At 48.9% G+C, this 65,967-nt stretch overlaps 3 protein-coding genes across 9 annotated transcripts; all 3 read right to left on the reverse strand.

The window, feature by feature from the left end:
* Positions 1-256: 256 nt before the first annotated feature.
* On the reverse strand, positions 257-4,730 carry DOK3 (docking protein 3). Its single transcript, XM_080676995.1, has 5 exons — positions 4,627-4,730; positions 3,438-3,743; positions 1,487-1,586; positions 1,221-1,393; positions 257-1,126 (listed from the first exon to the last, which is right to left on the reverse strand). Exons 1-5 carry the CDS (start codon positions 4,690-4,692, stop codon positions 446-448), a joined length of 1,326 nt encoding a protein of 441 aa, XP_080533121.1. The 5' UTR covers positions 4,693-4,730; the 3' UTR covers positions 257-445.
* A 1,814-nt stretch (positions 4,731-6,544) lies between these two features.
* Positions 6,545-12,877, reverse strand: DDX41 (DEAD-box helicase 41). Of its 6 annotated transcripts, XM_080676991.1 has the most exons (18): positions 12,802-12,877; positions 11,916-12,066; positions 11,644-11,754; positions 11,232-11,391; positions 11,077-11,151; positions 10,892-10,952; positions 10,629-10,765; positions 10,144-10,216; positions 9,897-10,050; positions 9,683-9,819; positions 8,492-8,654; positions 8,246-8,377; positions 7,912-7,983; positions 7,695-7,791; positions 7,407-7,556; positions 7,258-7,329; positions 7,046-7,156; positions 6,545-6,881 (listed from the first exon to the last, which is right to left on the reverse strand). In XM_080676991.1, exons 2-18 carry the CDS (start codon positions 12,018-12,020, stop codon positions 6,745-6,747), a joined length of 1,947 nt encoding a protein of 648 aa, XP_080533117.1. In that variant the 5' UTR covers positions 12,021-12,066; positions 12,802-12,877; the 3' UTR covers positions 6,545-6,744. The 6 variants fall into 6 exon arrangements, with proteins under 6 accessions (XP_080533117.1, XP_080533116.1, XP_080533119.1 ...); XM_080676990.1 differs by lacking the exon at positions 12,802-12,877 and having other exon boundaries at positions 11,916-12,160; XM_080676993.1 differs by lacking the exon at positions 12,802-12,877 and having other exon boundaries at positions 11,844-11,930.
* Positions 12,878-14,656: 1,779 nt separating this feature from the next.
* On the reverse strand, positions 14,657-49,527 carry FAM193B (family with sequence similarity 193 member B). Of its 2 annotated transcripts, XM_080672469.1 has the most exons (10): positions 49,222-49,527; positions 34,616-34,858; positions 33,587-33,818; positions 32,031-32,406; positions 25,577-25,778; positions 24,448-24,687; positions 17,054-18,077; positions 16,845-16,920; positions 15,937-16,034; positions 14,657-15,045 (listed from the first exon to the last, which is right to left on the reverse strand). In XM_080672469.1, the coding sequence occupies exons 1-9, from the start codon at positions 49,420-49,422 to the stop codon at positions 15,938-15,940; spliced, it is 2,691 nt and encodes an 896-aa protein (XP_080528595.1). In that variant the 5' UTR covers positions 49,423-49,527; the 3' UTR covers positions 14,657-15,045; position 15,937. The 2 variants fall into 2 exon arrangements, with proteins under 2 accessions (XP_080528595.1, XP_080528596.1); XM_080672470.1 differs by lacking the exon at positions 24,448-24,687.
* Positions 49,528-65,967: the final 16,440 nt, after the last annotated feature.

Below are 65,967 nucleotides of genomic sequence, written 5' to 3' on the forward strand. Positions count from 1 at the left end.
TAGTCCTCTTTTGGGCTTCCGCCTGACCCCCAATTCCCAAATTAACACTTTTCTAATCTCTTTCATTTGTGTGCGACCTGCTCCAGAACCCGAACCCTGAACCTGAACCCTGAACCACGCGGGATGTGAAAGGGGTTCCCACACTGGTGTTTGCTGCAAAGCATGTGAGGGAGGGTCTGTGCGCCTGTGTGGACCCCAAGTGCCACTGCCAGGAGCTGAAGTGAGGAGGTGCGGGCTGTGGACCACAAGGCAGGACCAAGGGGGGAGCTAGAGGCTTTATTCTCAGCAGACCTGTACACTATACACTGAAGGGCTGGCAGGGCTCTTGAAGGGCCTCCTCAAGCCACCTGCCTTGGCACCAAAGGCCAGAGCAGATGCAGAGTTGTGTCCCCAAATATCCATTGTTTGCCCACCCTCTTGTCCCAAGCCAGGTCACACCCTGTGTTCAGGGCCTATCACAGGGAGCTGGGCCCTTCTTCCGCTCTCGGCTCAGCAGCGTCACCAACTTGGCCTTGAAGCCTGAATGGGCACCAGAGCGGCCAGAGACCCCAGCCTCGTCACCATTGTCATCAAGGTCCAGCTCCAGCAGCCGTCGGTACTGGGCCTCCAGGCTGCTGTCATGGGCTGGGCCAGGCCAGCCCAGGTCCTTGCTGTTGTGGTAGATGGGGCTGGCTGGGGGGCTGAAGCCACCAGGGCCCTCCTGCGCAGGGCCCCCCAGGTCGGGTGGTGCAGGGCCAGCTTCTAGGGCACACAGATTCTCATACAGGTGCTCAGCGCCTGCCGGGGGCCCGCTGGCCCGCTTGCACACGGCAGCATACAGCCCAGACTCCAGGGGCAGAGGGGGCAGGCTCTGTGGCCCAGGCTCGGCCAGGCGCACCCTACGAGAGTCTGAAGGCTCAGACCCTGGGGGCAACTCCCGCAGTTCTCCAGGAGGCTCAAGTGAGGGCAGGGAGGTGGCCCGAGGCAGGGGGCAGGGCCGAGGCCCCACCAGCTCAGGCAGCCGCTCCTTCTGGCGGGTGATGGCCGCAGCCACGACCGCACACAGGTCTCGTGCTCGGGGGCTGCTGAAGGCGAAGAGGCCCTCACCTGAGTCACAACGGCGTCCAGCTTCGAAGGAGAACACGTCCTGGTCATGGGTGACAGGGGTGGGTCAGCTGCCAAGGGGTTCCCCCATCTCCCACTGTCCCCTAGTCCCCTCCACTGCAGGCCCAGTGCCTCACCTTGTCAGAACCAAACTTGCGCAGGAAGTGGTAGGGCCAGGTGTAGAGGACCTGCGGGCTGGCTGGCTCGCTCAGCTGGATGGCATCTTGGCCCAGCAGCAGGATGTAGGGCCCCTTCAACTGGCAGCGGGTAGCTGCCTCTGTTCTCTGCACCACCACTGGAAATGTGCCCACTGCAAGCAAAGGGTGCAGACGCTACGGTCCCCCAGAGGCCCCAGCCCTGGGTGTGGTGGCGCTGAGACTGTCCCTGCCCCTCCCTGACTCACCTTCCTGCCAGGAAGAGTAGATGGAGTTCTCTTCCATGGGGACCAGGCCCCGCTTGGGAGCCTCCGCCTCCCCTGATCCTGAGGAACATTCCCCTATGGCCTGGGGAATGGGAGAAGGTCAAAGATTAGAGTCCCACCCTCCAGCCCCAAACCTCTTCCTGCATCCTTTTCTTGGGAGAGATGTCACCTGACACACTGCACAACCCTGGGCACCCCTCTGAACCGATTTCGCTCCTGTAATCTTACCCTTCCCCCTGGGGGTACTGAGAGCTGTATAGTAGGGACACACAACAGGATGGCCCCTCACCCTTGCATTAGGCTAGGGACCAGGCCAGCTCATATGTGTCCCCCACAGCTTAGAGTGGTAAAGGGGCTTTGGGGGTGTGAACAAGTGAACTGGCCATTCACTCCTCCCCCAGGCCTCTGGCTCCATCTCACCCCTCCCTACCCCTAGTTCCCGCATGTAATTCAACCCCTAGTTCCCGAATGTAATTCAGACTGATCTGGGCACCTCAACCATGACCACCTGGCCCATGGTAGCATGGCCAGGGCCAAATGCTGTGGGTTCCTCGCTGGTCACCTTGCTCCTATTCATTTCTTTTTCTTATTTTTTTAAAATATATTTTATTGATATTTTTACAGAGAGGAAGGGAGAGGGATAGAGAGCTAGAAACATCGATGAGAGAGAAACATCGATTAGCTGCCTCCTGCACACTCCCTATTGGGGATGTGCCTGAACCCAAGGTACAAGCCCTTGACCGGAATCAAACCTGGGACTCTTGAGTCTGCAGGCTGACGCTCTATCCACTGAGCCAAACCAGTTAGGGCTTTCTTATTGTTTTTAAATAAAAAGCTTAAATACACAATATAAAATTTACCATTTTAATCGTTTTAAAGTGTATAATTCAGTGTTTTTTAGTAAAGTCACAAGATTGTGCAATCATCATCTTTATCTAGTTCCAGAACTTTTCATCTCTCCACATTAAAACCCTGCTCCAGCCCCTGGCAAATACTAACCTGCTTTTGATTGCTATGGATTTGCCTAATCATACAATAGGTGGCCTTTTGTGCCTGGCTTCTTTCACTTAGTTTAATGTTTTCGAGGTTCATCCACTGTGAAGCACGTCTCACTACTGCATTCCTTTTTATGGCTGAGTAATGTTTCATTGTATGGACAGACACATTTGGTTTATCCATCATCAGCTGACACACATTTGGATTGTTTGGGCTTTTGGGAATAGTGCTGCTCTGAACATTCTTGCATATGTTTTGTTTGAACATGTTTCAATTCTCAAGAGAATTGCTGGGTCATATGGTAACTCTTGTTTCACGTATTAAGAAACCCACCAGACTCATTTCCTTTTGGCCCATTACAGACCCTGTGAAGCTTTAAAACTCAGTCCCTAGCTCAACCCCACCAAAGGCTTCTCCTCTCACTCTTAATAAAACCCCAAACTCCACATGTGGCCCAAGGTGGTTTCAGCTGGCTTCCACCAGACTCTCTCACCTCGCGGCCTCCTGGGCCCTCCCACTCCTTGCCCTCCAGCCAAACCAAACTTTTCTCTGCCTCAAGGCCTTTACCACACTGCGCTCCCTCTGTCCAGGACACTCCTAGGATCTCAGTGTCTGGGACGGTCTCCTCAGATGTTTGCCTGGTGGGTTGTCCTTGAGGACTCAGACCTACTATCCCCTCCTGAGAGGCCTTCTTAGACCATCCTGCCTAAGGCCCCCTGGTTTACTCCTGGTCCCACCCGCCTTTCATTTTCTCCATAGCATGTATGGCCATCTGAGATTTTTCTGTATTTTCTGGGCTGTTTCCCAGGCTCATAGGTACTTGGCAGGTGCTTGCTGAGTGACAGGATGTGAGTGAATATGGAATGAATAAGAGGGAAATGAGTTGGCCCCCCTGGGGCCAGACCTTGGATGCCCTGCCCACTTGCCCTGTGCTCACCGGGAAGGCCAGCTGGCAGATGGGGCCCATCCATTCCTGGCGGTGCTGTGCGGCCAGCAGGTGGCTTCTTTCGGTGGTGGTGAGCAGGAAGGCACCGGTGTCCCGGGGGCAGCTCTCACCATCAGCTGGCAGCACCGACACGCAGTCGGCCAGGCGGATGACTCGCCGCTCTCCCCGTCGGCTAGGACCTGCAGACCTGTCACCTGCTGGCCCCGTGCCACCGTCCCGGACTTCCCAGCTCTCCAGCCGTGCCACGCCTGATGGGCCACCTGCATAGAGCAGACCCCACACCTTCCGCCAGGACTTCTGCGGGAGATGAGGATGGGGGTGAAGACCGCTGCAGCTCACTCAGCAAACACTCCTGGTCACCCAGGCTGGCCTTCACCTCCCCCAACTCCTCAGGGCCTCAGAGAAGGAGGCCTTGCCACAGCCAGCCCAGCAGGGGGAAGTCTGTGCTTGGGGTCAGTCAGCCCTGGGTTAAATCCACCCCACACTTTCCTAACTGGTACCTCCTTAAGACTAGTGTCCTAGTCTCTCAAAAGGTCATGACAATGTGAGGCTGGGGCTTCTACTGGATTATGTCTGTAAAGTATCCAATGGCTAAAACAGACCACTTGACACTGCTGTTCTGTTGGTGCCCAGCCTCACCCCCCCCAAAGGTCACTTGGGCCACGGGACAAGGACTGTGGCAGGAGGGAGGCCTCACTCTCATGATGGCAAGGAAGGAAACATGCAAATAGTGTCAAGCAAAGGAAACAGACCGTTTATCTGCCTGGGCAGCAGCTGCAGCTGAGCTGTGGGGGTGCAGAGCCTGCTGCCTGAGAAGTGAACCCCTTACTATGTCCCATGACAGGCTGGGAGGAGCCGAGCCCTCTTCTGCAGGGTGGGGCTCCACCTCTGGGGGCTCCTCCAGCTCAGCCCCTGGCCCTCCGAAGGGTGGAAGGCTGTTGGATTAGCAAGCCTCCCGGCTCTGCCCTGCCCCAAGGTTTGGGTTCTTAGACCCTTCTGACTCTTGGCTTCTCCATCTATAAATGAGGCAGGGTCTCCCCAAGGCCCACTCAGGTTCAGCTCTTCTGCTCAGGCAGAGGATGGGCCTCTCTCCCATCCCCACATCTGGGTTAGATCCCCCAACCCTGATTCCCATCACCATTCTCCCAGGTCCAGGTGTGGAGGCAGCCAGGGTCCCCACCTTGCCAAACTTGACGTGCTGCTGGTACAGGATGCCATCCTTGATGGGGGTCTCCAGAGGCTCCATGGCCGCAGCGGGCCGGAGGGCCACCACTCCGAAGGCCTGAGGAGACTGGTGACAGGCCGAGGGGAACTCCTCACACTTCCCCTTCTGGCCACTTCCCCTCCCTCTGTCCAGAGAGGCAGCTGCATGACTGGGGGAGGGGAATCCCTTCTTCAGTAAAGGAGCTAGAATAGGGGGTGGGGGCATCACATATTTCCACCTTAGGGTTCCAGCTGGCCAAGGTGCTCAGGCATGCCTGGCAGAGGCCTCAGACCGCCTGAGGGCAAATGACCTATGCCTGTACCTGGGTCAGCTGGCTGTGAGTGAGCATCAGGTCTACAGGCTGACTCCCCAGTCATGGGCTCTGAAGCCTTCCCTGATCCCTCAGAGGGCAGCTGTACAACCTGGGACCTGCATTCCCACAGCCAGACTGGCAAACTTTATTTCCTACTTGCAACCCTGGTTGGTTGGTTTATCCTTATATCAAAATATTTCTAATATTCATTTGCTCTATCTTATAGCCCCTAATGCCAGCCTGAGCATCTCCCTTTGAATCACCACCCCACCTGGGCGCACTCATCTCTCCCCTTTCTAAACCTTTTCTGTGTTCCCACTGCCCTCAGGTCTAGCCTGGGCTCTTCAGCCCAGCACGCAAGGTGTTAAGTCCTGACCCCAGCCCAACCCCTCCAGGGCACCCCTCACCATGTTCCTCTGGGTGCCAGCTGCTTACTCTGGGTGGACTTCCCTCACCCCTCCATGCTGTCTGAGCGCACAAAGGCCCAGCAGTGTGCCCCAGTCCTCATGCGTGGCTCTGGCCACGTGAATGTAGGTGGCATGTCCCCAGTGGGCCCCTAGGGAGCTCATATGTTCTTTTTAAGTTTTGCTTCCTGCTGGGGGCCTATTTTTTTTTTTTTTCTTTGCCTTGCCTTGCTGGAGGCCAATAACTTGGCTCTGAATGTGGATCTGAATTCTGAAAACAGCCTCATGTCATTCATTCAAAGCCACCTCTGGAAAGGAACATGTAAACAGGCTGAGAAATATAATTTGGGGATCATATATGGAGTGTGTTGCTTCTCAGGCAGGAAATTTTTTCCAAGTCCTCCTGCACCCGGCTTTGTGCCAAACATGGACCACACAGCCCGGAGCCCCAGCCTTACAAACCCAGCCCTTTGCATTCTCACTGCCATTTCAACAATGAGGAAATCAAGGCTCAAACATTAAGTAACTTGTGAAGGCCACACACCAAGTGACAAACATGGCTTGAGCAACTGCTGTCCTGCTGGGATAAGCATGTGGCCTTGCACATGAAGTGTCTGGCACAAAGGAGCCACCACCAGCACTGGTCCTCTGCCTACCCCTTGCCAGATGTTGAAATCCTGATCCATTTGTCAACATACTCGTGACTGCTGCCCATGCTCATTACGTCTGATCTCTCTCCTAGTCACCTGTGAGCTGCCCAGCGGAGAGCTTGGCACAGAGCATATCAGAAACTGCTTGTAGCCTGAGTGGCAGTCCTGTGGTACTGGCTGCTCCTCAGCAAACAGAGCGGAGGGTTCCATACCAGGCCCGAGGCAGGAAGTTGCCTCTCAAGGGGCCCTAGGAGCTTTATACAACCGACAAGGAGGCGGCTGGGGCAGGGCTGGAGGCAGCCAACCAGAGAGACACAAAAACCCCGTCAAGGATTTTGCCTTGTCTGCCAGTGTGGTGCATCCAAGTCATAAATAAAGCTAGATGCCTCCTGCCACAACCTAGCCATCTAGATGTTGGGGAGATACCCAGGGTCTGCCTCAGAAGGGCTCTAGAGGTCAGAGGGTGAGGTGGCCAGGAAGTAATGGGCAGACAAGGTGAAGCACAGAGGCAGGGCTGGGGCTGAGACTAGAGCGGCTTGTGCTTTAATGGCAACTGGGATAAAGGGGAGCAATAATAGTAATTCCAGAGGCACAGAGGGCAGGCAGCCAGGCCCCGCCTAGCCCAAGCCAGCTGGGCCGAGGATGCTGGCTTCTTGTCCAGGGTCTGGTGTGTGGGAGGCAACTGGAATCCAGAGACTGAGGCCTCTTGGAGAGGGATGACAGACGGCTAGAAGTCCATGGAGCTGTGGGCCAGGTAGTCCTTGCGGCCGATGTTGCTGACCTGTTTGGTCTGCATGGCCTCAAGTTTGGGGCAGTCGGTGATTCGATGGCCCAGGCCCCCGCAGAAGGCACAGCCTCGTTCTCCTAGGGGCACAGGGAAATGGAGATCAGCATGGTGACAGGGCTAGGTTCTGTGCCTCAGATCTTGTTCCCCCCCAACCCCCTCCATCCACTCATGCGCAGTGTAGACTTGTTTCCTGGTGTTCCTGTCATGCCCGCCTCTGGACTACCTCCCGCTTTGCATTCACCTCCGATCTCCAGCATGGACTCGTCCCCACAGTGTAGCACTTGCAGCACAGGTGGCACCTTCTGCTTGGCCTCCAGTAGCAGGGCTTTGAGGTCCATCAGCACTGACTCATCTGTGGGGGCAGTGGGGAATCATTAGGTCCAACCCTGGGCCCCGTAGCCAGGACCTGTAGGACTCGGGAGACAGCTGTGGTGGCCCTGGAAGTAGACTCACCGCAGGCCTTGTTGATGAAGGTGGTGGCGATGCCTGTGTTTCCTGAGCGCCCAGTGCGGCCTATTCTGTGCACTGCAGAGAGGAAACAGTCTTTGGCCCACTGCCCATGTCTGGGGCCTAGCCCGCACCCCAATCCCACAAGCTCCCACCGTAGTTCTCAATCTCCTCAGGCATGTCATAATTGATGACGTGCTGGATGGCAGGGAAGTCCAGACCCTTGGAGGCTACGTCTGTGGCCACTAGAACATCCTTCTTGCCCTCCCGGAATGCCTCGATGGCCTTGGTCCGTTCCTCCTGGTCTGGGGAGGGTCAGGCGGGAGCTGTCAGGGTGACAGCAGTGGCCTGGGGAGTAGTGGCAAGCCAGCCAGGCAGGGAAAGGGTTAGGTGAAGGGCTGCTCTAGCAGCCAGCTTCACGCCTACACATATGTCATCCTGACCTTTGCCCCCATGGATGGCCACGGCCTCGACCCCCTTGAGCAGCAGGTACTCATGGATGGCATCCACATCTGCTTTCTTCTCTGCAAAGATGAGCACCTGTCCAGAAAGGCCACCTCTAGTCACAGGGTGTGCCTCCACCCAATGACCCCAATCTTCCCCAGCATCCTGCCCCTATTGCCCTCTCCCCTCATCTTGGGGGTCCTGGGCTGTACTCACGGGCGGGGGTGTCTTCTGCAGGCACTCGAGCAGATACACCATCTTGGCCTCCTCCTTCACATATTCCACCTCCTGCCACCACAGGAGCTAGGTCAGGTGATCCTAGCCACAGGCTCACCAGCCACAGTTTTGCTGCAGAGGCTGGGCCCCCCAATCCCGTCTAGAGGTGATTAGAAGCCTCTTGCACCAAGGGCTAGACACCCTAAGAATGTTCCCCACTAAGGGTTGAAGCTTTGAATGGAACTCCTAGTGCCCCCAAGGTGGACAACCCACTCTGCTCCAATCAGCTTCAAGGGAGTCGTTAGACCCAGCTCTCAGTGGTGAGACTGCCCACCTGTATGACATCTAGGCTGGCGGCCCCAGCGCGCCCCACATTGATGGTGACAGGCTTCACCAGGGCACTCTTGGCAAAGTTCTGTATCTTCTTAGGCATGGTGGCACTGAAGAGTAGGGTCTGTCGCTGGCCCTGAGAGAGAGCTGGGGCTGAGGATACATGGGGACTGGGGAAGTTAAGCAGCTGGGACAGTGGGTGGGCAGCCCCGAGGGTGCAAGAGTACCCTGGCCAGGCAGGGATGGGTACCTTGAAGTAGGAGAAGATGGTGCGAATGTCACCCTCGAAACCCATGTCAATCATGCGGTCAGCCTCGTCTAGGGCCAGGTAGCGACAGATGTCTAGGCTGACCATCTTCTTTTGCAGTAGATCCATGAGGCGCCCAGGGGTGGCCACCATCATGTGCACGCCACTGGGACCAAGAGAGATTCTGAAGTCGGGCCACCTGCTCAGCCCTACTTAAAGGCCGGCACTGTGACTCCCCACCTCTGGCCTCCTTCCCGTCTCTCCTCACCTGTCCCCTCCTCATCACTCCCACCACTTTGCCCGGGGTTCAGCATATGTCTCTACTGGAACAGGCTGCAGCCTTCTCGGCCAATGCTATCTGTATTCCGGAGCTCTTCCCACCCATGTTTTGACTTCTGCCATTCCCCTTCTCCCAGGTCATTCCTCTCGCCCCCAGGAGGGGGCTGTTCTTAATCTCCAAATAGCCTCAACCCGCACTCCCCCAGCTCCCTCCATAGGCTGGGAAGGGCTCACATTACTGGCACACAGAATTAAACTGTTCTGTATCTTCCCTGAAGCTGGGATGCCTATCAAGCAGGGACTGGGTGTGACCTGCCTGTGATCCCAGACAACTGGTTTTATCTACTGGGGACTGATTGCACTATGTGGAAGAACAAGGGTCCAGCCCTGGCCCAGTGCCTTAGCCTCCTTGCTGGACTACATACTGAATGACCCTAACCTTTCTGAACACCCCAGGTCCCCCATCTTTGTCTTGTGCCTGGAATGCCCCTCCTCTGACTTTCCAGATGCCTCTGTTCCATTTGCTATGTTCCCACAGTCCCTCACCACATCTCCATCCCACCCCAGCTAACCTCTGCATGAGACTGGGAGCTCTTTTAATTAGGCCTCTGCAAGGATCTGCAGAATAGCTAAAGCAACGGATCATTCAGTTTATCTAGACCAGTGGTAGTAAAACTGCGGCTCGCGAGCCGCGGTTTGCCCTCTGTTGACTAATGAGTTTGCCGACCACTGGGATAGGGGCTTAATCACAAGGAACAACAACAGCCTGCAATTATTGGAATTGAGAGTCTAGGTCAGTGGTCGGCAAACTCATTAGTCAACAGAGCGGCAAACAGCGGCTCACGAGCCGCAGTTTGCCGACCACTGATCTAGACGCTTTGGGGAGGCCCTGGGGTGAGGGGTGCTTATGCTCACTGTCGGATGGTCTCCATCTGCTCTTTGACAGACATGCCCCCGATGCAAAGCGCACAGCGCAGGAGTGGCGAGCTGTCCTCCTGCAGCAAGCGGCAATAATACTCCAGGATGCCGTGGGTCTGCCGGGCCAGCTCTCGCTGCAGATACAGGGGCAGGGGCTGGTACCAGAAGACAGTCTCATTGGTGCCCTGCCCTCCAGGCCAGCCTATTTTACCGAGGGACAGATAATGAGTCCATAGGGCCCTTCACGCTTGGAGAAAGGTAATCTCTTTTCTTGTTCCAGGCAGAACATGATGACAGGCAAAGTGAACACCAGCGTCTTGCCTGAACCCGTGAAGGCGATGCCTATCATGTCACGGCCGGATAGACTGTTGGCAGAGGACAGGCCTGCGGGTCAAGTTCAGCAGAATACAGAAACTGCCCATCACTGCCCTTCTCAGGGCCCCCAGGTCCACACTCACATGGTGGGGATACCCTGGATCTGAATAGGCGTTGGGTGGTGGATGCCTTTCTTCTTCAGGCCTCTCAGGATGGCTATGGAAAACAACCCTGACATCACTCTTATGTCTCACAGGTACTTTATCAGGCCCCAAAGCCTGTAAAACTGCCACCATTCCCCTCAAGTTACAAATGATGAAACATAGAAAGAGAGGGAGAGAAAAAACTGACAGAAAGACCTGTTCAAAGCTCCTAGGCTAAATGGAGACAGAATTCACACCCAGATCTGTCTAAGGCCAGCATCACTTGTCCAATTAAGCTTCACAGTGGCACAGAATAGTGAATATCTTCAGCTGGCACAACTGAAAAAGGAGCTTAAAGAAACCCCTCTTCAAATCCCTCCATCCCCACTGGCTATGCTGCAGCTGCTGAGCTCAGTGGGAACTAGGACACAACCTCACAGATATTTGACTACTAAAGTGTGGTGCCACTCCCACTCCCCAGGTACCTGCAGGAAATTTCATTTCCTTGAAGCTCTTGATGGGTGGTGGGATACCATCTCCTTCCACCAGGATGTGGTATTTTTTCCGTACACGCTCATGCCGCTCTTCAGACATACTCAGGACATAACGGGGAGGTGTCCAACTGTGAGTGGTGGTAGGGGTTAAGAGAGGCCCTGGGCATAGCTGCCTTTGGCATGTTCCTGCCAGTCTCAGCCACAAACTATTCCAGGTAAGGGTAACTGCTTTTCCAGAGACTATAAAGATATACCTGGTTTTGATTGGATCATCATATGTGATTCCCTTGGCCATCTCCTTCACTGACATCAAGGCTGAGGAAAGAGATGTGGCTCAGGGCTGGCTTCTCCTTCCCAGAGGCCAGGCCCTTTGAGATATAACATGCCTGTGTGGGAGGAGGTTCAGTCCACTTCCTCCCTGCCCAGGCTACAACCATACCTCGGCCCTCAGCCACACTCTCCAGGATCTTCTCCTCTTCCTTCAGCTGCTTTTCCTTGGCAGACTCCTTGCGGGCTGAGGAGAAAAGCAGACAAATATCAGAGAGACACCAAAGCAGTGCACCAAGCTGAGCCTCCCGCCACTGCTGAGCCCACCTTCAGCCTTCTCTTTGAGGTGCTGGTGTTGATCCAGGAGGCTGACATTGGACTGAGGGCCCAGAGGGATGTCATCCTCATCTCCCCGGTGGTCACTGCCACTGTCCTGCTGCTCCTCCTCCGCAGCTCCCTTGCGTCTTCGCTGTAGCAGCTTCTGGAGCTGAGGGTCCAGCAGCACCCCTGAGCCAAGCCCGACACAGAGCTGGGCATCGCGCCCAGGAGCTGCGGCAGGATCCCGGCTTTTGAGAGAAGATCGTGCCCCGAGGTGCAGAGCTGCTCTACCCCTCAGATTAGGTCGCCAGTCCCTCGGGTTGTGCCTGAGGCCACGCTCCCAGGTAGACCCCCTCACTCCACATACCACTGCGAAACACCCACCCCCTACCCTCATTTCTCCTTAGACCCCGGCCCTCACCAGCAGCTGTCGGCGCTGTCGCAATGGCACATAGGGCACATAGTCCTCGTCGTCCTCTTCCTCCGCCTCGGAACGGCTTCCGGAGGCAGTCGCCTCGTCGGTACGAGCCCGCTGCAGAGACCCAGGAATCAAGCCCGGAACCCCTTCCTCCCAGTCTTCACTGCGGCTCGCCACCCAGGGGACCCCAGCCTCTCTCCCACCTTTCGTTCCGGTTCCGAATCCTCCATCCTTTTCTGCACGCATGCGCCCCACAGCAGAAAACCCCGCCTTACCTCTGAGATCCAACCAGATGTGAAGAAGCGGATGTCGGTGCTTAGCAACGACCTCTGAGTGACGGATCGCGCCGAGGGACAAACTTTCTCCTGAGCCGCTGTCATGTGGGGCGGCGTCTACGTTCTCCTTGTGGCAATGCAGCTGGCAAGGCTGAGGGCGAAAGCATCAGGCAAAGCATTGTAGGATGCGGGAGGATTTGAAGCATGAGCTCACACATTGAGTCCGGTGGCAAGGGTGCTGCCCCAAGTGAAGACCGTCGCTCAGAGGATGACGTCATGGCGCACGCACGCCAGTGGTCACAGCGCCCTCTAGTGGTTGAGGAGCCCCGGGGCCGGGCCTCCATCCCCCCCGCCGGGTCGAGCGGGCAGGGTGGGGCTTGCGGAGTGACTCAAGCACTGCCGCGCTGACTGGTGTCCTCTTCTGAGCACCGTATGTTCAGAGTAGTGAGTGGTAAATAAAATACTGATGACGGTGGTTTTCTACTGAGGGTTTGTACATATGTGTGTAAGCTATTATTATTGTAAATGCTGTAATAGAGCTCAGAGAGAACCTGAGTCGACTTCGAGGAGACACTGACTGGATCAGAGTTTCCAGGGAAGTGTGGAATCTCAGAGCAGGGAGCGGAGAGGAAGAAAGAAGGTCCAGCAGGAGTGAACTGCCACGTGCAAGTGCAGATTCCCATGGAATAAAGAGATCAATTGGCCCACATGGAGTAGGGGTAGTCAGAGCAAGGGTTGGGGAGGTAATTTGAGCTCAGAGCATACAGGGCAGTGACTGTCATTAATTTCGGCATTGGGGACTGAGAGGAGTGATGGGTCAGTGCTGTCCTTGTGTGCAGGGGATTGTGCAGTGCTGAAGCAGATAAAAGATGAACAAGATACAAACCTGGCTTGTGAGAGTATGGATTAGTTGAGGAAACAGAAAATATAACCAGTCTTGAAGTTAAGAAGTATCAAGACATGGTGGAATCATCACAAAGGCAGAGCAAATTGATTCTCATAGTGAAAGTGTCTTCTCAACTGGGATGTGAAGAATAAGCAGGAATTTATGACAGAAGGGTAATCTGCGAAGAGGCAAGTATGTGAGCCAAAGTCAGGAGATCTAAGGATGTCAGGCCTAGCTGGAGACTGAGGTTGTAGGTATGGCTGGGTGAGTGCTGGAGGCAGAAGCCAGGCACAGGGGGTCCAAAATGCCACTCACAGAAGTCTTTTATCTGTAGGAAAAGTGCTGCTTCAATCAGACCTGCAATAAGGCAGATTTTATTATTTTTTTAAAATGTCTTTAAAATATATTTTTACTGATTTCAGAGAGGAAGGGAGTTAGAAAAATCAATGATGAGAAAATCATTGATTGGCTGCCTCCTGCACACCCCATACTGGGGGATCAAGCCTGCATGTGCCCTGACCAGGAATTGAACTCTTGGTGCATGGGACAATGCTCAATCCACGAAGCCACATCTGCCAGGTGAGGTAGAATTTTAGATAGCTGTGCCAATTCAACTTGAGGGCAGGAGGCTGGTGCAACAGTTAGAGAGTGAGAGGAACATAGGTAATAAATACACAGAGAAAAGTTTCACAGGAGTGTCCATACTTCCCTGGGAACTGGAATTGTGAGCCTGTGGGCAATGCTGTTTCACTTCTTTAGAAGAGGAAGCTGGACCTGACTGCTAGCCAATGGTGGGGCTCAACCAGGTGGAGGGGTGGGGTGGGAAGAGGGAGCAGTTTCTGATCCTGCTCCCAACACTACATAAAGGTACTTAGTCACCCTAGCTGGTTTGGCTCAATGGATAGAGCATCATCAGCCTGCGGACTGAAGGGAGCCGGGTTTGATTCTGGTAAAGGGCACATGCCTGGGTTGCGGGCTCGATCTCCAGTAGGGGGCATGCAGGAGGCAGCAGATCGATGATGCTCTCTCATCATTGATGTTTCCATCTCTCTCTCCCTCTCCTTTCCTCTCTGAAATCAATTTTAAAAAAAACTTTTTTAAGGTACTTAGTAATTGTGTGGCCACTGCCTCCATCACTCTCCAGATGAGCTAAAGTTAAGAGTTGATTTTACTCAAGAAAACAACATTGGGGGTAACAACAGGTGTATGAGGCATTTTTAGCAATCCTATTATATTAAAATTTGAATTTACAAACCAGATCTAATGGGGGAGATAGTTTGCTTTACTTTACAGAAGGGTTTATCCTCTTAACTGTCAAGTACTTAAACTACATGTCTTATTCCCATTGGAGAGTCAGATCCAATTTATAAAAACTCCATCTACACCCCCCCCCAACTTTCCCTAACAACCTCAAACACCCAGGCTACAGGTGCACCCTCCATAAAGGCCTTAAGCTTTCCCCAAGCCCTTCTCACATTAGCTATCCACAGACCAAGTCCCATTCCTCCCGTTCACCCATCCTACAGGGGAGAGACAGACAGTGTGGGGAAGGGGCTACTCCCACACAAGGCCCCACAACAGGAGGAAAGGGCACAGAGATCTGTGCTTTAACCCTAGTCAGCCAGACTGAGTTCACTAGTCACTTTCTTGTCTTAGCTTTGTTTCATCTATAAACTTCCCACTTAACAGTCCCACTTAGAACAGATGCAAGAATTAAGTGGAAACATTGCCAAGCCATTGATTGATAATACAGTATGTACCTAACATGCTTAGTGACTAAGGCAGACCCCATGCTTCTAATTACATCCCTCACCTCACCCCTGACCCAGTCTAGCAAAAGACCAACACACCGATTCTGTGTCCAAATGTTTTATCTTTCGGCAGGAAAGATCTTCACAGTATCAAAAGGAATTAAAAAACAACCACAAACAAACAAAAACAAAAAAACCAAACACAAAAAGAGCAGTGTTGGGCCAGCAGTACCATCAGCCCCTGACCCACAGGCCAGCCCAGCCTCCGGGCTCTGAATATGGAGGCTGCATAGCACCAGGAGGCGGCTCTGTGGAGGTCCTGAGGGGCCCCAGCCCGGCAGGGCATCCGCTCAGCTTTTGGTTGGTCCAGGATGGTGGGGAGCAAGGAGGATCTTGGGCAGGTGGATGGGGATATGGAGGAAGAAGGAACTGTAGACCTTCAGCTGGCAGTTGGGGGTCTCAGGACACCTGAAGAAGCTGGACCCAGCAGGGGCTGAGAAAACAGAAGAGCATGACAACATGGTGAGTAATGGCCTTCCCATGCCACCATGCCATGGATCCAAGATGGAGGGAGGAACAGTTGCCTCCTACTTTTGCTCCCACAGACTTCAATCACCTCTAGCAGAGGAAGAAAATTAAAACCCTGCCAGGAAACAGAGCCCCAGTTCTGTTCATCAACATGTGAAATGTCATCCTAGATCTCAAGGAATGTGGGACCATCCTAAGGAGCTCATGGCCCTCTGTGGCAGGCAGCACACCCTTCCCCCAGGCCAGTGGTCGGCAAACTCATTAGTCAACAGAGCCAAATATCAACAGTACAACGATTGAAATTTCTTTTGAGAGCGGAAAACCGACTTCTGCGCATGGGCCATGAAGTTTCAATCGCACTGTACGTGTGCGCCCGCACGTGGTATTTTGTGGAAGAGCCACACTCAAGGGGCCAAAGAGCCGCATGTGGCTCGCGAGCCGCAGTTTGCCAACCACTGCCCCAGGCCAATGTGGAGCAAGTGCTCTGGCATGTGCTCTCGTGGGTACAGGCAGGGGAGACGCTGCCTGAGCTCAGACTCCTGCTCTGGAGGATAAAGGTCAAAGGAAATGGGGGGAGGGAGCATCTTTTGTCTTGGGAAAGAGATCTCACAGGAGGGCCTGGCCCAGGGAGGAGCAATGTAAGGACAGAGTCCTAGGGATAAATGGTTGCAGAATAGACAGGGCTTGTGCCTCTGGAGAGCATAGCCCGCTGGGCTGTCACTGTGGAGGTGCAGGGGCCAGGATACCAAGCCTCCAGTCCAATTCCCTGTGCCTCAGAGCATGAAATGTTCTGGTAGTGACAGAAGCTGGCAGAGCATCGGGAGAGGGTGCACGCGACACTTGGGGGTTTGTATACCTCACTGAGCTGTGCTGGGAGTGGTTTTCTTGAGGCTGAAGTTGGTCCAATTCACAGCAACTTTCTGACGTGTTTGCTTTGCAGAATCCAAACAGAATCTGTCAGGTTTGGGGGATGACACAGAAGAAGCACAATCAAAGATCCCCTGCCTACTGAACCCCTCTCCTAGACCCGCGTGTTCTGGTCACTAAAGCAGCGAGGTCAGCTCTGCACAACCTCTCCAGCTCCTGGGCGTTGGGGTCTTGCAGGTATGGTAGTTGTGCTGGCTGGGGGGCTATCAGGATGGAGCACCCCCAAGCCCAGGGGACAAGATATGAAGAGAGTTGACACTGCCTTAGTATATGACGCCCTCCTCACCCTGTATTTTACTCTAGCTATGCTGGGCTGCCTTCCATTCCCCTAAGGACATATTTCTTTCACCCTCAAATCTCTGTATGTGCTGACTCCACTGTCACAAATACCCTTGTTTTCCTTGGCCCACTCATTCCTATTCCTCAAGTTTCAGCTTGGTTATCACCTCTTCTGGGAGGGCTGCTCTGGCTGCCCCCACCACTCACTCCTGTAGCAGCACTTATTGCCAGATGGTGGGTTTACGCTCTCCCCACCTAGACTGTTTGATTCACCTCTGCCCCAGAGCTCAGTCCAGGCAGAGTAGAGGAAGTACAAGTGAACAAAGTGAATTAAGCCGGAAAAAGGCCTGGTTCTTGGGGTCTGACACGCACACCTTCTTCATTCAGTCCCTTGCACCTTGCCAGATACCCCATCCTGCCAGGTGGCTTCTTTAGTGTGGAGACTGTGGGGAAAGCCAGGAGGGCTGGAGAAGCTCTCCATCCCAGGGCTCAGGGCTGAGGGAGGCCCTTTCTTAAAGGCCTGGGTGCGGGCGGGACAGCAGGCGGCCCCATACCTACCTCTTGAAGTATTCCACCTCCCGGTCAGTCTCATCCATCTCCACCCCATCCATGTCCTTGGGCAGGAACACATCGTCTAGGAAGACACAGCCAGGAGGGCTCAGTGCCCACAGCCAGGCCTCTGGGTCAGTGCTGCCCACACACGAGGACTGCCCTCCACCCCGTGGGCTGGCAGGGTGGGGGCCAGCCACTCTTCCTGGTGCACTCACCCAAGGAGGCGGCTGACTTTTCCTGCTTGTTGCGGCTCCGGCGGCTGCGGCCCTTGCCCTGCGGCAAGCTCTGTGGCCTTGCTGGGCCTGAGGGCTGCACAAACTCCTGTTGCAGAGGCCGTGCCTTGGCCTCACCTGGCCAGTTTCGCCAAGAGCTGCCCTTCTCCTTGTCAGCTTTTGGGCTGGTAGCCCAGTCTGGTTCTGGCCGGTTTCCTGGGCTCCCCTCTCCAGCCTCAACACAGCAGCCCACTTTGGGAGGTTCCAGGGTCTTGCCTGGCTGCTTGGGGCTGAAGGTCTGGCCCTTAGCACCGGGAGCCTCCAGGCTGGCTGAGGACCTGGGGCCTGAAGTCGCCTCACTCTTCTTAGCCTGACCACCCTGTCTCTTGCCTTTCCGCGGCTTCCCACCTGAGGCCACAGGGTCAGGCAGCTCCTGCTTGCTACTAAGGACTTCCTTTGGGTTTGGCTCCTCAGAGCTGGTGTTGCCTGGCTTGGGTGTTTTGACCCAGATCACCCGGGACAGGTTGGGCACGGTGTTGAGTCTCCTCACTAGCCCATTCTCCGGGATGATACCAGGAGGAGGGCCCCTCACCTCTGTCCATAGTGGTTGGGGGCTTCTCATTTCTGCCCATGGTGGGGCTGACTCGCTTGGAGCTTGTAACATGTGGTTCTGAGGGGAGCCCAAAGTCAAAGGGGACAGGTCAAGGTTGATGTCAGGCCGGTGCCCTGAGGAGCCATTGAGGTTCAAGGGGGGTAGACTCTGGGTCTCTGGCTCAGCAGCCCTCTCCTTAGAGAAGCCATTGCTGTCCATGCTGAGCTCACACACACTGAAGCTGGCACGGATAGAGTCCTTGACAGTGTTCTTGATCTCCTGCAGACGGCTGCTCAGGAAGCTGTTGACCCGATCCAGCTCCTGGTCAGGCCACTCCAAAAACCTCTCCCTGGCAGGCCTCAGCTCCTGGCTTCCAGAAACACCACGATTCACCTGCTTTAGAGATTCTGCTGCCAACTGGGCTTTCTCCTTTTCCTGCCAATACAAGAAGCAGTTTCAGCAGGGGCCTGGCAGCTACCAGGCACAACATGACACTTGACACACCAGCCTGGGGCCCAGCTCTGCCACTGATTGGCTAGAAGCAGGACCTCGAAATCCTGGCCTGCTTTCCCACCCTGCAGGAGTAAAGGTGAAGTGCAATCAGACAGGTATACATCCTGGGGGTGTAGGCAGTTAGACCCAGAGGGCAAGGTTTTTACAACTTGTTCACCCAGAACCCCAGTGTCAGTCCTAGGGCCTAAGAAGGCTGGACTCAAAGGGGTAGGAACATAGTTCACTGAATCTTGCCTTCCAGGCCGGAGCTTGAGCAATCCACTTATTTGCTGAGTCTCAGTGGACTCATGTGCAAAATGAGGACGGATGTGAGGAACATAAAGATAGCTGTTATAGAGGCATTCCTTCCAATTCTGCAGGTTGCAGGGGAAAAAAGCAATGCCATCATATGGATCTTTCAGGAAGGAACATGTGGGGCTGTGAGAATGACATAGTAGATCAGACTGCTTTGGGTGGTCAAGAATGTGTGCCCTCCCGATGCTGTATACAGGTGCCACTGAAGAGGGCCAAGCTTCCATAGGAAGGCCACTCACTGCTCAGTTGGCCTCAAATAATCAAGACCACACCTAAAGTGTGCCCCACAGCATATAATGGACAGTCACATGGGGCCCCTAGGGCAAGATGTAAAAGTAGCCCCTTTGCCCAGGTGAGGCCCAGGGGGCTCAGGGAGGCTAGACCCTGCCAATCAGTGCTGACAGAGCCAGATCTGGAGAATGAAAAGGAAAGTATGTGAGCTTTCACCCCACCTCTCTGCCCAAACTCAAAGCACCAGCAGAACCAATGAGGCTTTTACTAGAAGATAGGAGACAGATGTCAAAGGCTTATGGGAAGGTGGTGGACCGGGATTGTGCCAGGGGCTGAATGACTTCCACAATTTCACACATTTCCAGTTGATTTGGGACTGAAGGGGAAGAAGCAGAAAAAGTAAAGTGGGGACATGCTACCACCTCAGAGTCAACTTAAAGAGGATGACCCTGTGCCCCAACGGGCATACATTTATTTATTTATTCTCTCATCTTTTTTGAACACTGACCCCCACAACTAACTAAGACCACAACCGTGGGACCTTGGACAAATCACTTATTTTCTTTGAACCTTATTATTCCCATTTATAAATTTGGGAGGAAAATGACCTACTTATACTTAATAGGGTTGCTATGAGGACACCTGAGAGGGTGTGTGTCCCTCTCCCTGGGCACAAGTAAAGCTGCACACCTTGACAACGGTGGTGCTCAAATGAGGGAGTAGCTCAACCTGGAGGAGTGTTTCCAGTATGTATCATGGAGTTCAAGGCCATGGGCAGAGCGCTGAGGCCATGGGAGATGCACAAAGGATTGGAAAGCCCTTCTCTTCACTCCTGCCCTACATCAGAACACCTTTGCTTTTGTTAAAAACTGAGTTCTGGGGAAGGGGGGTGAGGAAGAAAGAGGAGGATATAGAGGGGATAAACGGTGATGGAAAGAGACTTGACTTGAGGTGGTGAACACACAATACAGTGTACAGGATTATGTGTTGTGAAATTGAGCACCTGAAACCTACATAATTTTGTTAATCAGTGTCACCCCAATAAATTCAATAAAAAGAAAAAAAAAAAGAAACTGAGTTCCTTTTCATTTTCAGAGGAGTTAGTTCTGCTGCTAAACAAAGATGTCTGAAAATTGGCGTAGAGGGAGTGATATGGAACCGCATACAATTTGGTAGTGAGAAGCGGGAAACACATTTTCTGCTGGACACCATGAGCTCACAGGTTGTCTCATTTAATCCTCACAACTGCCCTTGTTGCATCGTTATCTTCAATTTACAGATGAGGGCACTTGACTTTGGAAAGAATAAGGAACTGGCTCAAGGTTACATGGCTAGTAAGTGGCAGAGTTGAGACAGCACATCCAGCTGAGATCTGCAGTTCTTGTATTTTTCAGTCCCATTTGACAATCATTTCATGACCATCGACTCTGAGGCACTAGACTGGGCTCTGAGAATACAGTTGTGCAGAAGAGAGTCTCTGCTTGTTGACTTGATGTGCTTGGAGAGATGGACACACAGCAAACAGGCTGTTTAATTCTGAGTGACAGTGACTTTCTGAGTAACAGTGACAAGAGCTATGGGGAAAAAAGCACAGGGTGTTCTAGGAACCAGACTGGGCCATCAGGGGATGCTTCCCAGGGGCAGTAGTATCTCCCTAAGCATGAAGGTGAGAAGGGTTATCCTGGAGTGAGACAAGCACTTTCCAGACAGAAGGCAAGCAGAAAGGCTGGGAAACTGAAAAACACAAAATCTTTAGGGAGTGCAAACCACTCAGAGGTACAGCTGGAGCCCAGATTTCTTTTGGGGGTAGGTAGGGTGGAGCTGGGCAGGAAGGCCAAAAGGACAGAGGTGAAGCTGGCAAGCTAAGCAGGGGCTAGATCCTGAAGAGTCCTGGAGGCCATGCTTGAGTCTGGGTTCGATCCTGCGGCCACATTCAGCCATTTTTAAGTAGTGGTCACAGGTGGAGAGAAGTGGATGGTTTGAGCTACTTGGGAGGTAGCATGGCCAGGACTCTCAGTGATGGGTGGGGAGAATGAGATGAGTCACGAAAACAACCCTGACAACCACCTTTCTGCCACAGCGGCTACAATGACCAATTGTTCACTGTGCTGAACCTTTTCCGTGCATCACTCCATTTCATCCTCGCAATAATCTGAATTAGGTTCTACTGTTCTTCTCATTTTATTGATGAAGAAACTGAGGCTGGAAGGTTAAGTGATTTGCCCAAGGTCATACAGCAAGGGTGGCAGAGCCAGGTTTCAAACTGAGGTCCAATTCCAAGGCCCACTGCTCTCGATCACCACAAGGCATTCCTCCCAAGATGGCACCCAGGTTCTGATTCAGGCAGCTGGGTGGAGAGTGGTGCATCCAACTAAACAGACAATGGAGGAGGAGGAGCAGGCCTCTTGGAGAAAGATAGGCTGTTTTGGATGTACTGAGTTTGAGTACCTGTGGAATGCCGTGAGGAGGTGCCTGGTAGCACTAGTGGACATCAGTGTGAAGTGCAGGGGGGAAATAAGTGGCCAGACCATACAGGAAGGCAACACTATTTAGATGGCTTCTCTTTCCCAGGGATGTGTCCTCAAGCAGGAAGGTCAGACAGAAGAAGAGGAGCTCACAAAGAAGACAGAAAAGAGGGTAGAGAGGAAGGTGGCAAATGTGGTGAATTTGGCATTCCCGTTGTCCTTTCCTGTACCCCCTCAACTGAGAATGGAGGTGCCGAAGAAAAGAATGTTTGAAGAGGAGAACAAACACAAAATGTGAGACGCTGCCTAGTGGACAAAGAAGATGGAACAGGAAAGTATGACTATTTGGCAACAAAGAAGTCACTGGTAGCTCTCTGGTTGGGTGGGGGTGGAAAAGAGGCTGTAGTGAGATGGAAGAAGTAAAGACAGTGAACACAGAGACTATTTTTCAAGAGATTTGGCTATGATGAGAGGAAAGAGATGAATGGAGTGAGATAGGCTGTATGCTCAAGGAACAGTTTGCTTTCAAAAAGGAGTACTAGGGGGACTCTTCTCCCTCCCCACGTGGGAGTCTGTTCTGTGGGACCCTTTCCCCTTCTCCATGTGGGAGTCTGTGCTGTGAGATTCTTTCCCATTCCCCACGTGGGAATCTGTACTTGTTCTTCAATAAATTTCCACCTTTGCTATACCAAAAAAAAAAAAGAAGAATACTGGGCACAGCAGAATGCTGATGGGAAAGAGCCCAAAGGAGAGGCTGCAGGCACAGGACAGGAAGTCGATGGTAGCCTGAAGAGGCAAGAAAGGACTGCATGGGCCTTAGCTAGGAAAAAGGGTAACTCATCATCATTATAAGTTACCCTGGGGCAGTAAGATGTTGAGAGCATGCCTGTCCACTGGCCTTGGTGAAACAGGAAATAAGGTTATTTGCCAAAAAATAAGATGTGGGTGGGGAAAACCTGGAAGTTAGAGAAGAATGGAGGTCTGATAAAGGGGCTGTGATGAATGAAGTGATCAGAAGTAAGAAAACCAGAGGCCTGCTAGGCAATGTAGGGGCTCAGGCAAGTGGGAGACCATGCAGCCCTGGTGCCACAGATAGATTCGAGTCAGTGCTCTCCTTGAGTACAGAAGGAAAGAGATGGATTGGGTTCAAACCCACGGCTGCGGTTTTTCTGAGTGAATGTTAATGGAAGGGCAATGGGACAAGGAATTGAGAGTATTGGTAAGAGAGTGAGTAAATGATCTCACCTGGAAAGAGGAGAATGGGGTAGGTGACAGTCTTCAGTGGATAAAGAGGAGTGGCTGGGAGATGCAGATGACAAAGGCAGGGGTCAGTTCCAAAGGAGCAGGGGAGAGATTCATGGTCTGGAAATGATCTAAGGAGGCAGAAACTCACTTGGCTTTATTTGTCTGCCATGGCGGGACAGAATGAGCACTCTGTTGGATGACTACTAGGGAAAGCTGTGTTTTCGGTGAATAGCCAGGTTGTAAGGCTAGGAGATAGGTGGAAGGACATGGGGAGGAGGCTCACATATAAAAAGATAATGACCATGATGGCCTATCACATGGCATTGCAATTGGCTGCTTCCACTGTATCCTGGTCTCTACTGTGCAGTGAGTTTTTGAGTAAGTGACTAGTGTGTGATAAATGGCAGACTAGAGAGATATGCAAGGTGTAGCAGGAATGCAGTGGGAGAAGTTACCTGAGCAAGGCTGCAAGAGAGGAGACATCTGAACTGAGCTTGGAAGGAAGTTGTCAGAGGAGAGAAGAGAGCATTATTAGCGAAGGAAAAAGAATGTGTGGCACACGAATTTATGAAAAGCACACTAAGTCTAGGAACTGCAAACTGTGCCCACTGATACCTAACTGCCTTAAGAGGCCAGGAAATGTCAAAGAGGCCGGGCTGCCCACAGGACACTTCTGGCCGGGCAATGCTGGATAGGAGGGAGAAAGTACTGACCACATTCTGAAGGCAATGGTGGGACCCCGCTTCAGGGTGCAGGACAAAGGTCCTGGTTTGTCCTTTGGGTTGGAAAAAGATGGAGAACCACTGTTGCTTTCCAGAATACCAGGGCTGTTTGACCACCCAGAACCTGGAGCCAGCTGGTTGTCAAACCCAATCTCCTCGGCTGCTGGGTTCTCAAGTATGGCACTGTGCAGATGCAGCCGGGAGTAGGCAGGCAAAAAGGTAATGAGGCGGCAGGGGACCAGCCATCAAGCCCTAGGGCTCGCCTGGAATCAGGGCTGCCCGGGAAAAACTCACTGGCCTCAGGTCATTCCCATGGCTTCAATTATATGTCCACATTGGCAACTTCCAGCCCCACACCTCCATCTCCACTTAGATGTCTCGTGAGAACCTCTGAGGTAACATGCCCCAGCTGAATTCCTGTCTTCTGCCAATCCCATCCTTGCTCAATGAAAGGCACACCATTCTACCAGTCACCTAAGCAAACACTTGGGAAACATCCCTAACTCCTTTATCTCTCTGTCTTGTAATCAAATCACCAAAGCCTGTCACTTCTGATTCCTCTGAAAATACACCTCTCGTCCAGTCCCACCATCAATCATCTGTACTCTGGCTCTCGGCTTTCTGATCTGGAGTATCACTTCAACAGGCTATCTTCCATATTGCCACACAATAATCTTGGAACACAGAATCGACCAACAGTTCTTTGATTAAAGCCCTCCAGTGACTCCCCCTCAGCTGCAGGATCAAGCCTTGTAGGCCCTTCCTCACCTCCACTGTCTGTCCTTCCTCTCCTGTTTGAGCCCTGGCTGCACTACTGCTGTGAAAGTGTTATGCCCGCTGCCAAGAGGGCCCTCCTAATGAGTTTGTATTCACTCCCTGTGACTCAGTTCCAGAGTCAGCCTCTTGGTATGGCCATTTCCAGCAAGCCCAAGCAGGATGGGGGGCTTCCCTCATCCCAGTATGTGTCACACACTAATGTGCTCGCCAAGTTTTTTGTCAGTCTCTCCACTGGACCAGGCTTCTCCAGAGAAAGAACTTAACAAATGCTTCGTTTTTGCTGAATGATTAAGTGATTGACTGACTAAAGCAAGTCCTGGGCTTGAAAGAATCCAGCAAGCTGCTTCTGAGGCCAGGACTCGTTTATCCTCCAGTCACTGGCCCCCAGTCTCCCTGACCCTGATGCCTCCCAAACTCATTCAGACCTTCCCAGAGCAGTGAGCCATGCCAAGGTCCTTGGCAGCCAGCAGCATTCATGCCCCAGAAGTCCTGGGGGTTGGGGCAAGGGATTCCTCGGGAAGAAGAAGTGATAGAGCTGGGCTCCCCCCCCACACCCACCTTCTTTTTCAGCTTGTGCCGGGCCCGCTTGGCGGCCCTGGCGCTGTTGGGGACTTTGGGCTCCGTGCTGTTGATGAATTCCAGCAGCTCATCCACATCTCGGTGGTCCACGGCGGGCTCCCCAGGGATCCCGCCCAGGGCGCCCCCCTTCATGGGCAGCTCCTCTTTCCGCCTGGTCAGCCTTGAACGGAGCTTCTCTCGGATCTCGGTATAATTCCGACTCGTCGGGGCAGCGGGTGGCTGGGGGAGGGGGAGGTGCTGACATTACACCCTGGGCCTGGGAAGCCCATAGGACTCCCACCCGCTGGCACCAAACATGTGGTAAGAAGCGAGACAACTGTTCTACCAGAGCCACAGAAGCCAAATGGCTTCACCTCAGCCAGGTGGCGGGAGGAGGGAGTAGGAGATATGTGACAGCATTGGGAGCACACTGGCATGGGAGCCAGGAAAGCAGGTTTGAGCCCAGGCTTTGTCACTTGGAAGATGTATGACCTTGGGCAGGTCACTGAGTCTTATGAGCCTCAATTTTGTCATCTCTAAAATGAGGATAACACCTAGCTGAAAGGTGACTAGCAATGTAATTACTTTCATTTCTTCTATTCTCAACTGCTCTCTCCTAGTTGGCGGCTCCTTCCTCTTCACCTTAGAAGACTTCTGAACTGCTTCCTCCCCCTGTCCTGAGACAGCATGTATTCTGCTCTGTGCCTCCTTCCTGGCACCATCTGTGCACATGGCCTGTCCCATAGCTGGCTCTCACACTTGGGGGACTGAGAGCCTTTGCTTCCATTCTACCTTCATTGCACAAGTGTTCACTTCTCTGTGATTATGCCATACACAAACTCATCAGAATTATAGCTTTCCTCTCTGCCATTTCCTTTCCTTTTGCGTAAGGAAAAAAAAAGTCATCGTAAGAGAAACCACGAAAATAGCAAAGTTAGCAAAATGTTTAAAAATCCCTACCTCACCAATTTGCTGTAAGGATCAAGAGAGCAGACACAGGTGCGAGGATTCACAGGGTCTCAGCGAGGTTACTATCCCCTTGAGCAAGGGGTTTCTGGGGAGAGCAGGCACTCCCCTGGCTCACCTTGGCTGGCCCCTAGCCCTCTCATATATGAGCAGGTTCACTCACCGCATTGTGGCCGAAGAACTCACAGTAGCAGCAGTCACAGAACTTCCCATCTCTCTGGTGTGTGGAGGACGAGGTGCAGGAGCTACGCTCTGAGCTGCTGTCCTCTTCCTCGCCTAGCCCCTCATCTGCCTCGCAGGGCTGGGGCAGTTGACAGGCCAGGCCACTATGTGTAAACTTGTGCCCCTTGCACCCGGGGTCTCTGCTGATGGGGGAGAAAGACAGGCCCAAAGGTGAGAGAGGGCGTGGCAGGAGCAGGCTACAACAGGGACCTGGAGAAGCAGCCCCACCATCAATATCCCAACAGCCCTTAAGCTGCCTCATCCCACGAAGGTCAAGGCAGTCAGGCTGCATCGATGCCCCTCATAATTACAGGGCTAACACCCTCATTGTTCCTCAGGGCCCAGCTCAATGGCACTGTTCTGGAAAGGTCCCCAATGCCTCTCCTGACCACACCCACCATGTGACCCTCTCACACTCTGTCTCCATCCTACCATCTATCACACTTTACTATAGCGATCTATTTGTCTCACAGATCAACTGTGCACTCTCCAAAGGCAGGGACTATACCACTTCTATTTTTGGGTCCCAGTGTATAGCATAACAGTCTTGCACACAGTAAGTTCTCAGCAAGTAGGAATCTGAACAGATTAGTGGGCTGATGGCTCCCCTGGAGTATCCAAAGGAGGTTAACAGGGTAAGTCTCCTTTTACTCTCCAAGATCTTATGCCCGAGTCTGCACCAGTAGGCAAAGCTGCCTTAGCCATTGGGCCTCGAGGTTAGGAAAGCAAATGGGCCTTGTGGGCCATAGACTCCAAGAACTTGTTTGTGCCAGGTACTGTATTCAACATATTATTTCTAACTAACCCCCCTCCCCGCTCCGCCCAAGGCATGCAAAATAGGTGTTGCAGTGGAGGAGACAGGCTCAGAGTGCTTCCCTGCTTTGCTCATGGAGTGGCCAGGACTCAGCCTGTGTCTGTGCGCAAAGTTCATGCTCTCCCACTGCACTGCTGACTCTGGATTTCAGGGCATCTTATAATACAGACTGGCATCAGCAGTGGGAGCCAGGTGGAAGGGCAGGGCAAGGGGCCGGGAAGAGGCCTGGCTCCAGGGCAGGTTAGTCCCACGGGTGGAAAAGGAGGAGCATGAGCTATTATCAGAGGTGCTTAGAGAAACTTAATCCAAATTGATCACTCTTCAGCTACTACATTAGCAAAATTACAATGCTCAGTACCCCTGAGAATATGGAGAGATCAGCACTCTAATATTGGTGCCATGGCATTATGGAGAGCTTTTAGGAAAGCACTTTTTCAGTGTATTAAAAACCCTTCTTAAAAAACCCAAAACCAGCCCTACCCAGTTTGGTTCAGTGGATAGAGTGTCAGCCTGCGGACTGAAGGGTCCTGGGTTCGATTCCGGTCAAGGGCACATACTCAGGTTGAGGGCTCGATCCCCAGTAGGGGGCATGCAGGAGGCAGCTGATCAATGATTTTCTCATCATTGATCTATCTCCCTTTCCCTTCCTCTCTTGGAAAAAAAAAAAAAAAAGACATCCTGACATCCTTAAAAATGAGAACTTTTTTTCATTCTGCGAGTTCTAGTCCAAGGAGAAAAATCCAAGGCAGAAAAAGCTTTAGGCAAAGGCATCTTTAGAAATATTACTTATAATATTAAAATGTTGGGGAAGAAGGAGAAACCAAGATGGCCGCATAGGTAAACACCTAAACTGCTGCCTCACATAACAATATCAAAACTACAACTAAAAGACAAAACGGACACCATCCTGAACCACAGAAAAGCTGGCTGAGTGGAAACTCTACAACTAGAAGAAAAGAGGAAAGCACATTGAGACTCAGAGGAGCTGCAAAAGTCTGAGGTACAGAGACTCCCACGCAGAGAGGATGGGCGGCTGTGTGCACAGGCAGCTGAGTGCGCGGCTGGCTTTCTAAAGTGGGAGGGAGAAGGAAGCTCCCGACTGCACTGAACTCCAGTCCCAGGCGAGACGCTGGGAAACCAGACTCATTTGGGGGGAATCTGGACTGTCAGGAAAAGAGAAAGCACACTGAGACTTGGGAGCTGCGGAAAGCAGAGGTCCAGAGGCGCGCGCGTGCAGAGAGGACTGACTGCTGAATGCACGGGAGGCTGAGTGCGCGGCTGGCTTTCTAAAGTGGGAGGGAGACAGAAGCTCCCGACTGCGCTGAACTCCAGTTCCAGCAAGTTTCTGGGAACCCAGACTCATTCAGAGAGAAACTGGACTCTCTGGCAGCGGGCGAAACTTGAGGGCAGCTTTCTCTCAGAGGTGCTTGCAGCGATTACCGAGGGACACTGAGACCCAGGGGCCTCATAGGGCAGGGCTGACGGGAAACCAAGGCTGTCTGCTCCGCCCTTAAACTCCGCCCCATCCAAGCTGAGCACAGAGGCTTTTGCAATTTTGCAAGTCTTGTCTCATAAGAGTGTCTCCAGCACAGAAGTTTTCCCAGCGTAGACACAGCTGATCCTCACAGCCAATTGACCTGGAGGTCAATTCCTCCCAGTGATACCAACAACAATCAAGACTTAACTACAACAAGGCTGAGCACACAGTCCACAAAGGGGTGCACCAAAAGTGTCCACCTCAGGTAACTGGGGAGGCTGAGCCACTGTGCCCTAGAGGACACCTACCACACAAAGCTACTCTACCAACTCAGGGAAGCAACAAAAATGCGGAGGCAAAGAAACAGGTCACAAATAAAAGAAATGGAAGAAAACAAACGACTGTATATAGAGTTCAAAACCACGCTTATAAGGTTTTTCAAGAATTTTCTAGAAAAGGCCGATAAATTTAGCGAGACCCTCGAGGATATGAAAAAGGACCAACTAGAAATTAAACATACACTGACTGAAATAAAAAATATTATACAGAGACCTAACAGCAGACTAGAGGACCACAAGAATCAAGTCAAAGAGTTGAAATACAAAGAAGCAAAAAACACTCAGCTGGAAAAGCAAAAAGAAAAAAGAATCCAAAAAGTTGAAGATAGTGTAAGAGCCTCTGAGACAACCTCAAGCGTACCAACATCTGAATTATGGGGGTGCCAGAAGAAGAGAGAGAGCAAGATACTGAAAACCTATTTGAAGAAATAATGACAGAAAACTCCCCCGACCTGGTGAAAGAAATAGACTTACAAGTCCAGGAGGCGCACAGAACCCCAAACAAAAGGAATCCAAAGAGGACCACACCAAGACACATCATAATTAAAATGCCAAGAGCAAAAGACAAAGAGAGAATATTAAAAGCAGCAAGAGAAAAACAGTTAATTACCTACAAGGGAGCACCCATATGACTGTCAGCTGATTTCTCAACAGAAACTATGCAGGCCAGACGGGAGTGGCAAGAAATATTCAAAGTGATGAATAGCAAGAACCTACAACCAAGATTTCTCTACCCAGCAAAGCTATCATTCAGAATTGAAGGTCAGATAAAGAGCTTCACAGATAAGAAAAAGCTAAAGGAGTTCAGCACCGCCAAACCAGTATTATATGAAATGCTGAAAAGTATTAAGAGGAGGAAGAAGAAGAAAAAGGTAAAGAAAAATTATGAACAACAAATACATGTCTATCAACAAGTGAATCTAAAAATCAAGTGAATAAAAAATCTGATGAACAGAATTAACTGGTGAATATAATAGAATCAGGGGCATAGAAAGGGAGTGGACTGACAATTCTAGGGGGGGAAAGGAGTGTGGGAGATGCGGGAAGAGACTGGACAAAAAGCGTACACCTATGGATTAGGACAGTGGGGGGGGGGGGTAAGGGCAGAGGGTGGGGTGGGAACCGGGTGGAGGGGAGCTATGGGGGGAAAAGGAGGAACAATTGCAATAATCTGAACACTAAACATTTATTATAAAAAATAATCATAAAAATAAAATGTTGGGGAAGCCCTAGCCAGTTTGGCTCAATGGATAGAACATCGGCCTGCGGACTGAGGGGTCCTGGGTTCGATTCTGGTCAAAGGGCACATGCCCGGGTTGTGGCTTGATCCCCAGTGTGGGGTGTGCAGGAGGCAGCTGATTGATGACTCTCTCTCATCACTGATGTTTCTTTTTTTTTTTTTTTTAAATATATTTTATTGATTTTTTTTTTTATAGAGAGGAAGGGAGAGGGAGAGTTAGAAACAGCAATGAGAGAGAAACATCAATCAGCCGCCTCCTGCACACCCTCCACTAGGGATGTGCCCGCAATCAAGGTACATGCCCTTGACCGGGATTGAACCTGGGACCCTTGAGTCCTCAGACCAATGCTCTATTCACTGAGGCAAACTGGTTAGGGCTCATCACTGATGTTTCTGTCTCTCTCCATCTCTCTTCCTCTCTCTGAAATCAATAAAAAATATATATTAAAAAATGAAAATAAAAATGTTGGGGGAAAAATGTTGGAATGACCTAAATATTCAGTGACTAGAGAATGGTAAAGTGCACTGTGGAGAATATCTCCCACCCGTGAAGCTGAGGCTCAGAAGACCACCCAGGAGGCTAAAAAATGCTAAGTGAAACCACCGACCATACAGACATCATAAACTCATGTGGGAGAGACAAGGAGGGAAAACTGCTAAGAGTGGTGGGATTTTAGAGTGGGCAACTACCAATGTATATATAATAAACACAGATCTGATTTATAATAAAAAATAGACCTCTATCTTCTCGAAAGAACTGTATCTTTCAAATATCCTATATAATAAAGAGGTAATATGAAAATTGACCGTCACACCCTCACACAAGATGGCCGCCCCAATGTGGTTTCCAGATGGTCGCCCCCATGTGGTCACAAAATGGCCCCCACAAGATGGCTGGCATGGGAGGGCAGCTGTGGGCAATCAGGCCAGCAGGGAAGGGCAGTTGGGGGTGACTGGGCCGGCAGGGGAGGGCAGTTGGGGGCGACCAGACCGGCAGGGGAGGGCAGTTGGGGGGGGGGGAGCCAGGCCTGCAGAGGAGGGCTGTTGGGGGTGACCAGGCCTGCAGGGGAGGGCAGTTGGGGGCAACCAGGCCTGCAGGGGAGAGCAGTTGGGGGCGACCAGGCCTGCAGGAGAGGGCAGTTGGGGGCAACCGGGTCGGCAGGGGAGGGCAGTTGGGGGCGACTGGGCCGTCAGGTGAGGGCGATTGGGCCGGCAAGGGAGCAGTTAGGCATCGATCAGGCTGGCAGGGGAGTGGTTAGGGGGCGATCAGGCTGGCAGGCAGAAGCGGTTAGGGGCAATCAGGCAGGCAGGCAAGCGGTTGGGAGCCAGCAGTCCCGGATTGTGAGAGGGATGTCAGTCGGACATCCCCCAAGGGGTCCCATACTGGAGAGGGTGCAGGCTGGGCTGAAGGACGCCCCCCCCCATGCATTAATTTCGTGCACCGGGCCTCTAGTATATTAATATAACCTTTCTCAATAACTAGAGTTACTTTAGGATTCTACCTTAAGAACACGATTTCCAACTCAATCACAGATTTGGGTGCAAGGATGCTTATAACAGCCTTGTTTATAATGGTTTAAAAACTGAAAATGCCTAAATGTCCAGGGGTAAGAGAATAAAAAAAAAAAATCATGCTAGAGCTATACAACGAGGTATTAAGTGGCCACTGGAAAGTGTTTAGAAGAATTTTTAACTGGAGAAATCATCAATGGTATAATGTTAAAAAAAAAAAAATTACACAAAAATGTATAGTGTCCTGGCCAGGTAGCTCAGTTGGTTAGAGCATCATCCCGATACACCAAGGTTGCAGGTTCAATCCTCAGTCAGGGCACGTACTAGAATCAACCAACGAATGAATAAATAAGTGTAACAACAACTCGTTGATTCTCTCTCCCTCTCTTAAATCAATTTTTTAAAAAATATATCGAAGAGAGACCTAATTATGCCACATAGAGAAACATCAGGAAGACTATACTGCAGCATTATAAATTTATCTTTTGATTGAGGACATTTTTTCTTTATAGACATTTCTAAATTTTTCCAATTTTTTTTTCTGGTTAATCCTCACATGAGGATATTTTTCCCATTGCTTTTCAGAGAGAGTGGAAGGGAGGGAGAAAAGGGAGAGGGGGGAGGGGGAAGGGAAGGCAGAAAGGGGGAAAGGGAGAAACATCGATGTGGGAGAGACACACTGACTGGTTGCCTCCTACACACACCCCAATTGTGCCTTGGGGCAGGGAGTGAACCTGCAACCCAGGTACGTGCCCTTGATCGTGAATCGAACCCTCAGTCCTTTGGTGTGAGGGCCAATGCTCTAGTCAGAGCCACACCAGCCAGGGCAATTTTCCCAAGTTTTTTAAAAAAAACAAATACATATTTTTTTTATAATTGTAAAAACTAGGAAAAAACAACAACCATAAACAGAGTCTACCCTTTAAGTTCCACCCCAACGGTAGCCTTTGCAAAGTTTTCCAAAACTCTAAGCCCAAGTCAGCAAGGAGTTTGTCCTTCAGGCCACTCACTCACCTGTGAGTGTTAAGAAGCTGCTGTGAGCCTGGTGGTGGGAGCAGAGGCCCACTGCAGTGCCCACTACAGGGGTGGCTGCACCCCGAGAAAGAAGGAGGCATCTTCAGGAGTGGCATGCTGGTGGAAGGCAGGTGGGGGCTCTGACATGCCCCTGGGGTGTGTGGGGCGGCAGCAGCAGCAACAGGGCATTCTGAAACCTGCGCAGGGAATGGTGCTGTGGGGGAGGTGGGCAGCAGGTGTGGGTGGGATGGTGAGCCAAAGGATCCAGAGTGAGATGGGATCAGTGACACTGGCTGTGGATGGTGGCCAGTGGGGCTGTTGGGTGGAGCAGTGAGGTCTGAGTGCCGGCGGTGCTCCGAGATGGGGAAAACCTCACCTGTGGACAACACATGGAGGAGAAAGGTGTCATAGAGTGAGGGCCCAGACCTCTGGGAGGAAAACCCAAGGACCCGCTGCCCCAGCACCCTGCTTACTGCGAACAGAGGGACATTTGAGCACAGTACCTCAGCACAGTAGACCCATGAGCTTTTGGGAATGTCTAGCAGTGCCACCTTGGGCTGGAGAGGTTTCTCTGCAGGCAGCAGCTCGGCTGGACAAGCTTGAGAAGCCCAGGCCTGAGGGAGAAGGCATCAGGAATGCCAGCCCCACGGAAGGCCATACACCTCTACTGTGGCACAAGCAGGGAAACGTATTCTGTCTGTCAGGGTCTCTGTAAGACCTGCCTGCTCAGGTACTTCTCAGACCCAGGGCAGGATCTGCAGGAGCCAGCAGAGCAGCAGGCTGAGATTCTGTCTCTGGGCCATGAGGAGTGAGACTCTCCAGTGGCCCCAGATTTCAGAGAAGTAAAAAAAGGCTTACATGACTTTGGTTTATGCACCAGAATAACTGGAAATATGTACAGCTCAACTCTCACAGTGGAGGGGACTGTGAGCCTGGTGGTGGGAGCAGAGGCCCACTGACTGCAGTGCCCACTACACCAAAATAACTGGAAAGCACCCCTCTGAAGAACTCAGCTACTCCACTTACAAGTAGACAGTAATTCCATATTTACACAATACATCAATAGCCATGATTTTTTTCTTTTGGTGTCTGAGGATTACCTCAGGGTCTAAAGAAGGCATATAGGGCTACAAAATAGGCTAATAATCATGGCAGCTTGCAGTGTCATCCTCTTGTGGATAGAAGTGCGGCCTTTTATACCCACCCCATAGGTGGAGAAAAGGGGGCCTAAGAAAACAAAGGCATCCAAGTCCTCTGTGCTGCTGTAGGGGTCAGGTGTTCTGTGATTTAGGAACTAATGCCCTAAGGGCATTCCCAGACTCCATCAGTGCCCAACAGGTCCCCTTCTGGCTCTAATGGGAACAGCTACCAGAGCCAATGACAGCAGTGTTTTTTATCTTCAGAGTCCTGAGGAAAGGAGTGCCCCTCTGCTTCCACTAGAATAGCTCTACATTTACTTAATTTAATAACTGATCTTCTGGTTTGTTTGAACAAAGTGGTTAGAAAAACACAGCTGTCTACATTTCTGAGGCCTCTTTCCGAGTTGGGACACTCACCGGGGATGGAAGGAGGACTCCCAAGTGAGCTGCCTGGAACGGTCCCGCTGGAGTGTGGGGAGTTCCAGAGTCCCGAGAGCTTATGTGCTGACAGGAACGAGCTGGGATCCCAGTCCCCTGAGTTTCCATGGCAGGATGAGGACGAGGATGAGGATGATGAAGAGGATGACGAAGAGGAATGAGAGTCACCCCCACAAGACTGTGATTTGCAGGATGTGTGTGACAAGGATATCTGGAGAAGAGGTAAGAAAGAGGCTCATGATGAAACAGCAAACATCAGAGCCAATCCTCGGCTGCCTAAGCTTACCCAGGAGAGCTTCCTCCTCTAGACCAAAGCACAATCCCCACAGCTCCAGGTGCAGGGGCAAATGAGGGCCAAGTTGCTCCCAGTGGGCTATGCTGCTCCCAGTGAAATAAAGTGTGTGGATGTTGGTGAGAGACTTGGGGGGTGGGGAGGGATCATAGAGAATGTCTGTCAACTGTGGGCCTTTGGGGAGTCCAGAGAGCTACCAAGGAGAGAAAGGTCTTTAAGTCAGGAGTCCTGGGTAAAAGAGAGGGCTGGAGGGGAATAAGAAACAAGGATGGTCTGACTGCTATGATTCAGGAGATTGCAGACTTAGATGGCTCCCAGCATCTCGGAGGCCTTCTGAGGCACACTTATAGACCCTCAAACTGACCTTGCCCTGTATGCCATACTGGTTGGCTTTCAAGCTGCCACAGAGCTGAAGGCAGCATGGCCACATGAAAAGAGCAGGGTCCCTATCTATCAATTCCTATGAGCTGGCCCTCACATTGTACAGACTCTCCTCAGGGGCCAGTGGGCTGCCTTAAGCCTCTCTCTTCTTCCCCCCGATGTGAACCTAAGCCACTGATGCTATATGGGTACAGCCCAGCAGTCTCTCAGCACCTGGGCATAAGGGACATCCGAGGAAAGCCACCTGAGGACAGGGAAGGAACAGTTCAACAGCCTGACTTCTTTGGGCAGGCAGCCCTCCTGTACTCAGGAACCCTTTCACAGTGGTTACCTACCGCCACTGCATGCTCTCGACCTGTCTGCCTTTCATCTTCCTCCATGCTCCTTCGGCAACTCTGGCAGACCCATAGAGGCATCTCGCCTAGGAGATTCTTGACGAGCTTTGGCATGAAGTCAGGGGGCAGCTTCTCACCCTGCAACACCAGTCCGTTTTGGGAAGGGCCTTCTTCCCAGCCTTTGCGTTCCCGATGACACAGCAAGCAACAAGTCTGCACAGACTGGCTGGAGGTGGGGGGAACCTATCCAACAGACAGAAACAGGGTTTCCCAGGAGGGGAAAGGCTGCTTAGAAATAATATTAGCAATACTAATAATGTCACTTATTATGTGCCATGCACTGGGTTAGGCACTTTACATAATTTTAGCCATTGTAACAGCTCTGCATAGTAGGTGTTACTATTCCCATTTTTAAAGATGAAGAAACAGATTTTAAGAAGTTAAATAAGTTGCCAAATGTTGCAGAGCTAGTGAGTGGTTGAACTAGGATTTAAATCTCAGTGAGGGTGACTCCAAAGCTCATGCTCTAATGCCTTAATGTCCCGATGTCCCTAAGTCTTGAAGTTTAAAGAGAAGATGGCCCTTCCTTCTCTGAGATGTCCAAGAGAGGCCACAATCCTTGTTGTTGTCTGTGCAGTCTACAGACCAATGCCATCTGGAAGGAAAGAATATTTCAGGTAATGCAACATGTGGAAAGACATGTGGGTTTCCTGAAGAGCTATGTAATTCCATTAGGATCACAGCAGCATTGTGGAGGAAGGGTTTGTATAGCTAGTCAAAAGGCATCAACTGAATTGAAAACTGAGTTGGAGGGAAGGTAAGGCAGACCCCAGGTGCTTCTGAGGCAAAGGTGTGGTGAAAAGAACCTGAGCTGTGGAGGTCAGACGGACATGTACTCTAACACCTGCCTGACCACATTAGCTGGGTGACCTTGGGCAAGTTATTTAACCTCTCAAGCTCTATTTCCTACCCACCTTGCAGAGTTGTGAGGCTCAATGCATAAACAGGGCAAGTGCCTAGCCCTGTGCATGCCCATAGGATAGTCCCAATACATAGTAATTCTTATCTGGACTTTTCTTTTTCCCTTCTAGGAGAACTTGACATATATATATATATACATACATACATACATACAGGTTTTCTTTCACATTGAGGGGAACTGACTAGGAGGCTAATTGGATTTAATGACCCTAATTAATGGCTTTCCTATGTCCTACAATTTTGTAGTCCCCTCTCACTCTGACATTGGGCATGGTCATGTCACTTTCTTTGGCCCATAGGATATTAGCAAATGTGCTGCCAGCATAAGCTTAAAAAATGAATGCATTTCTACTTGCTTCCTTGCATGGCTGGGCTTGCTCGCTCCTGCACCTCTGCCATGTCATGAGCATGATCAGGCTAGCTGTTGGAGGGACGTGTGAAGAAAACTGAGTCTTTCTAGACAATTGGCTGGCAGATCAGATACATGAGTGAGCACAGCTGAGATCAGCCAAGCTGGCTCCAATCTGCAGAAATACCCTGTTAACCCATATATTCATGAAAAGTAATAGATGACATTGCTTTAAGCCACAATGTTCTGGGATGGTTTGTTACATGCAACTGTTAATGGATAACCTTCCAAACTTACCCACCACTAGGTAACAGGTGTTTGCAGAGGCCAAGCAGAGGAATAATAAACGTTATCATTCTCAACCTACCAGTAAAATTAATGCCATTATCTTTTTCTTTTTAAAATATATTTGTATTGATTTCAGAGCAGAACAGAGAGGGAGAGAGGGATAGAAATATCAATGATGAGAGAGAATCATTGATTGGCTGCCTCCTGCATGCCCGACACTGGGGATCGAGCTGGCAACCCGGACATGTGCCCTGACCAGGAATTGAACCGTGACCTTCTGATGCATAGGTTGACTCTCAACCACTGAGCCATGTCGGCTGGGCAATGCCACCATCTTTTTCAAATAAAATCACCTTCTTAGAGTAAGATGGAATTAGAGTATCCTTAAATCTGTCACATTACAATTACACTGACTTCTAGGGAAGTAGTACCAGGGACATAAGGAAACATTTGGGAAAGTACAAGGACCTTTGAAAAGAGTACCAGAGGCACAGAAACCTTACATGTGAAACTCATATGAGATATTAAGAGCCTACACGGTCTCTGCCAAGGAAACATTTTAGTGAGCAAGGCAGCTGCGCAATAGCAATTACAACAGGGTACAGCCTCCTAGAACCCATTGGTGGTATCTCATGGAAAGGGTGGAAGGTGGATAGAGGAGAATGATGATCAGAGAAATTAAGGCAAAGAAGACCTTTTTGCAAAGTGTACCCAGCACACTTTCCATAGCTACAATAAGCCATAATAACTGCAGAGGAACAAAGTGAGGCCAATACCCACGTTCCTTCCCTGTAATGATGGTGACCATAGTCTTAAGGCAAACACCTGGACATGTAATTTTACTACAACAGAGCTTCTTTTCAGTTACGTGTTAGATTCTAAAGTTACTATATTAGATGAAAATCTTGTATGAGTAAATTTATTCTTAAAATTCTTCATATGGCCTGTGAAGTACAGCGTATGTGTTTTAGGTATGACCGAGAATTCAAATGTACAATATACATTAACAATATACATTATAACAATATAAGATTAATTGGGGTTTTTTTCTGTTTTATATATATATATATGTATATGTGTGTGTGTGTGTGTGTGTGTGTATATATATATATTATTTTAAAGAGAGAGGAAGGGGGAGAGAGAGAGACAGAAACATTGAAGAGAAACATCATAGATTGGCTGCCTCCTGCAGTTCCCCTACTGGGGATCGAGCCCACAATCCGGGCAAGTGTCCTGACTGGGAATTGAACCAGTGATTCCTAGGCTCATGGATCAATGCTCAACCACTGAACCACACTGGCTGCTCTTTTCTTTTTTCTTTTAAAAGCAAATACAGAATTCTTATAAGTTAAATGTGTTACCAATAGACTGCATTTAGTGCCAGAGTAGGTGTGGGAAGTGCTAGGGTGTAGCGGAAACAATACTGGCTTTGGCATCCTGGGCCTCTATCACTTACCAGTTGTATGATGCTGGGCAAATTATACTTACTCTCTGTCTCCTCATCTGTAAAATGGGATTAAATCTGAACTTGTACTGTCAGCTGTGAGCATTAAACGTGACAAAGCACCTAGTCTGGTGCCAGCCCCATAATATGTTGCTGGCACCAGATGGGAGCGACAGAAAACAGTACTTAAAACCAGGATTAGGGTGAAAATATAGAAATACAGGTCACTGTATTTTATAAGAATGCAAGAATTTCTTAACATGCCATGACTCTAAGGCAGTGAGTGGTCGGCAAACTCATTAGTCAACAGAATGGCAAACCGCAGCTCGCGAGCCGCATGTGGCTCGCGAGCCGCAGTTTGCCAACCACTGCTCTAAGGTGACTTGTTAGATATCTTCATCTCTGCCCTCAACTCCATGAAGTCATTCCTTAAGTTCCCCAAATACTCTGTATTCTCCTACCTCATGCCTTTGCCTAAATACCCTTCCTTCCCATGTTTACCAATAAGGAGTTAGGCAGGGCTTCAATGCCCAGCTTAAATCCAACTTTATCCAAGCTTTCCTAGAGAGCTCCTCTTATAATTCATCTCCCTTCGCATATCCCACAGCACACTGTGCCTTGGTTATAGCATCTGTGCCTCCCACTTAATTTATTTACCTACATCTTCTGTCCCTAGAAGGCAAGCACCAGCTCTGATTCTTGCCTGGTTCCCTCACAATGCAACACAGGGCCTAGGCTCAGCTGGGCACATGGTGGCTAAATCAGACCTGTTAAATGTTCCCAGGGCAATACTGCTGGCAGGCAGCTTGGTGAGACACTGCTTGAAATTATTGCTTCCCACAAAGAAAGGCCATCTCCCTACCCTGGACCTTCACCCAAATGGTTCTAATCTCAAGTGTGAAAGAGTGTAAAATTGCATTCTTTGGAGATTATAATGAGATGCCTCTGTTCATGGAAATAAAGTAATTTTCCCTATAGCCAAATTGGTACACACAATAACTGAGATTAGAATTTATAGGACAGTTGAAGAGGAAAACACAGAGCCTGGGAAGCTAATTAACATTAACTGAAGAAAGGATACCACCTACACTGCATAAAGTTGCCCAGAGGATTAAGTGACATTAGAGATGCAAAGCTTACCTCAAGGGATCTACACAATAGACACTCAATCTATTATCTAGGCCCCTGGGCTATTCGGTTCTTAATAAGTCTACACCAGAAACTAGCTTATCCACTGACCTGAGTTTGGTATAAGTGAGTCCTTCTTTCTAGGCAACCCCTAAAACCGTCTTAACCCTCAGCCTTGGTGCCTGCACGTGGGTACAATGCCTGGTGGGACCGGGGGACTTTTCTATCTGACATTTTCATCTCTAATTGACAGAGGGTGGTGAGAACCCCAAGCTGTGGAGATGTTATATTCAGTCAGTACTACCACTGTTCCTTCACATTTTTGCTTTGGCAGAGAAAAGCTCTTGGTTCGGAATTCCCTTTGACTGCAATCTCCTGCCATTTTCCAAATTCCTGGAACTTGTGACCCCTTATACCCTGAAGTCAACCCAGGCTTCCAACTAACTGTTCTCAAGACGTGTTGTTATCACCTGGCACAGTATTCCCCCACAAAGAATATGACCAATAAATATTTATGAAATGAATGAAGCATTCAACCATTTTTCTTCATCACAAAGGCTGGTGGAATTGATTCTTAAACCCAGCAGCCCTGGGCAACAACTAATTATTCCTTCCCACCTCAGTTAAAATTTTAGAGCCTTTGCAGACACAGGTCTAGACTTAGGCAAAAGGTGGGAGGTCGGGGGAAGGGAGGAAACGGTTCTAGGGGTTCTCTTGAGTTGGGATTTGCTCAAACAAGCTCTAAGATAATTCTACTTCACTCTCTGAGCAAAACCAGAATCTCTGGAGAGTGTGGGGTTACTCAAACGGGATCCATGTTATAGCACGAATATTCCCAGAGCAGTCAAGGAACCAGGTAAACGCCACTCCCAGCCCAGGGGGTTATTATGTGCAGCCATTAAAACCAGTATCTCTGCTCCCTCATCTGACCAGGCCCCAAGACTTTTCATCTAAGAAGCATTATGCTAGGCAGTCTAGTTTTTCCTGAATAAAAGAGATAAAAATCAAAGAAAGGAGAAGCCACTCTTTTCATAGAACACCATTTCCACTTAAAAGAATGACTAACAAACTGATTATTTGAACTTAGGTTCTATCAGACATTTTCTAAAAAAAAAAAAGAAAAAGAACAAAATGAGCCTGTTACTTCAAGAAAAACAATTTATTTATGGCCAATGATAAAATTCAACCTTTCAAGCAAAACTTAAAATTTTGGAAAACTTGTATTCACCATCATGAGCTTGACAATTCCCAATACTTAAAGGCTTTACTGATTTAATGGGAATTGATGTTAACAAATCTTATCTATAAAATGAAATGGGGAAACATTTGGAAAATCTTTATAGCTCAATAATAAACCTATTTTCCAAAGTATCAAAGCATGATGTTAAAGAACCACACACTGCCCTGGCAGGTGTGGCTCAGTTGGTTGGAACGTCATCCCAAACACCAAAAGATTGCGAGTTTGATCCCTGGTCGGGGCGTGTATGAGAGGCAACAAATCTATATTTCTCTCTCTCTCTCTCAAAAAAAAAAAAACAAAAACAAAAAAGTCAAACATTGGTCAAAAATCCAATAATTTTAATGTAAGTGAATATTTACACTTCACTGATATGGTCACAGATTCCACACTGCAAAGAACATCAACAATCATCTGGAAAGGCTATTAAAATACTCCTCCCATTTCCAACTAGGTATCTATATGAGACTGGATTTTTTTATATATTTCAACCAAAACAATATATTACAACAGTTTGAATACAGAAGCATATATAAGAATCCAGCTTTTTTATATTAAGCCAGACATTTAAAGTTTTGCAAAAATGATAACAAGACCATTCTTCTCACTCATTTTTTTAAAATAATTATTTTTTCATTAAAAATTACTACTGTAACAGGTATAAAATTGCTATTCTCAAATGAATTAGTAACTAAATATTTTCACTTCCTCAGCTTTAATACTTAATTGGTAGATATCAATAAATTTAAACAACAAAAGCCCCTTAGGGTCCTCAATAATCTTTAGGAATGCAAAACCGCCCCAACACCAAACACTTTGAGAACTGCCAAAACGCACAAAAAAGCAATAGTGATAAACAATGATATAGTTCACAGCATTACCTGGATAGCTCTTTGGGGCATGAATAAATTTCCTCCCAGCCTTTTTGTCCATAATTTAGGGATTAAAGGGGAATAACCTGGGTCACCAGACAGCTGTCAAGGACTGTTCTGAAGCTGGATCGAATTTCCAGCACTAAACCTGCTTCTATTCCTCTCACGGATTCCTTATACAGTACGTCAGAGAGTACATGTACATTTGTAGAGGGTTCCCCAAGACACATGCTCTATCTAAGCAGAGGCTCGGCAGCAGCTTCCAAATTCTATTCTGAAATGGCCCATTAGAGCACTCTACTCTGAAGGCACCAGACTCCAATAGCTTTCCTGTAACCAAGACAGGCAGAGGACAACAGTAGTAGCTAAAATTCCCTTCCAGAAGCAGAGAAAATAATGAATTCCCAGCCTAGAAAGACTCATCAGCTCAGTCATCATCATTTACTCTTCTGTTCACTCATTTATTCCCTCATTCAACAAACATTTTAAGAGCCCCTACCTGATGCCAACCATTGTACTAGGTGCTGGAAAACAAAACTATATAGAGCTCCTGCCTTAAGAACACATGCTTAAACCAGGCAGGCTCATGCACTGTGTTGTCATTGTTCCCAACCTACCTGGATACCTCATTCGTTCAAAGAATCAGGCAAGAACGGAAATTAAAATAATACACAATTAAAATACACAAATTAAAAATAAACAAAAAAACAACCAGGATACTGGGCTTCTTTACTTAATATAAGCTTATTATTTCTTTCTTGAATATCTATCCAGTTTGATGATCTTCCTTTAGCTGCCCTTTCCCATCTTGGTCTATCTTTAAGCTCCAGGCTCCTTTCTGGTTGAGCTTTACTACCAGGGCACTCTCTGGCCCCTGGCATTCATGACTTGGCCCCAGCTAACCTCTCCATGCTCCATTTCTACGTGAGAACCTTAGGCTCTATTCATATTCAGCATGTTAGCACTACTCCTTGGCAAATTCCTACTCATTCTCTAAGATCCTGGTTAAAGGTCAATAAAGATTTTGAAGGACCAGACTAAGTAGAGCTAATTATGTTAGTATTGTACGTATTATTTTGTACTATAGACATTCTCTGTCTGTCCCCAAACTCCTGGTAGAATGGGAGCTCTTTGGGGGTAGGGAGTGCACGTTGGGGGTAGGAACCTAGGCTTGGCTTAAACCTGGCACAAAGCAGGCCTTCACTGAACAAATGAACAGCCCTGACCAGGTAGCTCAAATGGTTAGAGCATTATCCTGATAAGCCAAGGTTGCAGGTTTGCTCCCCGGTCAAGGCATATACAAAAATCAACCAATGAATGCATAAATAAGTGGAACAACAAATTGATGTTTCGCTTTCTCTTTCCCTCTCCGCCCCTCTTCCTCTCTAAAATTAATTTTTTTAAAAAAGGTGAAATAAATGAACAAATGCTTAAAGCCCATCTGGCTCAAGCTGTCTACACAAATAGAATCTAAAACACAGCTGAACCAGACATGCTATGTTAAAGGCATGGCTGCATCACTTCAGGCCACTGATGAGGGCTTCACTGCAAAGAATCTCAGGCCATTCTCCACCCGCCCCAGACCATTCTAATGCTGGCAATCAGAGCCGCAGTTAATTCTCAGGGAGCTGATATAACAGTATCTCAGTGCCCTGGAGCTTTCACCCAAACTCCCACCCAGGCTGTTGGCTCAGGTCCTCCCAGGAGGCAGAATGGTTGTTTCATACCATAAAGTTAGTTTGTGAAGAACCTACTCTTGTTATACAAGCTGAGTCAAGGAGAGGGTAGTGAGTATCTCTGACCTCCATGGCCTTCCCCCCAACCACCCCCACCCTGCCCCCCACCCCACCCCAGGCTAGCTCATCCATCGAACCTGCCTCCTGGGTGCAATCAGCCACAGAAAAGCTGTTGTTTACTGACCAGGAACTGTATTACCTACTACTCTGTAACCCTAGCACAGATATATCATGGGTGGAAGAGTATGAATTTTGGAGACAAGAGTTCAAATCCCTGTTCTGCCATTTTCAGTATGATCTTAGATAACCCTCAATTTCCTCATTTATGATATTAGAATAAACCATACTTCACAGATTTGTGAGGACAGAAGGAAATAAATTATGTAAAGTACCTGGCCTGGGCCTGGCACACAGTAGGTGCTCAATACCCGTTAGTTTCTTTCCTCTTCTGTCCTGGAAGAAATGACAGGGAAACTTACTAAGTGAGACTTGTCCAATCCAAAGTTATTACTTGAAGCACAGGACAAAGGACTAGACAGGTGACCTTCAAGGCCTTTTTGAACCCCTCAGAATATGTTCTTTAGCTACAACTTTCTATTAAGAACTTCATTGTTTCAGGCCCCTTCTTTCTACCTTAGTTTCCCTATATTCATTTCAGAATAGAGGCAAACCACAAGGAGAGCTGGAGATCTAAGATTCTTGAGTAGGGACTAAAAAGGAGATGGCCTATAGGACTGCAGCAGGGCAAAGAATCAAAGGGTGCAAACACAGGGCCTTTCCTGGGACTAAGTACAGTCTTTGTCTGCTCTGCACACCTTGCCACAAAGAACCATTATCCACAAAGCACTCACTCACACTTCCCTCTGCCTCTTCCTTTTTAGGATCAGTTTGGGTATTACAACCGCCAAAGTCCATAGGCAGAATGAACTGTGCTTTGCTCTGGAATGCCCTAACACTTGTTTTACATATATCTTGAATAGAGCTTATCACAGGTATCCCAATTGTTGAAATATACCTTCTCCACAACACTATGAGCTTTCCATGGGCAAGGCCTGTGTCCCATATTTCAATGCATCCCAATCATTCAGTAGAGGTGGCAGTACAAAGTAGACATGGGTCACTCTAGCCGGTTTGGCTCAGTGAATGGAGTGTCAACTTGCAGACCAAAGGGTCCCAGGTTCGATTCCGGTCAAGGGCACCTACCTTGGTTGCAGGCTCCTCCTCAACCTGGGCCCTGGTCAGGGCTTGTGGAGGAGGCAACCAATTGATATGTTTCTCTCACATCAATGTTTCTGTCTTTCCCTCTCTCTTCCACTCTCCCTAAAAATCAATGGAAAAATATCCTCAGGTGAGGATTAACAAAAACAAAAAAATAGGCATGGGTAAATGTTCTGATACATAAAGATTAGCAGTTGCAGAATATCAGTAATAAGGCAACAACTGAAGAAGCAGGGAAAGTTTGTTTTTTTGTTTAAAACTAAGGCTGTTTCTATTTCTGCTCCTCCCAGGGATGTCCCATTCTTTAAAGATATTCTAAGCTTCTTTTCACTCTCCCATGAGTTGGGTGCTTCTTGCCTCTGGGTCTCTATTATGCTTCCTTTGTTTAGACAGTTTCTCCCATTTTGTCCTCAGGAGAAACTTCTTCTCAACATTGAAGGCACTCTGAAAAGCCTACTGTCTGTGCATCTTCAGCATCCTATCTAATAAAACCCTATCTGACAAAAGGGTAATATGCAAATTAACCGGCACTCCGTCACAAAGATGGCGGGCGGTGCCCATAGCCACAAAATGGCAGCACCCAGTCCTCTCAGTCTTGCCCGAGTCCCCCAGTCCTGGGGGGAGGGGGGTGGGGGGGGAGTAAGTGGCCGCTGAGAGCAGGCAGCGTGAGCGGCCTGGTGGAATGCTTGCTTCATCACCGCTGCAACAAGGCAAGCATTCCGCGCCTGGCCTCAGATGGGCCTCTGGGCTGTGGAGAGCCTCTGGGCAGTGGGCGCGGAGCGGCCAGGCCCCGCAGAGAGCTACTGGCGCACGGATTCATGCACAGGGCTACTAGTCTATAATAATCATAGCTACCACCTGTGCTCAGTGCTTGACATGCAGTACTAGCTAAACCCTAATGTGAGCCTGGCATCACTGTCATTTTATACATGAAAAAACAAACCAAGAGGCTGAACTAGCATTTGAACCTTAATGCAGAGGAAGCAATGCTCTTCCAGCCTTACTGCAATTACTACACATGTGTTCTCTAGACCATGAGCCCCTATGGACAGGGACCATGTCTGAGTCACTTCTGCACCCCCAGCTTGCCCAGTGCTTTGCACAGATCAGGTGTCTATTTGTGTTTGCAGAATAAATGAGCGCCCTAGTCAAAGAAGAGGAAGACTGAGAATGGTGTGTGCAATGGACCTAAATAAATGACTGCCAGCCTGGCCCAGCAGTAGGGGCAGGTAAGAACAAAGTGGTAGGAACTTACTTCTTTTATTATAATTTAGTTTAACAGCCATTTTTTGAGCAAATAAGGATGATGCACAATAAATACCCCAGAAATGAATTAAAATATCACCCCTGTCCTCACAAATTCTAGGTTCAGTAAGTAAAGGTTAGGATCTTAATAGTCCATCTAATAATCAGATATTGAGGTTATAGCTCTGGGATGTTTTAAAGAAATTAAAATGTTAAAAATCTTGGCAAGTAAGCCTTTACCTTCAAAGGCCTTTTGGCATTTTTACATAGTGAATGTCTATGGGCTTACAAAGAAGAACCAGAGGCAGGAGGAATCCCCCCTCAGCATCATTTCCCCCTACATGCAATGAAAATGTCCAGGCTGGGTGGCAGTGATTTTAAGGAGGAGGTCCCTGGGTATGTGTGTCCTGAATAAAGACCCCAGCACAAAGGTCATAATGCTTGCTGAGTAGATTAAACATAATGAGATGGTTTTAATAAAGACACTGACTGATTATCTGCTCCAGTCTCTTGAGGGAGCAAGTTTTAACTCTGAGCAGTGGGGGAACCATATCTCCAGAGTCCCTTTAAACTAGGCTGGGCACAGTCCCAGGGGATGCTATACGGAGAGCAGAGATGGGAAGGGTAGCATGACTTCAACCCCCACCAACTGTTGATTTACAGTCTAGCAAGTCTCCTGGGGTGCACATCTGGATTACAAACTGAATGGTCCAAGAGAAACCTAAAGACAGCCAGCAGAGCTGGCAGGTGAGAACACTGACTTTGGATGGGCATGTGGCACAGCTCCTATCGCACACCAGCTCTGACTCTTGCGCTTGTGTGAGCCTTGATGTACTAGGTGCTATGTGGATTGTTTCACATTCTTTTGCGAAGTTACTGATGAGGCTTAGAGAGGGGAGGAACATGCCCCCAGTCACAAAACCAAGAGCTTGAGCTTGGAGTTCACCCCACGTCTGTAACACTGAACACTACTTCTTATGCCTACTTCAACTGCTTTGCAAGTTTTTTCCCCTTTGCTAATAAGGCAGTAACTGTCTTCTTGTGAAGGGAGGATTTCAGTTCTTTAATTTTTTTTTTTTTACAATATACAAAATAAATCTATTACCATATGGATTTGGGTTCTTAGTGAACAGATCAATATAGTTTATTGACCTGAAACAATTGGAAGTAGACTTTTGGGATACCAATTAAGCTCAAGATACTGCATTTAAATGTGTACATGTTATGTAAATGAGTGGAGGGGATTTGATGAAACCAGAGTGACTTATGAACCTTAACTCAGAGGAAGCGAAGCTTATTGCAATTACTATACACATGTTCTCTAGACCCTGAGCCCCTTGTGGGCAGGCACTGTGTCTGATTTAATTCTGCATCCCTGACAGCCCAGTGCCTGGCACAAATCAGGTCCCCTTTACATGCTAAAGGGAGCAGACACCATTCAGAGACTGCAGATTACTGCCTTTGTGGAAATGTGGGTTCAGCAGCAGCAGTTGCTGCAGCAGCAGACTTTTAGAGTTTTAAGAGATGGCATAAATCCAGTTTGAGTTCAAATCAAAACAAAACCAAAAACAAAACGATTTGTGACTTGGGGCATTAGAACCTGACTGTGGACTGGAAATGGCCCGATTTGCCATCTTGGGCTTCAGCTCAGCATAGAACACTGAATTCCACTTTACTTACCCACTCTGTGTACATACCACAGGGTTATAAATGGCAATGGGAGCAGAGATCCTCGCCTCTGACCCTTTCAGCAGGTGCTTTTCCCCGGGCACAAAAACCTGCTTCTGGCATACAGAACCCCCCCTCCTCAGCAAAAAAGTTGGGCACAATCAGAAGAGAGTTTGTCAATCTGTTTAGTCTCTTTGTGGCTATAGTGGGGGAGGGGGGGAGCTGTGTTAAATCCCCCACAGGACACCGTTTTGGTGGGGAGGGGTGGTGCGCTGAGACCTATAGTGGGAGATTTGGGCAAATGTTTAGTTGTTCTGAGTTTCTGTTTCTTCATCTGAAAAATGGGGTAATAGTATTTATATCTTTCAGTTCATTCATTAACATTTGTTAATCACCAAGCATGGAGTATAATGATGACTGAGATGGTTCCTGCACACTCAGTTTATGTAGCAAAAGCAGACCAATAATTATACCAAGTTAACTCATCACATTTGTGCTTAATGCTGAGGAGATACAGGGGTGGTGAGAAGATTAGAAGTAAGGTATGTAAATGCCTGGCATGAATGAAATGGAAGGTTAAGCAGTGGAGTAGGATAAGAACATGTTGGGAATGTACCATGTTAGTGAAGGTTGTAGCTCTTAGGAAAGATGCATCCTAAATAAAAACTAAATGATTAAGCCACCATCCAAACTTTCTGGCCATGAACACTTTAGACTGGCTAAGTGGCAGGGGACCCTAAAGTATTATTGTATGGTTTGAATGAGGAGAGAAGACAATAGCTCCCTGGCTCTCCCTTCCCCCACTCTCCCTTTTTGGATAACAACACTCACAGAGAGGGGAAAGAAAAAGCTAGAAGGGGAAGCAGCTTCAGGGTCAGAAATCAGACCAGTTGAAGGTGGGTTCCAACCTGAGCAGTCCCATTCCTCTAGAACCAGTCACAGCCCAGGGTAGGGGATGGGGGTGAAGGTGGGGCTTCTGACACTCAGTAAGTAGTTATATTTTCATCAATTAAAAATTTTATTGTGATCTGAGATACAAAGGAGACCAGCATCAAAACTGGGTGATAATAGGCACAGGTTCTCAACAGATTCGTTCTCTCATTCACCTAGTTCTTTCTACTCCATGTCAGAAATGCCCTGGGCTAGGTGTGGAGGACCAGGTAGATGACATAGACTGTGCCCTGTGGAGTTCACAGTCCATTGTAGAAATAGACACATAAAATGTTTCATCACAGAATGGGGAGTGATACCAGAGGAGAGCACTGGGGCTGTGGGCACAGAGGGGTACCTCACATAACCAGGGAGGTGAGGACTTTCTGGGAATGGTACCCCAAATGGCATCCCCACTCACATGCACAATTCCAGAGATTCTACTAGAAGGCTGTCAAGAGCCATGCCTTCTGGCTGCACCAGCCTCCCAGAGTCCCCTGCTGCTCGATGCAGTGTCTGCAGAGCCAAACGCTTCTTCAGCCACGCCTCAGCCTCATCCGGCGCCGCATCGGACCCTCCAAGACTCCTGCAGGAGCCTGCCTTCCCTGGCAAGCTCAGCCAAAAGACCAACTCATAACTCTTTGTCAAAGCAAGCTTAGAGCGAGCCACCCAGCCCCAGGTGCCACAACCCTCCCAGAGCATCCGTGGCTCCTGCCACCCGGGCCGCTTGGTGAACACTGGCAGGGTACCTCCCATTAAACCCTTTGCCCAGAAGAAAGTGACCTTCTTGCAGGAGGCAAGCTGGAAGCTTTGGCGAGTCCTCTGACTGCTCACTTTCAGCAGAATTCGCCAAACCCAGGGACCTGAGGGGCAGGGCAGGCGTCTTGTGGGTCAGGGGTATAGAGGAGAGAACAGGTAGGCTCTGCTGGGTTTCCACCTCAGTGCAGGAGCCTCACCAGAGTCTTCTGGACAGCCTGGCGCTCTGCTTCAGCTGCCCGCCGGGCAGGGCGAGGAGGGAGGCCCCGGAGACACACGCCGGGGGCACAGCTGCTGAGGGGGCAGTGACTGCAGGCAGTGAGGGGAAGGGGTGGAGCCGCTATCGGGGGGGGGGGGGTGAGGGGGGCGGTTAGGGGTGTAAAGGGAAGAGGCTGCATGCAGCCTTCCAGGCCCCAGCGCCCTGAGATGGCCCGTGGGTGGGTGGGGACTCAGGTGGGCCTGGGGACAGTGAGAGCAGAGGGCTGAGCTGTGGCCTCAGGACCAGACCTGGTGCCAGGGTGGGGGTACCACCAGGACGTTTAGCTTCTGTTTCAGCCGGGAGGCGGCGGGAGGGGCAGGCAGCGTGGTCTCAGAACAAGTCGGGCCGTGCCTCGGCTTTGGAGAGAGGGGTCCAGCCTCGACTCTTGCCTTGGCAGAGAAAGCCTCAGCCTCGGCCCTGAGGGTAAGATGGTCTATCTCCAAACCCGTTCCGACTGAAAGAGCCGGAGCAACCGCACTCGCCTCGCTCGCCTACCTGCGCCAACTTGGGCTCGTCCTCCTCCCTGGTTCCATCGCTGACGGGCTCCGCCGGCACTTCGGGGGGCCCTGCACCCGCTCCGGCTTCCAAGCTCGGCGGCGGCGGAGGCTCGGGCACCTGAGGCTTCTGCGGCCCTGCGGCCCGAGCCCGCTCGCGCCGGCCCGCGCCTCCGCTCAGCCTGCTCCGCCTCCGAGTCATGCTGCTGCCCGCGCCTCTCCCTCGCTCCACTTGCGCCGCCGCCACCGCCGCCGCCGCCGCTCCCCTCTCAGGACAACAGCCAATATGGCGGCGCCCGGGCTCCCCTTGGCCGCTGCCAGCAGGTCAGAGGGCACGAGGAGTCCGCGCCGCCGCACTAGCCCCCGAGGCTGCCTGCGCCATTTTGAATAAGGTCACCACCCGGAGTTCCGTGGGAGAAAGAACGTGGTGGGGAGACGCCCTCCCGGTCTCGCGACGTGCGCAAGGAGAGGGTGTCCGCTGTGGTAAGCGCACTGCCCGGCCCATGTCGCTTAATATCGTAAATGGATGAATGAATTAATTTCTGCATTGCAACGGTACTTTCACACCCATCACCTGACTTCAAACACTCACACGGAGAGGCAGATATGACCGTTCCCACTTTGTAGCGGCGAAAATCTAGGCCACAAAAAGCAAAATGCTCAACATCGTCCAGGGCTCGTGGACGACCTGAACTGAAAGGGACAAAAGGATCGTCCAGGCCTTTATTGGCAATGTATGATCCACTGAGAGTCTAGCTTTTGGTGCTTGGGACGCGGGACTCAGACCCGGGTCCTTCTCTCCCAGTCTAGTGGGGAAAGTGGACACTTAACACAATTACAACCAGTGTGATAAAGATTGGATAACTGGCACGTACTAGGTCAGTGTTTAAAAAAAAATGTTTCCCAAAAAGGAGAGGATTTTGAGTAGTACACAAAGGAACAATTTTTTTAAAATATAATAATTGTGTATTGTTAAAAATGGGATTCCCCCCCCCCTTTTCCTTCTTTTTTGAATATATAACACATACACACGGTACAGATTTTTTGAAGTTTTTTTATTTTATTTTAATTTTTCCACCACCATTTATCCCCCCCATACTCTTCACCTTCACCCACCCGCCTCTCCCCAGCAATCACCATACTATTGTCCATGTCCATGAATTCTTTCTCTTTTTTTTCTTTCCCCGCAGCTGTCAGCCTGCTATCTATGAGTCTGTCAATATTTTGTTTGTTAGTTCAGTTTGTTCATTAGATTCCACATATGAGTGAAATCATAATGGTATTTGTCTTTCTTCACTTATTTCACTTAACATAATGTTCTCCAGGTCCATCCATGTTGTGGCAGAGGGTAAATTTTTCTTCTTTTTTTCCACTGAGTAGTATTCCATTGTATAAATGTGCCATAGCTGTTTTATCCACTCATTTACTTACTGATAGACACTTGAGGTGCTTACAGATCTTGGCTATTGTAAATAATGCTGCAATGAACATAAGGGTGGGTGCACATATTCTTTCTTTTAAAAAAATGTTTTCATTGATTTTAGAGAGGAACGGAGAGAAATAGAGGGATAGAGAGAAACAACTCTCGGCTGCCTCCTGCACGCCCCCTACTGGAGCATCTGAGGCATGTACCCTGACTGGAATTGATCTGGTGACCTCTTGGTTCATGGGTCAATGCTCAACCACTGAGCCACACCGGCCTGACTGTACATATTCTTTTTTCAAATTAGTGTTTTGGGTTTCTTTCTTTCTTTTTTTTTTTTTTGATATTTTACAGAGAGGAAGGGAGAGGGATAGAGAGCTAGAAACATCCATGAGAGAGAAACATCGATCAGCTGCCTCCCGCACACCCCCCACTGGGGATGTGCCCACAACCAAGGTACATGCCCTTGACCGGAATCGAACCTGGGACCCTTCAGTCCGCAGGCTGACGCTCTATCCACTGAGCCAAACCAGTTAGGGCAACCCTACCCGGTTTGAAAGCTCAGTGGTCAGGGCTCGTGCAAGAGGCAACCAATCGATGTGTTTCTCTCACATCGATATTTCTCTCTGTCTTTCCCTCTGTCTTCCACTCTCCCTAAAAATCAATGGAAAAATATCCTCGGGTAAGGATTAACAACAACAACAAATATATATATTTACTCCAGCAAGAAGAAATCTCTGTTCATAAATTCACCTGAATATATAATTAAAGTTTTCTGTAACTCAACTTAATTTCTATTTTGAACTCCCATTCTGCTGAAGTGGCAGAAACTTGATCTCAACTAATTGAGGGTTTTACAGCTTCTCTGGGGTTATATTTAAGGCCCTGAGCTCTAGTAGTTAGGGATGTGTGTTGGAGGATCGAGTTCTCAAGGTCTTCCATGCACACAGGCATTCATGGATATACCTTCGGTCCCCGCTGGTTACTAGAGATACCTGGCTGTTCTCAGTTTCTGCTAGAGACCATAGCTCTCTCCCTGCCTCATGCCACTCTGGCCTGTGGGAATCTTGCTGAGATTACCTAAGGTTCTTTGTGCCTAGATGTATCTCAAAGTCATCTCCACACTGGGTTTTGCTGCTCCCCAGGGCAGCATTCCAATCTCTTGGATTCTTTGCTCCTTCCTCGGGCCCCTCTCTACTCTCATCACTTCCCTCCATCTACCTTCCCTTCCTTCCTTTTCACCAGACCCCTGAAGCCCTCATTTTGGGGTTTCTGGAGGACTCAAACAGATGGTGAAAGAATGCACTCCCAGAGCAGGCGCCACGGAGACTGTTCTGGGAGTAAGGAATAGATAAGAGTAAGCAAACAGCCCCTTCCCAGGAAAGAGCATGCTGACCTTCCCGCCCTGCACTTATCAGTAAACAACCTCCTAACTTCTGGTTTTTGTTAAAGTTATAGCCCCTGTCAAGGTTTCTGTAACTATCTTGTGTAAATAACCTATCTTGCCCCCCACCTGCGTGTGATTTTTGCCTTTAAAAGTCTGTAGCCCACCCTAGCTCGGGGCTCCAGTCAGCAGTTTGAACTGTTGCCTGTGAGTCCCTGCGCCGCGCTTGAATAAAGAAACCTCTTGCTTTTGCATCGAGACTCGTGTTCTGCGTTTGATTTGGGGTCGTCGCTCTGCCAAAGGACCTCCCGGGGGGTCTTCACGGCCTTACATTTGGTGCGTTGGCCGGGAAGGAGCGACCCCCCCTCAAGCGTCAGAACCGACCTTGGAGGTAAGGGGGGCCCCCGAAAAGATTTCGTCTTGTTGTCTGTTGTCTGGTTCGTCTGTTAACTGTTTCAGGATTTCTGGTTCTGGTTTCTGGTTCTGGTAAAGACAGGTTGTTCTCTCCGTGAGGAGAGGGCTCCTCTGGCCGATTAGGGTTCGGTCAGAAAAACTGTCAAACTGGGGGACGCCCCAGATTCAGGAGATGACCAAGTAAAATTGGTCGTCGTCGGGTGTCAGGCGACGGGCGAGTCAAAGTCCGGCCGGGCAATCTGTAGGACGGGTGTCCGTCCGTCTGGTTATATCAGGTTATTGTTTCAGTCTCGTTGGGCCCTTTGTCTAAGTGTCTTGTTCATTGTTGTCTCTTTTTGTTTGCTTCTCTCTTTTCATCCTGACACGGACGGAATGGGACAGGGAAGTGTTGTCGGCTTCTTGTTTTGTTTTGCTTCTTTGTCTCGTGTCTGAGCCCTGTGTGTAATAATTGTTGAGTTTTGATTTGTAAAGGTTTTGTCAGGTTGTTGAAATCCTCTTGGAGGACATTGAGTGGTTCTTCCCTTCCTGTTTAACCTTTGACTGTGTGACTGGATTACTGATCTTTTTATCAAGGTTCCTTGCAGGATTTTACCTCTCCTGAAATGACCCTCTATGTGTACCCTGTCCCTCCCGACTAAGCACTCTTTTTTTCCAGGTCAACGCCGGAGTGCAGGATGACTTTCCCCTCACAGTCCCTGGCAGACTCTGGGAGTGGTTTTAACCTTTTTTTTTCCTCCACACACACTGGTCCCGCCCACTGGCCTGAGGCGGTGGCAGCGGAGCCAGAAAAAGCGGCAGCGGCATTTGTACACCCTCCCCCCCTTCAGGGTGTTCGCTTCCTGAGCCCTCAGTCTCCCTGTGCCGCCCCTCCCTCCTGGTCCCACCCTCATTATGGGAGACAGAAAGAGCTCCTGAGAAACTCCCTAGGTTGCAGGATGGGGCATTTATCTGCTTGTTGCGTCTGTTAGTCTTGTTTCCTTTGTCCAACATGAGTGCCATTTCTGTTTTGCTGAAACATGGGTGGAAAATTCTGTCCTGGGATGTGGGAAAGGGGGGCCCCCACGTCTGTTCTTGTTAGGCCCCCATCAGGGGACTTGGGCAGTGTTCCTGTTATCTGCTCAGACCCCAAGACTGTAAGAGTACTTGTTCACTGAAAGGGTGTAAGTACAGATGTTTGTTTGATATTTTGTTTGTCTGCCTGGGTATAATTATTTGTTCATGTAAGTGTGGAAGTCTGTGAGAAAAAAAAAAAAAGAAAGAACATTTAATTTATTTAAGGCTGAGTGCTCTGACACATAGCAAACCGCCCCGAGTGGCCACTGGGATTCCTTTTTCCCAGGGGTGCTTGCTCTCTGTCAGAGGGGGAATCGGCCCACCTAACTAATAACATTTCTGTCTATGTTTATTAATCTGAAGGTATGAAGTTGTAACAGTTGTGGTCCGAAGAGGTTTAAAGCAGGGACCAAATTCTAAAGTTAACTATTTATAAGAAGGAAGCCAGAACTGGCAAAGTCACCAAGTCTGCCCACAAAGCTCAAAAACTAAATGAATCTTATTTCAGACACCTGCCGCCACCCAGTCTTAATCAGTGGTGGAGGAACGGTCTCAGAACTGTTTGTCTCAATTGGCCATTTAAGTTTAATATGGTTAATGATTTCAATACATTGTAAAACCTTTAGAAGAAAAGGAAAATATTTTGTGGGCCACTTGGTCCTTTTGTGTGTGGCAACTCTCAAGTTATTGGTTCTAAAATCAGTACTTTTTAATGGAAACACACTCAAGCAGAGGGGCTTTTCAGAGAGGTCAGAAAGTCTGATTGCAGTGTAAGGGTCACCGGTTCCTCACACGCTGCCTTCGCGGGCAGGAGGCAAGCGCTTTTCCCAGTGGGAACAGAGAGAGGTCTGCCAGATGAAAACGCCTCGGTGGGAGCACCTCCATTCGCCACCTGGGACCCGAGCCGCGCTCCCTGCCTCCGCCCACCCGGCGCCCGTCCCCTCCAGGGGTTGTTTTGAGTAGCTGGAGGCGGTGGCGAAGAGGGAAATTCCCTTGTGACCCCCTGCGCCCCAATGAGACCCAAAAAACCCCGGCGACTCCTTGGACACTTTTCACCGTGTTCTGTTAGGGGGCTTAAAGAGGGCAGCTAGAAATTCCCCCATTCCCCTTTTCAGGCTTATCAGAAACTGAGATCTTTTATCTTTAGGAAGAATGTGGCCGTTTGAATTTCAAGCGGCTGGAGGCCTGGGAACCGCATGCTGGGCCTGTTCCCTCCTCCCTCTACCTTTTCTAAATATTTTAAAAGAATAGAAGGTTTGAGGCATGGTTATACATTTTTGAAGGACATAGAAAGAAGATTTAAAGGCTAATTTGAGATTGTGAGATCTGTGAAGGTTTGTGTATGTAGTGAGAAGGAAAAATATATATATATATATATATAAAAAAAGAGGCCAGTAGCAAATAGGAAGGAATTAGTATGCCTATTGCAGGAAGCAGGGGCACTGAAAGAGAGAATGTCCTGGCAGGTTAGCCAGGGAAGCAAAAGGGGAGACTCAGACTCCAAGGATCTTTAACTTAGAGGAAGAGGACTGTCGGGGCCAGGGCTCCTTTCCATTAAGCCCCCAGGAGCCCAGGGTAACCTTACAAGTGGGGGGCAAAACTGTTAGTTTCCTGGTGGACACTGGGGCAGTCTATTCAGTCTTGACAGAGCCGATGGGACCCGTTACCTCTAAGAAGACATCAGTCCAGGGAGCCTGCCTGTTTTCCTTGGACATCAAAAAGGACTGTGGACCTCAGAAGGAACACGGTAATGCATTCCTTTCTGGTCATGCCAGAATGCCCATACCCCCTGCTTGGACGTGACAAGCCACCATATCCTTTGAGGGGGACAGAGCACACCTCACCGTGGATCCAAGGAACCCAGGTCCGGTTACATCCTCCCCCGCCTGTATTCTTTTAACCTGTCCTCTGTCAGAGGAATATATCTTGCAGGATACGGAAAAAGCGACACCAGGGGAAAAGCATAAGCCACTACCTACCTGGAGGAGTTACAACGTCTCTATCCCATGGTCTGGGCAGAAAACAACCCCCCCCCGGGGTTGGCAAGTCATCAAGCTCCTGTAATAGTCCAATTGCAAGCCACCGCCACTCCAGCCCGGGTACTGGGGAACACAACCGCTAAACTGGACCGAAGTAGAACAACGGGCCTTTGAGGAACTAAAGAAGGCTCTCGTCTAAGCACCTGCCCTAGCCTTGCCAGACGTCACGAAGCCCTTCCACCTCTACGTGAGTGAGGTAAGGGGCATTGCCAAAGGGGTTCTCACTCAGACTCTAGGTCCCTGGAAGAGACCTGTGGCCTATCTAAGAGACTAGACCCCGTAGCAGCAGGGTGGCCAGCGTGCCTCTGGGCAGTGGCCGCCACAGCATTGCTGGTAAAGGAGGCAGATAAGCTGACTCTGGGCCAGGAACTAGCCCTGGCAACACTCCATGCTGTGGAGGCCCTCCTTCGAGCTGCTCCGGAGAGATGGATGTCAAACACCAGGATCACCCAGTGCCAAGCTCTTCTCCTGGACCAGCCCTGTATCCAGTTCCAAAAGACACTGGCCATCAACCCTGCCAGCCTGCTTCCAGATTATGATCCAGAGGAAACAATTCATGACTGCATAGAGGTAACAGACGCAGTACAAACAGCTCGCCCAGACCTGACAGATGTCCCTCTATCATCACCAGACGAGGTACTGTTCACGGATGGGAGCAGTTATGTTCAGATGGGATCTGATATGCAGGGGCAGCAGTAGTCACCCTGGACCGCACCATTTGGGTGCAGTCCCTGAATAGGGGACATCAGTACAAAAAGCTAAACTTTTGGCCTTAATCCAGGCCCTTTGATGGGGACACAGTGCCATCCACCGGGAAAGAGGGTTACCAACTTCAGCCGGAAAGGACATTAAAAATAGGGAAGAGATTTTAGCCTTATTAAAGGCCATCTGGCTCCCAAGGGCAGTTGCAATAGTGCACTGCACAGGACATCAGAAAGGGGAGGCAATTGAAGCCAGAGGAAATAGAGCCGCAGACCTAACTGCCAAGGAAGCCGCCCTAAAACCAGTGGGGCCTTTACAAGTCTTAGTAACCCTGCCAGACCTTGACCTACGGCAGACCCATCCTACACCAAACAAGAGGAGGAATTGGCAAAACAGAAGCAAGCCATCAAAGGACCACATGGTTGGTGGACCTTACCAGATGACAGACTATTGGTCCCAGAGGCTCTAGGTCAGACATTAGTTGCCCAGTTACACCAGGCTACCCACCTAGGCGACACCAAGACTTCTGGACTTCTGCGAGGCAGGTACTATATACCAAGCTTAGATAAGATAATTAAAAGCATAATCACTAGAAGTACTGTCTGTGCACAGGTAAATACTAAGCAAGGTAAGAGGGTCCCCCTGGGAATTCAGGCCTGGGGGAAATTCCCTAGGAGAGCATTGGGAGGTGGATTTCACAGAAATTAAGCCACCAGCGTCAGGGTACAAGTACCTGGTAGTTCTTATAGACACCTTCTCGGGTTGGGTTGAAGCATACCCCACTAAGCAAGCCATAGGAATTAAATTTGTCCTAGGAACCGGTGAAAACTGGACCAACCTCCTGCCCTTCGCCCTCTTATGGGCCAGGTGTACCCCCTACTGGAAAGGGTTTCCTCCCCCTTTTTGAAATCATGTATAGTAGACCTCCCCGCATCCTTCCCAGGGTCAGGGAGAAACTAAAAACTAGAATTCATAACCATTCCTTGCTCAAGTCCTTACAGGCTCTGCAGTATACCCAGAGAGCCACCCATAAACTTGTTTGAAACGCACTGCCAGTGCTCACCGCGGACCCTGTACATCCCTTCCAGCCCGGGGACTCGGTGTAGATAAAGAAGTTCACTGCCCAAGGACTCACCCCAACCTGAAAGGGATGCTACACTGTTATCCTGAGCATGCCCACGGCTGTTACAGTAGACGGCATCCAGACCTGGCTACACCACTCCCAGCTCCTGCAGCAGGAAACAGCCTGGATCCTGGCAACCAGCAGCCTCACCCATAAGATCCCTAGCCTGGGCTCCACACAGGCCAGGAGAAGACTCGACGCCTGCAGGAGGGGGGACTCTGTGCCGCTTTGAGGGAACAGTGTTGTTTCTATGCAGACCATTCTGGGATTGTAAAAGACTCAATGTCCAAACTTAGAGAGAGACTTGAGACCCGGCGACAAGAACGGGAAACTAACCAGGGATGGTTCGAAGGCTGGTATAATCGTTCCCCCTGGTTCATCACCCTGATATCTACCTTGATGGGGCCCCTAATAATCCTTTCGATGCTCCTGACTTTTGGCCCCTACATCCTTAACAGGTTAGTGGCTTTTATCCGGGACAGAATAAGTGCAGTCCAGGTAATGGTACTCCAACAGAGATACCAACCGCTTTCTCAAAATGAGGGTCTGTAGTCCCAGGATTGGAACTCCCCAAAAACGAAAAGGGGGGAATGAAAGAATGCACTCCCAGAGCAGGCGCCACGGAGACTGTTCTGGGAGTAAGGAATAGATAAGAGTAAGCAAACAGCCCCTTCCCAGGAAAGAGCATGCTGACCTTCCCGCCCTGCACTTATCAGTAAACAACCTCCTAACTTCTGGTTTTTGTTAAAGTTATAGCCCCTGTCAAGGTTTCTGTAACTATCTTGTGTAAATAACCTATCTTGCCCCCCACCTGCGTGTGATTTTTGCCTTTAAAAGTCTGTAGCCCACCCTAGCTCGGGGCTCCAGTCAGCAGTTTGAACTGTTGCCTGTGAGTCCCTGCGCCGCGCTTGAATAAAGAAACCTCTTGCTTTTGCATCGAGACTCGTGTTCTGCGTTTGATTTGGGGTCGTCGCTCTGCCAAAGGACCTCCCGGGGGGTCTTCACGGCCTTACAATGGCACTGTCTTTCTGACTAAGGTTCTAAGCATACTGGAAAATGAAGCAAAGTATAGGCAGGCAGAGTCTGGATTATTACCTTATTACTGACAAAGACCAAGCATTTGCTTCTTGTGGGCTTATACTAATATATTACTGAGCCCCTGAGTTAGGCAGACTACCCCACACTCCCTGTGATGGCAGTGCTTGACTGGGTAGGCCTCCCTCCCAGAGCTCCTGGAGGGGCAGTGAATTTGTACCCCCTGCTGGCAGGCATATCCTAAGAGGAAGAAGAGCAGAGCTGAGCAGAGCCTGTACCATATTCTCCCCAAATACACTGAGCAGATGAGTTACTCTCTCCCAAGTGCAGAAGTATCTTGCCAGTGGCACCTCTTCACCTGGACCGGTTCTCCCTATTCTCTTGCTCATGAAGTTTCCTGCAAGTTTTTGGCTGCCTGAGACTTCACTCCTTTTCCCTAAGTCTTTTTGAAACCAAATACAGAAGTACTTAAATCTTTTCTTAATAAAGTTTTTGAAAATAGACAAATGTAGATAGAATTCTATAATGAATTCCCTTGCAGCCATTACTCAGCTTCCACAGTTATTAACTCATGACCAGTCCTAATTCATCTATAACCACTCCCCACAACTCCTGTATTATTTGAAATAAGACCAACACATTCCAGAATGATTCCTTATTTTGTTTTCTGCCCTGTCACATCCCACCCCTGAGGGGCAATGAGCACACAATGGACCAACTATTTGAAAGAGGGTGGGGGTGAATTACTAGAAAAAAGAAGGGGAACATTATGAAAACATTATGGTTGGGGGTCACCACAATATGAGGAACTGTATTAAAGAGTCGCGGCATTAGAAAGGTTGAGAACCACTGTTCTATGGATATGCCTGCTCCACACTTCTTGCTCCATCTTGTGGCAGAATTCATAAGCTTATATGCCTTCTCTCAATCCTGCCATGTCCCAGACCCAGTGCTGATAACCTCCCTTTTGCTTTTCCAAGGGTAAAGCTAAAGCTCAAGTTTGTGGTCTCTCCCTGGCTGGCTGATTTAGGCCAGTTTTCTGTACTAGCTGTCTCCCAAAGCTTTCTCTCACCACCGTGAGGAGCACACACACAGATCTAGTCCCAGGATGGGGTGTGAGGAAATGAAGCACCCAGAGCATTGGCAGTGTCTGTGGGCAATTTGGGGGGCATCCACAGGCAAAGCATCCCCAGCAGCTTGTGTGCAGGCTTCTTAATGAAGTTCGTGATATAGTTAGTGGGATCCCTATTCCTCTAATTCCCTCTGAGTGTCTTATCTTCTGGCCCCTTCCCACCCACCAGTCATGCAGTTCACAACTCAGTACTCTGGATGGAGCAAGAGAGAAATGGGCTTCTTTGGCAGAGTCCTGCACTGCTGGGGAAGCCAGGTGCTCACTCACATGCTCTTACTTTATCCCACTGGATAAATCACCGGCTGCCTTGGGTTATAGATGATGCAGGTAAAGTCAAACTGTTCAAAATGCATTTTGTTTTATTTTGTTTTGTTTTGCTCCATTTGCTGGAACTTCTCCTCTGGAAACCTAGACTTCCACAAAGGTTCTTTCATCCATGAGTGATTGCCTAAGACAGTATTCTCCAGAGAGAGGCTGACTCCTTCCTCGTAATCTTCATCATACCCCCTGGATATACACAACTGTCCTTTCCTCCTTTTTATGTCAAATGTTGCAAAACAGCTTCAAGCTTCTTCAACCAATTTTCCTACCCAACACTTCCTAAAATTTATACTACAGAAACTTTGGTACTGTTACTGTTGGCAATTAATTTAAAACATTTTAAACACTGTGCAGGACAAAGAAAATATACTGCAGGCCACCAGTCTGCAGACTCTGATTATAGTCTGCTTCTAGTTATATAACTTGTAGGATAAGTATATTCACTTCCATCCATTGTTTGATCTGACCTCCCTCTTGGCTTCATTCCATTCATGCACAACTTATTTTCCCTGATTCCTTTCTTTTTTTAACAAACTTTTTTTATATTTTATTGATTTTTTACAGAGAGGAAGGGAAAAGGATAGAGAGTTAGAAACATCGATGAGAGAGAAACATTGATCAGCTGCCTCCTACACACCCCCCACTGGGGATGTGCTGGCAACCAAGGTACGTGGCCTTGACCGGGATCAAACCCGGGGGACCCTTCAGTCCACAGGCCAACGCTCTATCCACTGAGCCAAACCGGTTAGGGCTGATTCCTTTCTTTTTCAAAGCCTTTACCTTACCATGTTATACAATTAAGGGGTTTTGAATTATATTGAAAGACTTATTTGATATCCCTTTTCCCTCCCTCCCATCCATCCATCTATCCATCCATCCATCCCTCCCGAATTCTGAGAGCTCTGATTAACCCATTTGTTAAGTCACTTGGTACCCTATCATGTGTACATTTTTCATCTCTATTGTAGATTGAATGACAGCCCCCACAAAAGATGTTTATGTCCTAACCCCCAGACGCTGTGAATGTGACTTTATTTGAAAAAAGGGTCTTTGTCGATATAGCTAACTTAAGGACTTGGATATGAGGTCTTCCTGGAATACCTGTGTGGGTCCTAAATCCAAATTACAAATGCCATTATAAGACACAGAAGGGAAGACAGAGACACAAAAGGAGAAATTGGAGGCAGAAATTAGAGTGATGTAGACAAACCAAGGAATGCCTAGAGTCACTAGAAGCTGAGAGAGGGAGGAAGAATTCTCTCCTAGAGCTTTTAGAAGGAGTGTAGCCCTGCTGACACCTTGATTTTGTACTTCTGGCCTCCAGAACTGTGAGAATAAGCTTCTGTTGTTTTATTTATTTTAAATTAATTTTTAGAGAGAGAGAGGAAGGGAGAGGGATAGAGAGATTGAAACAAGAACATCATCGATCGGCTGACTCCTGCACGCCCCACACTGGGGATCGAGCCCGCAACCGGGGCATGTGCCCTGACCAGGAATTGAACTGGCAACCTCTTGGTTCCTGGGTCAACACTCAATCGCTGAACCACACGGGCTGGGCAACTTCTGTTGTTTTAAATTACCAACTTTGTGGTAATTTGTTATGATAGCCACAAGAACATACTATTTTTCTCATTCATACTCCCAGCTCTATAAAAACAGTGGCAGTGAATTTAACCTCTTTGTATGGGGTCTTTCCTCTACTTGTAGAAAAGTAGCTATGGCAGAGAACAGAACGCCAAGAATTGAGTTGAACTGGCCAGGTTTTAGAATGGCCTACCCTTTACTAGCTGGCTCTCTTCTCTGAAGTGAGACATGTGCCATCGCCTCCATAGTGACTGTGAAGGACCTATGTGGGAATGGATGGGGAGCCCCTTCCACTGTGTGTGTGCAGCTCTCCCATGGCTTTTGTTGCTCTTTTGTGACTTACTTCGCTACTGAAGTGTCAGAATAAGATTCCAACCCCAGGGGTCCCTCTGAAAAGAGTGGTCATTCTGGGGTTAAGTGGTCATTCTGAGGCAAGTCCTAGATAAGAAATGATAATTTGGAAGGCCTCCTGCACGCTCCACACTGGGGATCGAGCTGGCAACCCAGGCATGTGTCCTGACCGGGAAGAGAACCATGACCTCTTGGTTCATAGGTTGACACTCAACTATGCTGGCAGGGCCAAAGACTTTCTTCTTTTTAAAATATTTATTAATTTCTAGAGAGAGAGGAATGGAGAGAAACATTGATCGCCTGCCTCCTGCACACCCCCTATCAAGGATTAAGCCCAAAACCCGGGCATGTGCCCTAACTGGGAACTGAACTGGCAACCTTTCCGTGTATGGGAAATACTCAAGCAACTGAGCCACTCTGGCTGGGCAAAAAAATTCTCCTTCTTTAACAGCTCTGTTCTCACCCCTTTCAGTTGTTGATATTACAAAATTATATCTTTACGTTTTGTGAAATGGCTACTTTTTGTAAAAGGAAATTAACTGTTGATACATGCAGAAAACGGAAATCTCCAGAGAATTATGCTGAGGTTTTTTTTTTTTTTTTTTTTAAGATATATTTTTATTGATTTCAGAGAGGAAGGGAGAGGGAGAGAGAGATAGAAACATCAATGATTAGAGAGAATCATGGATCGGCTGCCTCCTGCACACCCTCTACTGGGAATCAACCCGCAACCCAGGCATGTGCCCTTGGGCGGAATCAAACCCAGGACCCTTCAGTCCTCAGGCCGACGCTCTATCCACTGAGCCAAACCAGCTAGGGCATGCTAAGTTTTAAAAGACTCGTCTCAAAAGGTAACATTCTGTATGATTCCATTTTTATAACATTCTTGAAATGGTAAAAGTATAGAATAGAAAATGCAGATTAGTAGTATTTGGGATTAAGGAGGGGATGAAGAGGTAGAGAAGTGATATGGCTATAATAGGACAACATGAGGGATCTTGTGGTAATATTATATTACTAGACTGTATCAATGTCAGTATCCTGGTTGTGATATGGTATTACATTTACATTTGGGCAAGATGTATGCCATTGGGGAAACTGGATGATGATTCATTGGATCTCTATGCATTATTTTGTTTTTTACAACTGTATGTGATTCTATAACTATCTCAATGCAAAAAGTTTAATTTAAAAATACCTGAAACGAATATTATAAAATGTTATCATTTATTAATTCTTTAATCATTTGTTAATTCTGAATAGTGGTTACATCATCACTAATAATGTGTAGTTATAACAGCACTAAGAAAAATCAACCAGCAGTTCATAGATGAAAACAAGTGACCAGCAAAAAAATGTTCAGTATCTGAATAAAAATTAAAAGGATAGTAAAATACAAATTTTCATCCAATGAATTTGCAAAGTTTAAAAAGGTTGAGCTGGGTAGCTCAGTTAGTTAGAGTGTCAGCTGGATTATACCAAGTTTGTGGGTTTGATCCTGGCCAGGTCACATACAAGAATCAACCAAAAGCTCTGCCCTAGCCAATTTGGCTCAGTTGATAGAGCGTCAGCCTGCACAGCAAAGGGTCCCAGGTTCAATTCTGGTCAAGAACATGTATCTTGGTTGCAGGCTCCTCCCTGGCCCAGGCCCTGGTCAGGCGCATGCAGGAGGCAACCAACTGATGTGTTTCTCTCACATCAATGTTTCTCTCTGTCTTTCCCTCTCTCTTCTACTCTCCCTAAAAATCAATGGAAAAATATCCTTGGGTGAGGATTAACAAACAAACAAAAAAGAATCAACCACTGAATGCATAAATAAGTGGAACAACAAATTTGATGTTTCTCCCTCTCTCAAGAATAAACAAAACAAAATCAAAAAAGGTGCAGTAAAGTAAGCACTCTGACACATTTGCTGGTGGGACTGTAAATTGGTACCAAGTTTTTGAGATCCCATCAACAAAACTATACCCAACTTAATGCTTTTAAGTTTATATATATAAACTTAATGCTTTTATTTTATTTATTTATTTTATTAAATCTTTATTGTTCAGATTATTACAGTTGTTCCTTTTTCCCCGCCCATAGCTCCCCTCCACCCAGTTCTCACCCCACCCTATGCCCTTACCACCCCCCCGCCACTGTCCTCATCCATAGGTGTATAATTTTTGTCCAGTCTCTTCCCACATCCCCCACACCCCTTCCCCCCTGAAGATTGTCCACTCCCTTTCTATGCCCCTGATTCTATTATATTCACCAGATTATTCTGTTCTTCAGATTTTTTATTCACTTGATTTTTAGATTCACTTGTTGATAGATATGTATTTGTTGTTCATAATTTTTTAAAAATATTTTTTATTGATTTTTTTACAGAGAGAAAGGGAGAGGGATAGAGAGCTAGAAACATCGACGAGAGAGAAACATTGATCAGCTGCCTCCTGCACACTCTCTATTGGGTATGTGCACACAACCAAGGTACATGCCCTTGACCAGAATCGAACCTGGGACCCTTGAGTCCACAGGCCGATGCTCTATCCACTGAGCCAAACCAGTTAGGGCTTTTGTTCATAATTTTTTATCTTTACCTTTTTCTTCTTCTTCCTCTTCTTAAAGAATACCTTTCAGCCCTAACTGGTTTGGCTCAGTGGATAGAGCGTCGGCCTGCGGACTCAAGGGTCCCGGGTTCGATTCCGGTCAAGGGCATGTACCTTGGTTGCGGGCACATACCCAGTGGGGAATGTGCAGAAGGCAGCTGATCGATGTTTCTCTCTCATCGATGTTTCTAACTCTCTATCCCTCTCCCTTCCTTTCTGTAAGAAATCAATAAAATATATTAAAAAAAAAATAAAAAAGGAATACCTTTCAGTATTTCATATAATACTGGTTTGGCAGTGATGAACTCCTTTAGCTTTTTCTTATCTGCGAAGCTCTTTATCTGACCTTCAATTCTGAATGATAGCTTTGCTGGGTAGAGTAATCTTGGTTGTAGGTTCTTGCTATTCATCACTTTGAATATTTCTTGCCACTCCCGTCTGGCCTGCATAGTTTCTGTTGAGAAATCAGCTGACAGTCATATGGGTGCTCCCTTGTAGGTAATTAACTGTTTTTCTCTTGCTGCTTTTAATATTCTCTCTTTGTCTTTTGCTCTTGGCGTTTTAATTATGATGTGTCTTGGTGTGGTCCTCTTTGGATTCCTTTTGTTTGGGGTTCTCTGTGCTTTGTGGACTTGTAAGTCTATTTCTTTCACCAGGTGGGGAAGTTTTCTGTCATTATTTCTTCAAATAGGTTTTCAGTATCTTGCTCTCTCTCTTCTTCTGGCACCCCCATAATTCGGATGTTGGTACTCTTGAAGTTGTCCCAGAGGCTCCTTACACTATCTTCATATTTTTGGATTCTTTTTTCTTTTTGCTTTTCCGGTTGGGTGTTTTTTGCTTCTTTGTATTTCAAATCTTTGACTTGATTCTTGCGATCCTCTAGTCTGCTGTTGGATCTCTGTATATTATTCTTTATTTCAGTCAGTGTATGCTTAATTTCTAGTTGGTCCTTTTTCATATCCTCGAGGGTCTCGCTAAATTTATCGGCCTTTTCTAGAAAATTCTTGAAAAACCTTATAACCATGGTTTTGAACTCTATATACAGTCGTTTGCTTTCCTCCATTTCTTTCATTTGTGACCTGTTTCTTTGTCTCTGCATTTTGGCTGTTTCCCTGTGTTGATAGAGTGGCTTTGTGTGCTAGGTGTCCTATAGAGCCCAGTGGCTCAGCCTCCCCAGTTACCTGAGGTGGACACTCTTGGTGCATCCCTTTGTAGGCTGTGTGCACAGTCTTGTTGTAGTTAAGCCTTGATTGTTGTTGGTATCACTGGGAGGAATTGACCTCCAGGCCAATTGGCTGTGAGGCTCAGTTGTGTCTACAATGGGAGAACTTCTGTGCTGGAGACACCCTTATGAGGCAAGACTTGCTTCAGTGGGGCTTTGGTGCTCACTGAGTCTGCCCCCTGAGTGTGTCCCTTATAGATCTGAGAAGTTGTAATCTGGATGGTCCTACTCTGACCCCTGGGTACACTGGCTCTTGGATCTCCAAGGAGGTGCTAATTTAACCTCTGCCTGAGGCCACCCAGCAGGAGCTACGGAGAGATCTGCAGATTCCTCTTCTTTGGGTTTTGGAGGTGCCCAGATGAGGCCAGCTGTG

Source organism: Plecotus auritus, assembly GCF_963455305.1.
Source record: "Plecotus auritus genome assembly, chromosome: 6".
Classification (NCBI taxonomy): domain Eukaryota; kingdom Metazoa; phylum Chordata; class Mammalia; order Chiroptera; family Vespertilionidae; genus Plecotus; species Plecotus auritus.

Excerpts from the sequence above, each read along its gene's own strand:
- FAM193B (XM_080672469.1), bottom strand. The coding sequence starts at position 49,422 with ATGACTCGGAGGCGGAGCAGGCTGAGCGGAGGCGCGGGCCGGCGCGAG. Across the intron at positions 32,407-33,586 it reads GAGTCCTCCTTCCATCCCCG|GTGAGGTTTTCCCCATCTCG; the intron begins GTGAGTGTCCCA and ends TGTTGTCCACAG. Across the intron at positions 18,078-24,447 it reads GGCACAAGCTGAAAAAGAAG|GAAAAGGAGAAAGCCCAGTT; the intron begins GTGGGTGTGGGG and ends TTGTATTGGCAG.
- DDX41 (XM_080676989.1), bottom strand. The coding sequence starts at position 11,870 with ATGGAGGATTCGGAACCGGAACGAAAG. Across the intron at positions 7,792-7,911 it reads TGCAGAAGACACCCCCGCCC|GTGCTCATCTTTGCAGAGAA; the intron begins GTGAGTACAGCC and ends CTTTCTGGACAG. Across the intron at positions 6,882-7,045 it reads GTCCATGCTGGAGATCGGAG|GAGAACGAGGCTGTGCCTTC; the intron begins GTGAATGCAAAG and ends CTGTGCCCCTAG.
- DOK3 (XM_080676995.1), bottom strand. The coding sequence starts at position 4,692 with ATGGAGCCTCTGGAGACCCCCATCAAGGATGGCATCCTGTACCAGCAG. Across the intron at positions 3,744-4,626 it reads AGCACGTCAAGTTTGGCAAG|AAGTCCTGGCGGAAGGTGTG; the intron begins GTGGGGACCCTG and ends CATCTCCCGCAG. Across the intron at positions 1,394-1,486 it reads CTACTCTTCCTGGCAGGAAG|TGGGCACATTTCCAGTGGTG; the intron begins GTGAGTCAGGGA and ends CTTTGCTTGCAG.